Source organism: Colossoma macropomum, unplaced genomic scaffold (assembly GCF_904425465.1).
Source record: "Colossoma macropomum unplaced genomic scaffold, Colossoma_macropomum, whole genome shotgun sequence".
Taxonomy (NCBI): Eukaryota; Metazoa; Chordata; class Actinopteri; order Characiformes; family Serrasalmidae; genus Colossoma; species Colossoma macropomum.
In genome coordinates, this window is record NW_023494787.1 from 36,492,721 (window position 1) to 36,564,809 (window position 72,089).

Sequence of the window (72,089 nt, forward strand, 5' to 3'; positions counted from 1 at the left end):
ACCTTACCCGGTCAATTGTACATGCTATTATTGTGAAATGCAAGGATCTAGGAGCAACAACAGCTCAGTCTCAAAGCAGTGGACCAACTCACAGAGCGGGGCTGCCGAGTTCTAAAGTGCATAGCTATCCTCTGTTGCATCTTTCACTACAGAGTTCCAAACTGCCTCTGGAAGCAACGTCAGCACAAGAACTGCGTGTTGAAAGCCTCATGAAATGGGTTTCCATGGCTGAGCAGCTGGAAATTAGCCTAAGACCACTATACTCAATGCCAAGAGTCAGCTGAAGTGGTGTAAAGCACGCCACCACTGGACTCTGGAGCAGTGGAAACGTTTTGTCTGGAGAGATGAATCACGCTTCACTATCTGGCAGCCTGATTGATGAATCTGGGTTTGGTGGATGCCAGTAGAACGCTACCCACTGGAATGCATAGTGCTAACAGTAAAGTTTGGTGGAGGAGGGATAATGGACTGGGACTGTTTTTCAGGGTTTAGCCTCGGGTTTAAACTCCAGTGACCTGCACAGAACCCTGACCTCAACCTCACTGAACACCTTTAGGATGAACTAGAATGTTAATTGTGAGCAATCAGTGCCTGACCTCACAAGTGCTCTTTTGACTAAAGAAGCATAAATTCCCACAGACATACTCCAAACTCCTGTGAAGGAAGGCTCTTATAGTCACATCAAGGGGGCCAATTTCAAATTAATGCCCATGGTCCTGGAATGGGATTTCAATACAAGTCCATTTAGTTGTGAGGGTAAGGTGTCCATATACTTTTGGCTATACAGTGTATTTGAGTTCACTGTTCTAATACCTGGAATGGATACATACTATATGCTATGTTTCAAATTTTTTATTGTTTTTTGATTGATATGTTGATAAGTTTGACTGATACTGCTTGTCAGAGAAGATCTGCTACATTTATTTTCGACTTAAGGGTATAATTGTTCACAAAATGCTACAAGAACACAAACACCTTGTTATTAAAATCTGGCTGCCATTCAGTGCATGTGCTGTGCTATTATGTTTATGGTTTGGGAAATTGATGTATGAGGTAATATGACATGCTCACTGTGATTTACAGTCTAAAAGGCCAATAATATGGGTGTGGGTGCCATATCCAGCTTTAACTGTAAAAGGCTTTGGGCTATCAGTTCAGTTCAAATTGCTTTGAAAAATGAGATTCTTACCTAATAGAGACACATTTATTGGAAGCTGTATAAAGGTTTCATTCATATTCTGATCTTCTCAGAATCATTTAATATTATTGAGTTTCAGTCTATACTGTTGTAATTTGAATATATAATTGCTAAAATGGGCCTGTTAGTATATATTACCCCCAGTTGCTTTTTTCTGGGTTCTCACATTAAAGGGCCCATATCGTACATTTTCCTTGTATTTAACTATTCCCTTTAAGTCAACCTTTAATGTTTTGGGTCATGAATTCATTTCTACAGGAAGATTTTCCAACCTTTCTATATCCCTTCAAATTAAATCATCTGTTTTTGTTAGTGTGCCTTTAAGACTGATATATGTAACCAGAGCTCTGCTCTGTTGTGAGCCGTCTAAGATGAAACATTTCTTATAACTTAAGTGTGAATGGGTGGTCCTAGACTGCTGTGGGCTGAAAAGGGGAATATATGTAAATGTGTTGGTTCTCATGACATCACAAAAACAATGAATTAAAATCACGCAATTTTTGCAGCATAGTTTGCATGGGCAGGGGTGTGAATAGGATATTTTGCAATGTTAACAACATTCATGTACTACATCAAATTCTTGATGAGGCATGCAGAAGTCTTGGCATTTTCATGAAAGATTATGAGAAAACAATTAGTTTGTATTTTAAATGATATGATATGATGAACTGTGTTTAATATGACCAGCCACATGTACTGACAAGGTAAGGCAAAGGTAATTTTGAACTTCAGATTGACCAATTATCAGCACTTTTTTGGCGGTACTTTTGCTAACTATTGATTATCTTAGGCTTTACTTGCTTTTTCTCTATACTGCCATTTTAAATAAGACAGCCAAGTCCACAACAGCTGCCCATTAAAGCCATCTAGGAGCTCTTGGCTTCTGTTGCGTTGGAGGGAATGGCCTGAGAAATTGAATTTGGTGGAATTTGTTTGACTGTAGCCAGTCAGATTAGCACATTAGGCATTTATCTAGACTCTCCAGTTGGATACTAGTGATGGTCTGTAGTGCAGTCTTAGTGAATCTGAAGATCAGGGAATAAAACCAATCTACCAGGCAAGTAGGTGTATTAGCAAGGCCTTCAGTCAAATTATCAGTTATGACTGTATATGTATGTAGATACGAGAGGCAAAAAGAGAAAGCCAATCTATAAATCTAGTATTTCCACAGGGTTGTAAGCTACTGTCACAACAGCTTTTGGTACATCAACAGTCCTGCCTCTACAGGTACTGTTCTCATGATTCTAAAGGTGGGCAATATGATAATATTTTACGGCTGTCCTGATACAGTATGTTATTGTGATAAGCAATATCGTGGATATTGATCATACTTAAAGAGCATTGATCAAATGCAATTTTTGTTAAAATAAGAGCATAATTAGTCATATTTCACATATGTGTGAAATGTTGAATGAAAATCACTGTGCCCAGATTTTTTGATGACTTTTTAAATGTGGCACTATATGCACATTGTGATGTGTATCGTGTCTTTAAGTGTTGTTATATCTTGGCCAAACCTACATGATCCTAATCACCATGTCACATTTTGAGGAACATGAGCAGATATCCAGATATCAACTCATGTATCCATTTTATCTTCACAAGATCAAGGTACGTCTACATTTATGCATCACCTGATTTGCATAACAATTATAGTGAAACAAATACAATTGCACTGGTTTCTATGATAAAGTTGCTAGAAGTTCCATTTGCTAGCTATGGTTCTTCTCAGCAATTAAAGGGTTCTATACGCTACCCCAGCACTGGGGCAACTTTTATGTAACATTGTTTCATCAAAACGTATGGGCAACATCTTATTCAAGGGGCAAGTGACAGACAACAGTGGAAGGCCAGTGAGATTAAAACCCTGTTCCAGGGTCTGTTGTATTGCGAAACCCATGACGACTGATGGGAGAGCATGGGCAGCTCTGATCTCCAGAGTGCATTAAAAACACTGCTGACTCAACTCACACCCACCAATACACAACCAATCCTTTTAAAGTGTGTGTAGTGGTGGGTGAGTGAGCGAGTGTGTGTATGCCTGTCTGTCTGTGTGAAGAGAGGGGGAGGGAAGGGGACAGGGGGCTTCTAACGTGCCAAAAAACAAACAGACAGCAAGATAGCCTTCAGGATCCTGAGGACGTTACCTACGGAGGAAATACCAGAGGACTGTTAATGTGCTAAAAGTCATCGTGACAGTAGCTCGTGGCCTTGTGGAAAAGCTAGCTATATGGAAACAGCCAGACAGACACAGATTTATCAAATACCAGTTTTGCTGAAAGAACGTCATGAGCCCTAATTCAAGACGCACACAAAGCATTGTGTACTGGATGCTTAACTCATTTGGCCTTATCATCTACACATGCTTAATCAATTAGCTGTGTAAATGTAAGGCGATAACTCTTGTAAGGCGGTGGTAATTAGATTTAGCCTGGGCTATTAACTCCCACCTAGATTCAAGAGTGGCTTATGATCAAGGTGGCAAGTTTGTCCTTCGTCAGCAGTGGACCTGTTTGTGGATTGAGGGATGATGAAAGCAGACACAGCTTGTTGCCAAAACTAAATAGCCCCATCAACTGTGAAACAACATTCAGTGTAGGGGTGGGCGATGTGGCAAAAAAATTATAGCACAATACTAAACAATAGACGATGTGCATGATGATATTTAGTTTTTCTAAGATTAAATTAGTTGGAACATAATAATAATAATAATAATAATAATAATAATAATAATAATAATAATAAACCTATAAGTTCTGTGACTTTATTCAATGTTTTCCAAACTGCATTGCACTAGATCCAATTAAAAAGGCCTAATTATGCTCACTTCGAAATGGAATACTCAGAAAAGCATATTGTGACATAATTTAATCACAATAGCGATACAATATCGTCATATATTTATCCCTATTTATTGCCCTACAAGTCATATTATGACGAAATAATGACGTATACACCCAACTAGTGAAACAGTGCGCTGTTTGACCAATAAGGAGCAAACCGAAATTTTGTTTAGCCGCACGCGCAAAACATTTAACAATATACTTTGGAAGAAACAGGTGGACGAGTGGGTTTTTTAAAGCACTGAACATTATTTTTCCAGAAAACAAGTCCGAACGATAAATACTTTATCTGCTTAAAACTGTACATTTGTGAAAGAAGTCTAGTCTTCGTTAATCCTTCTCTTCGCCCCCATTTACTGTTCATACGCGACTGAACCGTAGAGGGCGACAAAGCTCTCTGTGGCGTGGGGCAGTGGAAGCGAGCTCTGATTGGCTGCGTGCGCCGGGGGGGCGTGGCCTTATCGACAGCTTTTCAACAAAACTAACTCGCGCCGCAGCACTTCATTCACTAGCAGAGCTGCTGTGTAACGAGTTTATGCGGAACTGCTGACATTAACGCGAATGAAAACATTGTTGGAGTTGCAGATAGGCTAACCGAAAACTACTGGCACAGCTGCACGGGAAGTAGCTGACACTTTGTATTTCATTTTTACTCTTATTTTCTTTTTTTCTCATTGAGTTTTGGCTTACGAAGTCTCCGTCATGGACTCGCTGTGGCTTCCCTGCATCGTAGTGAGCGCCTGCGCTTGGCTCTCCTCAGCCGAGAGACACAGCGTTTTCTGGAATAGCTCAAACCCAAAGTAAGTCACATTTCATTTTTTTTTTCTTTTCGAAACAACTTTCAGCATGTTCTGTGGTAGCACACACACACACACACACACACACACACACACACACACACGCACGCACGCACGCACGCACTCACTCACTCACTCATGATTTGTAGGCTGGAGCAGGACTTTGAAACCCCACGTAGTGTACTACAGTTCAGTCTCATCAGGGAGATGCTTAAGTCCTAGTAGTGCAGTTTAGTGTAGCTTTCATTGACAGTGATATGGACATCAGATTACATGAGATGCACATAAATCCTGAACGACAAAGCTTTTTATTCATTTTGCACTAAAATACTTTCAAATGGTCGTTTTACAGTATTATAAATTGTCCATTGAGAGAATACTCTAGTAAGCATAGTGTAGTCTATTTAGATGTCCACCAGTACTTGTTGGTGTTCGGTTCTTGACACTTTGGTGTTAATAAAAAGTATTCGGAGCATGTTTCTGACTTGAGTTTATATCTAGTGTCCACTTACTTTTGCATTAAATATAAAAATCTGCCATATGTAAATGAAGTCTGTTGAAAACCATATACTACTATTGGCTGTCTGTTAGGTCTGAGTGAACTGTTTGCCTCAGTCCATGTAGAACACATGAGAACTTCACCACCCCCATCTCAGTCCACAATGAGTGTCTGGTCCCAATCCAGGTCTTGGAGTAACCATGCTTTGCATAGTTGAATGTTTTTTCCTGTTTTCAGCACACCCACTTCAGCTCCAGAAGGGCTTATTTATTAGCTGATTATGGTGGTACAGGTGGTACACCATGACCAGAGCTCTGAAAGCCTGACCTGGCCTGCTCTGTCCACAGCAGTTTGCTTGCAGTAATATCTCAAGTATAGTGAAGATAAAGTGGTAGCTTATCATCATCAGCCCAGGAGGTTTCCTGAGTATTATGACTCAAAGGATATATCAGACGTTGATAAGTGTAACCTTCTTTCTGGGGTTACCCAATGGGCATAGTGCTTTCTTTATTCTGCTGCTTTCTGTGTAACTTAAGATGTTTTTGGTGCAACTTTTTGGTAACTTTTTTTGGTAACTTTTTGCAGAAGAGTGATGTTTTCGGTGTTGAAGCAAAAAAAAAAGTGTTCACATCTATACTTTTTCTTTTCACATATCGCTCTTGTGGGAAGAAAACCTCGTATTTCCAAAATGGTAACTTTACAGGAAAAGGAAAAAACCTGCTTTACTTTTAATGTAAGTCAGTGGAACCAGACGTTTTCCCGAGTCATTTTGGGCTTTGTTTGGTTCACTCTTCATGAAATTTACACACAATGTAAAAGGCAACAGGCATTTTTAAATTACATCAAAAAATGAAAAACAACAAAAATAGAGATACGAGGTTTTCTTCTGACAGCAGCGATATGCATGCAGTTTTCTTACCCCATACTTAAACAAACAAGATGTAGCTAGCGGCTGTCATCCCTTGGATCACTGGTTTTCTCTCGACATTGGTCCTAAGGTTCCACCATCCGGCACAGTTTTGCGTATTCCTTGCGTAAACACGCCAGATCCATCTCATGAATGGCTGGATAATGAGCAGATGAGCTGGATCAGGTGTGTTCAGACTGAAGGTTCCCAGGACTGGAGTCGAGAAGCTCTGTGTTAGAAGATAAGGTGATTAAGAAGGTATCCGCTGCTGGGGTCCAGGGTTAGAGTAATCTGACCCTTATGCTGTGGGCACAGGCAGAGCCGCAGGGGGGGCAAAGAAAAACTCAGCTTTGTTGGGTTGGAGGAATTGGAGCCAGCAGTGGGAATGAATTGCAGGCAGAGACGTGACAGAAAGTTATGAATGAGAATAGAAAACTGGAGACCCAAAAGAATGTATGACAGAGCACATGGGTGTGCACTCTTGCTCTCATAAACCCTCACAGGATCCATTCTTCATAGTAAGGCATATGCCACAAAATGGAAGTGAATTACTTTGTCCTGAAAGATGTAACAGTTACGTAAGAAGCCAAATGCCAACGAACGTTCCCACAGAGAAAAGTGGAATAGCGGAGCTTGCTGTGTTTTTATCACTGGACTTTACAGCTGAGTCTTTCTACTTTCTCTCTGTGTGCTCTAATCCTACTTTCACAGAAAAAAGGAGGTACTTTTTTCTGTTAATTCTTGAATCCTGTTGTCTCAGCATCTGTTACACCCTGACTCTGTATTTGCTGAAAGTTATTTTGTCTTCCTTGTCCCTTCATTTTTCTCTTTCGTTCTCTCATTTCCTTGTAAAATTGGTAAAACTGAACAGCTAAAGTAGTAGGGCTGAACGATTTGAGGGGAAAGTATCAGATTGTGATTTTTCTCACCAATTTTGCAATTGCGATTTAAATGCAATCATTGTCTGTAAATAAAGCGCCAAGCCTGTTTTCAGCAAGAAGACAATCACGTCCGTTTCTTAGGACTTGCTGTATGCATGCTATATATAGTGTGCCACACTGCTAGTTTGTGAGTTCTATGTTATTAGGTAAAAAACTTGGACAGTATTAATTAACGTAGAATATAACCTGCGGTTTGAAAACTGCATGCTTTTAAATTGCGTTTTTATATAAAAACGATTAATCGTCCAGCTCTAAAGTATTGATCAAGAAAGAATCATTTTCAGGCTGAATAAATGCAGTAATACAGCTCAGTTTGACTACAGTGTATATGTGGGTGCCTCAGTTGTGTATTGTTTGAGAAAGGGAGGACTGAAGGGGTGTGTGTGTGTGTGTGTGTCTGTGTGTGTGTGTGTGTGCGCGTGTGTGTGTGTGCATGCCTCGGGGCAGGTTGACTCCAAGGTCGTCGGTGGCTGGGAGCAGAGCATGGCTCTGTTTCAGCATGAGCTGTGATGCTGTTATTTGACAGCTACTCTGTGTGTGTGTGTGTGTGTGTGTGTGTGTGTGTGTGTGTAGTTGTGTTTCTGGTTTCAGAGAGTAAACTCAGTGGATGTGTTGCTGCGTGCTCATGTTGTGCCTGCCTCTGCATGCTGTACTGCTCCGTCTGTTAAAGTCAGCACTGAATCACTGAGCACTGAACACTGCTGCTTCTGTCCTGAGCAGGAGGAAACAGATCAACCAGAGAATACGAGTGTGAGTGTGAGTGTGAGTGTGTATGTGTGTGTGTGTATGTGTGTGTATGTGTGTGTGTGTGTGTGTGTGTGTGTGTGTGTGTGTGTGTGTGTGTGTGTGTGTGTGTGTGTGGTGTTCCATCACTCGGTTCTGATTCACAGAGTAAATCAGACACACATTAACCTGACTTCCTCTCAAACACTACAAACACACAGATCATTCACCCAAATCTCTCTCTCCCTCTCTCTCTCTCTCTCTCTCTCTCTCTCTCTCTCCCTCTCCCTCCCTCCCATTTATATTGATGCCAAGCAATATTGAAATTGAGACTAATCTCTAGGGCACTGCAGCCCTGTTGTTTTTTTTTTCACTTTTTCTTACTTTTACCCTCTTTTTTTTTCTTTTTACACTTTTTCTACACTTTCTTTCTCTAGTTTGTTTTGCCATTATTTCTCCTCTATACTCTCTCTCTCTCTCTACCTTTTACTCTACGTGTCTCTCCCTCTCCACATCTCACTCATGACATGTCGTTCGTCTCATGTTCACCCTTCCTTCTCCTGATTTTTCTCTCTCTCTCTCTCTCTGTTCAGGACTATTGAAACCATACAGCTTTGAATTTATAGTAAACTTAAAACTCAGGTGAATCCCTAGAGCCCTGTGCCTCTTTTTCTTTCTTTTACTTTCCTTCTTCTTATTTATATATTTATTTGTTTTAACATTTTTTCTTTCTCTTATTTTGCTTTTCTTCACTTTCATGATTTTCTTTCTTTCTCTTTCACTCTACCTGTTTCTCCTTTTCCTCCACACCTCTCTCACTCCTGGCCGTTCGCCCACCGTACCGCTCGCCTCACTGGCACAAAGTTTGCTCTGCTCCTTCTTTTTTTCTTTAACTCTTTCCCCTCATCTTTCTCCCTCCCTCTCTCTTTCTGTGTTGTCGCCCTATTTCATTGCCATCTCGCCCTCAGTAAAGACTCTTTATACGGATTAATCTGTCTCTAAAGACGCTTTGCTGTGGCAGTTTAGTCAGGAGGTCCCATTCGCTGCTCCATTTCTCACACATTGGCTGCTTTCTTTTTTTTTCCTTTTTATTGAGGCTCTGGGCAGTTAAGTAAGTTCCGTTTTTTGTTGTGTGTTCCACCCCAAATTAGCTGAGCTGTCGGTGCAGGTCTGCCGGTGAACAAAGCCGGGGTTAGTGTGACCATCACAAGCCAGAGTTCATCACACAGATGAAGTACTGTTCACTCTGCCTGTCACCTTGTGTGTGAGTGTGTGTGACTGGGATGGAGACTATAACCCTGTTGATAAAGTACCGATTCGCTTTTGTTCGCTCGTCACCGTCCCATTTAACTCACCCTGTCACAGTGTGTGAGTGAGTGATGAAGTGCCATTCACTCTGTGCAGCGTGTCACTCTCTCTGTGGCTCTCCGGTGGTCTCTGAATGGGGCCGCTCGGCCCTCTCCTCTCTTCCCCTGCTCGCCGCTTCATTCTTCTCTCACTCACATTTTCTCTCTCTCTATCTCTCTCTCTCACTGTTTCACTCTTTCATTCTTTTTCTGCTTCTCATCCCCACCTTACATTCCCCCCTCTCCTCTTTTCATTCCTTTATGTGCCCCCTTTTTTCCTTTTACCCTCTTTAGAAAGAAAGGAGTGTGTAGGATTTCTCTCTCTCTCTCTCTCTCTCTCTCTCTCTCTCTCTCTCTCTCTCTCTCTCTCTCTCTCTCTCTCTCTGCCATGATCTTTTATCGTTCTTGGCAGCCATAACCATTACTCCGTATGCCCTCACTACCACTCCCTCCTTTTCTCTTTCTCTCTGTCTCTCTATCAGTCTCTGTTCAGTCAAACAGCACTTTGCTACATTAAAATATATATATACATATAATGTACATATGTATGTGATAATGTGTAAGCATACAAAATTACTTCCAATTACAGTTAACATACATGAGAGAAAGACATAGAGATTATTGAATGATTAATTTACCTAATTTTCCGCTTACCCCTGAGTTAGTTGATCAGCCAAGACATGTTTAGAGTCCAAATTTTGCTTCTTTAGTTTAGACCTGGAGCTACAAGGTTAATGCTGCTAACAAGCACTAGAACTCAATATAGCTCACAGTAAGTAGTAATAGTGTTTCCTAAACCACTTTGACAAGTATGCACAACTTAATAAAGACTGGAAGACATGGTATCGTAATTTATCACTATAATATCATGATATTCCTGATGATATGTCCTAGGTATCATCAGCACTTCTAGAACACTGAAAAACTGCATTTAAAATAAAACTGATTTAAACCAGTTATAGACAGCCTGTGAACAACAACAGCCAGTAACTAGCCAGTGTCTGTTTTGCTGGGGCATATTGAGCATTCTTCAATATGTTCACTAACCCCAGAACTAAACATTGTGATGCATATTCTGTATAATGAAATGTCTTCAGGTATTGTGATATTATTTTTTGCCCTATCACCCACTGTTACCTCCACCACCATCCTTCTCTGTTCTCTGAATAGCCACGCAGCACCTTTTGTTCTAGTTTCCCCACCTCGGCCTACAGCGTGTGATCTGGTGTTTTAATCTGAAGTCTGGTGAATCATGTCGAGGTCTCTGACCCCTGCCAGATCTGCCTCAGCTTCCGCACACACTCACCCCAACACTGTCTGCGCTGTCTTGCACTGATTGTTCTTATATACTCTTTATATAACATGTTGTCTATTATAGTAATATTGTAATGTTGATATTTATGTAAGACGTGATAAATTGTAAATATACACCCCCCTCCCAACTATACTGAGATTGTAGGATGTCAGATAAAAAAAAAAAATCAGGGCTAAGAGGTGCGTGTGTGCGTGTGTGTGTGAGAGAGAGAGAGAGAGAGAGAGTGAGAGAGAGTGAGTGAGAGAGAGTGAGTGAGAGAGAGTGAGAGAGAGAGAGTGAGAGAGAGAGAGAGAGAGAGAGAGAGAGAGAGAGAGTGAGAGAGAGAGAGAGAGAGAGTGTGTTTGTCCCCCTGAGTGTGAGTTTCCTGGCCAGCTCTTTTCCCGGGAAAACGGCACATCCTGTACGCACAGTAAACAATACCTTTCTCACACTCGCGCACGCACAAAGTCTGATTCTTACACAAGCCCGTCTCATTCACACACACTATTGCGCCAATAAATCTGCGGTTATTTAGACGTGTTGATAGGCTGTAGGCATGATTGAGTTTAATTTTTTCCCATGTTGAGTTCCATTTTCTGTGTAAGTCAAACTTAATATCACTAATAAACAAGGATGCAACAACACAGTGTATCAGATTGGATTCGTATCATTGTATCATGACTAGCATGTTAGCTTTTGGCTTTTGTGTTAGCTTGTGGTTAATATATTAGCTAGAGCTATACCAGGGCACCATTAAGCACAGACTTTGTTTGAACATATGGTACTTGACAAAAATGTTGACTGCACTAGTGAACTAAAAAATAGAAACATTAACATAATGTAAATCACTTTTTCAGCACCTGCTCATTTTTGTTGCATTATAAAAACACATGGAATCGAGACACCACTGTATTGTGTGAAATTATGAATTGTGAATCATTGCAGTCCTACCTATAGACCTAACACCACTTTTTCAGCACTTCTCTCGACATACACACACACACACACACACACACACACACACACACACACACACACACACACACACATACACACATACGTACGTTGCACCAGTTTGGTTTGGACACTCTTGTGCAACACTTTTGGACAGTTTTAGTTTGGCCTATTGTATTATTGTGAGAGAGAGAGAGAGAGAGAGAGAGAGAGAGAGAGAATTGGGGGGGGGGCTACTGAGAAGGCATATCTGATTGTCTGTTTTATTGTATGCAAATTATTTGCAGGACATGAATTTTGTGTGTGTGTCTTGGCCACAGCTAGACTGGACTCTGCTTGCGGTAAACGTGGCCCCAGTGTGTGGTTTAGGCTCGTCTGTCCACATTGTTTGTCCTTCTCCTGAATGTTCAGGATTGAAGGCGATAGGCCATTCCCACGAGGCACCGCACGCACACCACTCTGGCACCAGGCCACCAGCTTTGGCCAGATTGGCAGTGCCCCCTACAGGCCAGACAAAGCCCAGGCCCACAAACCGTTCAGACCTAGTTCACAAGAGGTTCCTTCTTTTCCACTGAACTTGATCTGCACATAATTGGAACTGCTTTAAGAGTCACTAAAGCGATTAATACAATTAAATGACTGCAAAACAGCAATAAACAATAATAAATTACAATGACACTGGAGGGAAAAGTGTCACTCTCTCTGCGTCTCTCGCTCTCTTTCCTCACTGCTGCTCTAATTTGTTTCATTGTATTTGATTTTAATTTCAATAGGGGAGCACAAAGGGTTTCGGCAGGTCAAGCAGAGACAGTCGATATTCTTGATTGGTTTTGTGCTGTGAATTTGCTCATGGTAACGAATACGACCTACTGACCTCTATCAGGGACACAGTGATCAGATGAGAGGTTTCTAGCTTTAGGGTATATCTGCTATATATAAGCAGTCCATGTTCTACTTACGATACTAAATAAATAATATTTTTGTTGTTTTGCACAGTTTGTCAGCAACCTGTCACTGGATGACTTTGTGACTAGGACCTATACTGACCAGATACTGTTTGGTTGGTGGATTGTTCTCAACATAGTGGAGTTTTGGTGTGTGTGGTGCAGATACAAGTGTTGCTGTGGTTTTTACACTAAGCTGCTAAGTTGAAAGTAAGCCCCCCATCCAAAAATATCCAGTGAAAAGTGGCTCTGTGGTCAGAAGCTGACCACTCATGAAGGGTTGGAAGACGACTAGTACAAATTGTACATCAACAGATGAGCTACAGGCTGTATAAACCAGCTAAGTGAACCTACAGTGTTGCAAATGTTTTTCAAATGAAGTGGTCCATGAGTGTATTTGATATGAGGAACGTGCATAAAAATATAAAGAACAGCATTGCAATACAGGCTGTATGGCAGTGGACAGACACATGAAGTGGGTCAGTAGGACTTTGCTTGTCAGTTCATGGTGGTAATGTGATCAGTAGCAGCAGCTGGTGTTTTTGTTTTTACTTTCATGATTCAGTTACAGATGTGTAGTAAGTTAATGTTAACCCTGATACCGTGATAACAGAGTTAAGGGAGAAAAACACGGCCTAAAAAAACAGTACAGCCTCAACTTCCTTCTATATTGTAATATACAAAAGGTTACGGGTTACGAAAGCCCTTGCTGTTCCCACCTGTGGAAGCTGGGGCATGTTCACGGTTCAATACTAGAAGAATGCTAACATCCTTATCACCTCATTTAATCAATAGAGGAAAGAGTTCAGTCATTCTTTCGCTTGGAGGAGAGAAAGGGTTAAACCAGCAAGGGGGAAAGAGAGACAACTTTTAAGGAATGATGTGGAGAGACAATAGACGAGGTGACAGATGGAGGAAAACAAAAAGATTGATGAGGAAAAGTGTATCAAGAGGGATGAAGAGAGCTGGCTGGCAATATTATCTTTAAAGGGCGGAACTGCCAGACTGGGTCTCTGTGGCAACGGTACAGGAGGCAGGTCGCTGACCAGCATGCCTGACATTCCAATGAGCTGCATTGTGATTGGTTGGAGGGCCTAGAAGAGGAGGGGTCAAACCAAGCGATGAAAGACGGACAGAGGGAGGAGAGAATGGACAGAGATGGATGGACAGATGAAGAGATGAAAGAGTGGGTCTTGGTCTTTTTGGCGTATCAAAGCACCACTCTCGCCTTTCTTTTCTTTCTCTCTCTCTTTCTCTCCTCCTCCTCTGTTTCTGTCTCACTCGTCCACACTCCCGTACACATGTGCAGTACTTGAGAACACTTCAAAAGCAGGACAGTTTGGCTCGAGTGCTTTTCGATTTTTTTTTTTTTTATTGACGCAGAGCTGAGAGCGGTTCTGGGCAAAGCTTTGCTTTCATTCCTCTTCTTTAATCTCGCCAGTAAAGCATCTACCTCTCCGCCTCTCCTTTCTTTCTCTCATTCGTCCCAAGCTCTCACTGGAACTCTCATTATTAAAGCAACTCGGTGCAATGGAGGGGCCCCCCCAAGCGCGCTCTCTCTCTCTCTCTCTCTCTCTCTCTCTCTCTCTCTCTCTCTCTCTCTCTCTCTTCATTCAGTCTTTCTTTCTCTCCCTTTCTGTCTTTTTCTTTCTGACAATTTCTATGTCACTTTATCTCTCTTTTCATTTCTGTGTTGTTTTCTGTTTCTGTATAATCTTTTTTTCTTTTTTTTTTCTTTTTTTCTTCTTTATTTGTCTTTGTCTTTTTCTCGCTATCAGTCTCCTTTTTTGACTACTTCTATCTTTCTTTTTGTCACTTTCTATCTCTTTTTCTTTCTGTCTGCTTCTCTCTTTCTTTCTCTGTTTCATTCTTTCTTTTATTCTCTCTCTCTCTCTCTCTCTCTCTCTCTCTCTCTGTGTATTAAGCAGGGTTTGCAGAGGATGAATAGGGCTATGTGGCCTCTCCGCAGCTCCAGCTCCGTAATCCAGCCGCTCCGAGCACCCGATTATCCAGCCCCACGGCATTCTGAGCCAGTCACCCGGAAGACCAACACTCACTATTAGAGGCAGCTACAAAAGTTCAGAGGAGAAAAATGTGTCCCAGGGTTTCAGGGTTAATTGAATTCTGAAAGCGCTGGACGGAGGGAGAGAGAGAAAGTGTGAAACGAAGGAGAGGAGAGAGTGTCAACAGGTGTGAGCAAACGGGAGAGAAAGAGAGAAAAGATGAAGTTCAGAGAATATACTGAGGGTGGAATCCAGTACTTTATATCAGCTAATACTGACTGGCAGTGAAAGTTACTTGATGGTGAATCAGGTGGTGAAAGTGCTTGAAAGAGTCAAAAGCTTAACCGTAAAACAGGTGAATCAGGAATGAATGACTGCTGACACATTTTTGTGTTCGGTACTCAGCCTCATATCTGTGTCTGTGTGTGTGTGTGTGTGTGTGTGTGTGTGTGTGCGCGCGCACACGTGTGCGGGTGTGCGTGGGTTACGCTCTGTGCTGCTGACTCAGAGCATTTCCTCAACCTTTTACCCCTCAGCAGGCCATCCCTTCCCCCAGAGCCCCCACATTCCAGCCAGATAGAGAGAGAGAGAGAAAGAAAGGAGGGTGGATGGACAGAGAGGTTGTATGGGTGAGGAGGGAGAAACGCAACTCTGGCTCTAAGATTAAAAGAAGAGAGATTAGCAGCACAGCAACCGTGGATTCCAGTAAAAAATTCCAACTTGATGAAACAGCTAAACAACAACATTTTAGTCATATCATTTACCGTATGCTCAAAAGCACACACCCATTTCTTCCTAAATTTCTCCCATACTTCTACTAATCAATCTCAGGTTGCAGAGAGCCTCTTGTTTGCTCTGTTTGACCACTTAATAGTGGATTGAGAAGAAAAAGAAAAAGTACAGGAGCAGAGGTGGAGGCAAGTGAATGGTTTTAGCTGTTTTATCTAATGCTGTCATTAACTGTTGTGTTAGAAATCAATTTTAGAGTTTTTAAAAAAGGCCAAGTAATAATGGACTAAAGAGATCAGAAACAAAACATGCATAGATTCCAGAATACTTACTGTAACAGAAAGGAGTAGATCTTAAAACACACATGAAACTGCTAACTAATCACAGCCAATTTACTGACCAGGTAAACTTCACAGATTTTTTTTTTTTTTTAAACGACTGTTGGTGGCAGCTTCTATTTTAACCACTGCTGCTCTTTTTTAAGCTTTTCTCTTCTAAGCCCTTTTCAAGTAAAGGGAGAACACAAAACACCAACAGCTAATGAGCATTGGTGGGTGTCAACCACTTTCTGAGATTAGTGGTGCATGTGAGGGAGAGTAAAGGGAGGAGAGACATTAAAAGGCAGAGAGTGAAAGGCTTCACTGTATGAATAAAGCCATTGATGAAGAAAACTGTAAGAGTCTAAAAGACACTGGGCAGCCCCAAGAAGAGCCACTGACCCCTTGCCTAGGGATCAACCCCCATCCCCCTCTCCCTGCTCTGCCCCTCTTTCTCCCTCTTTCTCCGCCTCGCTCCCCTCTGACTCCTAGCCCCCGGGGGCCAGGGTGGAGCAGCATAATTGCCCCCCTCTGGGGCCGCTTTAATACCCTTCTTTGTGTTTTAATTGCCCCCCCTCCGACCCTCTTTTGATGAACACATTGGGGCCATACCGCAAACAGCTTTTAATCAGGACCTTTAACAGTGTGTGTGCATTCTGGGGTTTTAAAAAACCAAAGCAAACTTTAACACAAAAAGTTACAAAGTTTCAACTTTTCAGATGTAGTAAGTAGTTTCAGGTATGCTTGCTAGCCTTGTTTTACCATTTAATGTTTCATCAGTTATTCATTCAGAGACTTTGGAGACATCAGCTTTGGCCCCTTTACCTCATTAAAAGTGTCACTGTTGAACATGGAAATTGACAATGTGTGTGTGTGTGTGTGTGTGTGTATATATATATATATATATATATATATATATATATATATATATATATATATATATATATATATATATATATATATTAGTGTGCATGCTTACCTCTGCATTAAAGGGATAAGTCACCATTCCTATTTAGCCGTATTCCCCCACTTTCTGCACAGTGCTCCTTCTATCTTTCTAAAGCCCTTCTTGGGTTGCCTTCTCAGCCCCTTTCTTCATGTCGTGTGTGTTTGTGTTGTCTGCAGTGAGGCGAAGCAGTCGGCCAATTAAAAGGGCAGTGTGTGTTGGTATGTGTGTGTGTTTGTGTTTGGAGGGCATTTAGTGAAGCCTGCAGACAGATCGTCTGTCCAGGCGGTCCGTAATCAAGCACCAACGCAGAGCAGACGCACACAACACACACTTTGATCATTAGTCCAACATGTGGAGCTCGTCTCACACACACACAAACGGGGGAAATAAAGCCAAAGTGCTACTGCCTACATTTATCAGCTTCACATGGGAGCAGCTGAAATTCTCCTGAGCCTCTTTGTGTGTGTGTGTGTGTGTGTGTGTGTGTGTGTGTGTGTGTGTGTGTGTGTGTGTGTGTGTGTGTGTGTGTGTGTGTGTGTAAATGCGTGTCAGTCTCAATCAAGCTTTTGGTACAAATATTTCAGTATGTACTGATCCATTACTCTACTTGTAAAACCTTATCCAAAACTCTTCACTGCTATTAAGAAACACAGACTGAATCGTTTTGTCCCAGGACAGAGAGAGTGAGACTTTATTAGAAAGGACAGCACAATTGCAACTTTATCGCAACTATATTGTAACATAACATACTTGCAGTGTACTTTGCTACGTGGACCATTCTGCCAAATTAGTTTGAACTGCTGTCCCACAGTGAAAAAAATTAATAACAATAAAAATACAATTTGGTACCCTAGATCCATACCCTAAATTTTTACCAGGATTATATTATGATCTAATTAAACCCAAGGCATTAATAGAGATATACAATCAATATACAAAATAATCATGTATAGGATACTTTCTATTGGGAGATGCCTGTCCATCTCAATTTTTAAGTAAAAAAAGAATTTTAGGCCATAGAGACTTATTTTAGCTACTTAGTGTAACGTTAAGAATTGTCATTATTAAAACACATTTTCTGCAATTAAGAAAATGTTAAGAAAAATATTGTGACTTCAAAGCTGTGTTTGCTAGTCATGTACTGGCTATCGTTTTGAGTTATTCAAAAGTAGCTAATATATTGTCACTACCAAAACAATCACTACTGAAACATTTGATGAAGGTTCAGTAGTGCTATGTTTGTTTTGTTAGTGGCAAAATGGAAGGTGCTATCATTTATTTTAATAAAATGAATATTAAGTCATAGAGGCACTCTGCAATAAGAAACTAGTTCAAGTCCAAGATGTGTTGTCAACTCTGACTTTGAATCAGTTTGGTGGAACGATCTCTTTAAAAACATCTCTTTACTTGTTTTATTGGAATATCCAGACACCCAAAAACATCTGTAATTGGTCACTATGTGCACAGCATGCAGTAAAACAGTCAGTGATTCGTTAATGGATCATCTACATACTGCAGACATCTGAAGTATCAGTCTTGCTGAGGCTGATGTTGTGATACCAGTTGACAAACAATGTATTAGTTTATTATTCAGAGCTCCTAGTGAAATTGTGTACGGATCCACAATCGGGCACAGTGTGAGGCCAAAAGGAAAAGCCTGATCCACATCAATGAGAGACTAACTGGAGGGGCCCAGCTGGCAGCTACTGCTGGGCCTGATGATGGATGGATGGATGAATGAGTTTTGCACAGAGCTACTACCAGATGAAAGGGAAAGTTTTAGGGGGCTGTCCAGTTTGAAAGCAGTGGTGAGGAAATTGCTGAAACAGTACCATGACTGTAAAGGTGGCTTACTATGTTTAATATGTTCAGTTTAATAACTGAAGATGTAAACTTTAGTTGTAAAAACAACAAAAGCACTATGTAGCACTAAATAAACGGGAAATATAAAAGATGCTTAAATTGATAAGTTAGTGAAAGTGAATGTAAATGACTTAATGCTAATTGGTGGATACTAGTTGCTGTTCACTGTAGGGCTGCCAGGATTTCTTGTTTTTAAAAAATCATTGATTTGATGAATCTGCAGTTATGACTTCACAATTTGTATGATAATGCGTGTTTTAAAAGTCCTTCTGCTCCCTTGCAGTAAGAAACGGAGCCTGAAAGCACATTAAATGATTATTTTTACTTTTTTTTTTTTGTTTTCTTCCAAAAGACAATCCAATTTTAGCTTTCTCCTAAAAAGTATTTTGAAATCTTTGAAAGGCTATGCCTGAATGGGCATTTTTTTTATTCAAACAAAAACAGTAAATTGCTTGATTTCTCATCTAATCACTAGTGACAGCCCTAGTTCATAGTTAACTGTGCTAACTATAAAAGTCTCTGGTGGTTAAAGAGGTATAGCGGGCATAAGTTGAAAATTGCCCACAACGGTAGAAAAACAGCTTGATCAAATACAAGGAAACAATCGGGCCATTTGCTACACTGAGCAAACACTGCATCACTATTGGAAAGCTGCCGAGAAATGATAAAGCGGAGAGGTCACCGAGGGCTACGTTAATGATCGTCTGCAGTGTAGTATTCCTCACTTGTTGTTTAAAAGACTCTGTTGTTGCAGTGCTAAACTATTTGGCCTACAGCTGCAGTGATTCTTGCTTGGGGCTTTAATCACCAACGCACAAACTTGAATTCTTTCTCTCTTTCTGGCATGCAGGTTTGTGTCAGTAGGGCAGGCAAAAGGAGAGATAGCAGTGAGCCAGTAGAGTTAGAAAAGCTGAAGGAGGAGTGAAACAAGGGAGAAGAGGCAGACAGTCAGACTGTCTCTGCTCCCTCCCTCAGTGGATGTCAAATGAAAGGGGGAGTGTGGCACAGACAGGGTGTGTGTGTGTGTGTGTGTGTGTGTGTGTGTGTGTGTGTGTAATGAGAGAGGGGAGTGTGTCAAAGTTTGTAGACAGAACAGATTTATTTCCCCGTTTTGCGCATGCCATTCCTAGGATGAGCACGTTTTTCCTTTGCATCATTTCAATTAGGGGTAGTAAATATGGCGATATGGTATCATTATCGTAATAAATTACTTTTCTAAATGTGTGTGAGAGATGCTTTTCTGAGTATATCTTGGATATGTCTAGAGCACTAAATAACTACATGCATCATAAAGAGCACCGATTTAGACCAACTGGCTAAACAGCGCATAAACAACAACAAACAATGTGTAGCTTTGCATACAACATTTGGTCCATTATGACTTGTTCCTCACCTTCGGAAACACGGATGCAAATTTTGGAAGATTCTTTTGGCCAGTAACCAGTTGTCACTAGTGGGAGATTTACATAAACTGGCAAAATGAAGGACACGGCGAATCAAAATATCAGTCATTGCACAGATAGTTCTAGTTTTAAAATCTGATTGGCTGAGCCATGATAAAGACTACCTTGATAAAAATACTTGACGCTCATGCACGCGTGTCAGCTGAATCCTGTATTAATGCGCAAAGATATTAAAAAGTGTTCCTTGTATGAACCATGGAACTACAGGTGAGGCTAGGCATTAGCATATATATGATGTAAATGGCCTGAAACTGTAAACATACCCTATGCAATGTTTTGTTTAAACTAAGAGGCTGACGACTATTATACGTTCATGATTATGTGAAAAAAACTACAAAATGATGAAATGATGAGAATATATATAAGGATGGGCTACTGAAAGTTCACTGAATGTTCTAAAGTTCTGAAGTTTACCACTCTTTACTAACCAAATTAAGATGACATAAATATCATGACTGGGTCTAAATTTGGCTCGTTGTACCCCAGTATCGATTAAATACCGGCGCCAACCACTATATCTTTCTCTATAATTTTGTACACACAGAACATGAACAAAATAGTCTTATTGCTTGGAGATGTTTGTTCTCAATATGGTCCATCATTGTAATTGTGCTATTGTCCTCTTGTATCGTGATGCTGCATTTTCACCATATCGCCCACTATCATATTCAATTATACATTCTCCTCAATAACTCACACTTGTGTGTGTTTTATGGGGGCCAGTTCCCAGTGGCTGAAGATGCAGACATCAATAGTCAATCACCCTGCATGGGATCCTGACAGCATTCTAATATCTTGAAGCAAACAACACCCAGTTCTCCTTTGGGGTGTAAGATCAATGACAACACACATTTAAACGCACGCACACACTCAAAGTTTCCTTTGTCTTGCCCCCGCTGCCCAACCCCGCATTGTAATCCTCCAATCAGCAGTTCAATATCAGCGATGAATATTCATACACTCTCTTCTGCTCTCCGTATATTCATACATCCACCACATCAATCTTTCTTTTTTTAAAGAGCTGGACTTTCCTCCCCCGTCTCGCCATTGTTCCCTCTCTCTGGCCCTCGCTGATTTCCCACTGCTCCTTGAGCACACATTTCCAATCGATGGGGGGCGATTGCAGTCGTGATTGCACTGCACTCAGCATTCAGGCTAGATGACAGACAGTAGTCGTGATGCGACGGCTGTGGCTGTGCTTTCAGACGGTGTTTTCAGTGACCTGTAATTTCTTTCACTGTCTTACTCATTCCACCTGTCAGAAACACATTTTGACCATTGTCATTACATTATTAGGCGCCTTTGAAACTGTAGTGTTTCATTTCTCTTCTCTGTAGTCTCTCGCATTAGTCTATATGATTTATTGTTTCAGATGGTGGAAATTGTAGGTTGTGTTTTGTTGTTACAGTTCTTTCATTGTAGAGTAATGATCTAAGTGGACTATTGTTCTGTTGAAATGGTATTTGTTAGTGATGCATTGCTCTGATGTACTGGATTATTACTGAAACTTGTTAGACCACAGTTTCTCATGAGCTTTGTAATAAATGCAGATCGCTCATAGACTGGTGAAAATCTAGTTTATTTGTAGATACTGGAGGAAACAGACTGCACCTCAGGCTTAATGGTTGATGAGGCTATTAGAGGTACTTTATGGAAAGTATTTGATCCACCATAAGCCCAAAATGCAGATTCTAACACCTTATTAAATAGATTGACTTTCAGTCAGATGCATTTGTTACTGTTTCTTGGCAGTGACACAAAAGGAAACACAGTCCTAAAAAGGTATTTGGTGTACAACCTTCTGCACAACAGCTTATTAGCCTGCGCTATATGTTTATGTTTATGTACTACGAAATGAGTGCCTTAGATGTGAGTTCACATACCAAGATCAATATCAGGAGAGGACTTGGATCAGTGCATCTCACATGTTTGTTTACATACCTTTTATTCTATTCTGTTCTATTCTGTTCTGTAAAAGTTAATCACATACAATTAAGCTGTAGTATCATACATTAGATGCTCACAACTCAGTCCCTGGGAAACCCCAGTCTAATGTTTCTCCTCTGTTCCAGTTTTATACATACCTGACTCAGGTAATCAAGGATGCCAATTACCTTAATCAGGTGTTGGGAGCTGGAACAGAACAAAAATGTGGACTGGATTCTATTTGTTGTACCGTGTTTAGGATATCAGTGTTTTAACCTGACCTGTCTGTCTTTTGCAGGTTCCAGTGGAACAATTACGCTGTGGAGGTGCGCCTGAATGATTATCTGGACATTGTCTGCCCCCACTACCCACTTGGCGAGGTGCTGTCACAAGATGCTGAGCGTTATGTGCTGTACATGGTGGAGCGTGAGGATTATGAGGCCTGCCGGCCACAGTCCTATGACCAGATGCGCTGGGAGTGTGGCCACCCCTTTGCTCCGCATGCACCTGAGAAATTCTCAGAGAAGTTCCAACGTTTCACACCTTTTACCCTGGGCAAAGAGTTCCGCCAGGGAGAGAGCTACTACTACATCTGTAAGTATAGTGTTATGTATGGTGAAAATGCATCCACTGTACACAGTATGTCCAAAACTAAAGACTTCTAGTTAGGGAATTCACCTACTTTAAGTGTTTGTAACATTTTGGACATATAATGTATGCTAGATGTTGTTGCTGTCATAAGAAAATATCTATATATGTATATGTACATATAACCGTGATAATAACCTCATAGACGAAGGAAATAAATGTTCTTAATGTCTAACATGTCTGTTCATTTGTAAGAATGTATTCATTTCTACTGGCCCATTTGTCATAAAATGTTCACACATTGTAAAGGGTAGCCGATGTGGTATTAAAAAAGTGCTAAAAGGTTCTCTTAAGACAGCGATGATATGTTATAGAGTTCCTCAGATGTCCAAGTGGGTCATTGAAATCAATAGACTGTAGGGAACTAAGCTTATTAACCTACAACATTTATTTTAGATATATCTAAAATATATATTTGTATATCTAAAACAGATAAGTCACACAAACATTACATGAATATTTACTAAACATGATACTGAAATACTGTAAACTGGTCAAAAGCACAGCAGTTAAGCTACTTTAATCACATTTTTAAGTGGAACACTGTTAAAGACTTGTGTTCTGTGCTTGTGAGTGTATGACTGAGTAATGCAATCCACACCCTTGACGCTCTAGTTATAGATTTATGGTACCACGAGGTGCTAGGAGGAATAGTGAGTGCATGAGTCAACTTTGAACGCCATTTCAGCACGTCAGTAATGAATAGGTCCCCTGCGTTTCGTGCAAGTCTACACTCTTGGGCTCTAAAACTGGCAACGAAACCACTACGTGTCTTTTTGGCTGCTCTGTGTGCCACACATGCTAAGTTAGGGCAGTTGTAAAAACAGGGCTTGGACTTTTGCATGAAAGTGGACTGGAGTGTGAGAGAGTAGCTTTAAGGCTCAGTTTTCAGTTCCTATTATCTCTCTGTAACATAAATAGATAGCATAGTATAGTGGAAATGAATTCGGCGTATACACTTTTGGATGATTGGTGGAACTATGAAAGGTATCGCTAATGCCCAGCTGGCTTTTTAAGGTGTGCTGTAGGGCTCTTTGTGAAAGAGGCTCAGGAGAAATTAGGGATTAGACCACACAGGGTTATAATAGATGGTATGACAGGCAGTTCACAGGTCCAGATGGCCAAGTCTTGAGCCTCTGGCTAGCTAAAGAAACCAGATTATCTACTATGTGATGGCTAAGGCCATTAGTTTAGCCTCTAATTAATGCTAATTGTCTCCACCTCCTCTCACTCTTTCATCCTCCCTTCAATATTATCTTTTTCTTTTGTGTCTTCAACAGCTAAACCACTGCACCACCATGGACAGGAGTGTCTGAGGCTGAGGGTGGACGTGGTTGCTAATGATGGTGAGTATCGCCGCCCTGCTGACCCGGTGGTTAAAAAGCAGATTTATGATCTGTGGCATTGTCGTGTCCAGGCTTTATGCTCATTCGTTCTATTTCTCTTCTGTTCAGGATCCCAAGAGGCTAGGGTTGGACCAGGCAAAGGAACCAAGACTGGAAGTGGAGGAGGAGCTCATACTACCTCCAACAGGTTACCAGCAGGTGTGCATTTATTCATGCATTCTACACAGGTAGCCCACACAGCTCTAAAGACTTTCAAGAAAGTTCCATGAAACCTAATTGGCATGACCAAGGCTGGACTGGACTGAAGTATTATTCATAATAATTCCTCCATTTTGGTGCATTTAGTCAACTAGCTAACTCACCAGCTGCCAATCCAGTCTCCCAATACCATGCTGCATCTCTTTTCCGTATTCATGTATAGCCAGCCAAGAAAAATAGATACATCATATATTGTGTTAAGACAATTGTTTTTTTTTTTCTGTTTTACATATTTACCTTTACACTGCCAGAGCAGTTATGTTACTGGTTAGCGACAGAAATTTACTTGCTAAAGTTCACCAAAGTCAAACTTACGGCAAGGTTTGTCAGAAATGTTACTTGTAACATGAAAGACAAACATTGCTTGAGGTTGTTTCTTTATCATTTTAGTTAGAGAATTTAAACTAGTGTAAACTGTCTGGATCACAATTGCTACTAAAAGTTATTCATGCTTTATACAAGTAAGCGCTAAGCTCTCTGTTCCCTCTCCCTCACAGATGATCCAGTGGTCCTGCCCGAGGTCCAGAAAAGTGTGCGAACAAACTCAGCGGTCACAACAGCGTCCTTGACCATCCTCACAACACTGCTGCCTGTATTATTATTGCTGGTCCTGCAGTAAGAACATTTAAAGGACTACACACCCCAATAGACTTGTCTCTAAGACTACAACGACGGTGGCCTGTGTCAACCAAAAACACACAGGAGGAGTTCTCAAAAAGCCCAGTGCTGGCCACTAGGGAAAGCAAAACGGAAGCACTCCAAAGCTATTCAGCCTAAACTGAGAGAGTTTACTGGATCTAAGAGGGCTTGTTAACCCTCTTACCTTTCTACAATCCTGGGGAAAAGGGTTTTTTGTTTTTGTCTGCAAGGATGCTTTTCGTGAAGGAAAAAAAAAACTTTTCTCAGACATTACCCAAGTGTAACTTTTGGACAAACCCAAATCTTTGTGCTCAGTTCTTGGAGGAGCAGTGAGCTGAGGAACAGCAGAGGAGTTCAGGAGTTTTGTCCAGAGACAACTTTAGTGTAGTAGATACTAGGTCGACGATCTCATGAGCCAAAGACCACTGAGCTTCTCTCTAAAGTGTACAATGATCAAACCTTTTGTTATTGTCTATTGTGTTATTCCAGTGGGATTTTTCATGTAGCAACAGAGAAGCAGGGTCTGTTTTTTTGTTTTTTGTTTTTTTTCAGATCAACTGGACTGGAGTGTTCATTATCAGAACTAAATCAATTGCCACAAGACACACATGCTGACACTGCAGACACACACACACACACACACACACACACACAGTCTAGCACACTCCACTCACCAACACACCCCGTCTCGCTTTTGTACATGTTTTGTTTAAAACGTTAATAAGTTATGAAGTGTGTTGCGGAACAAATTGCTGTATATAATGAACAAAAGATGAAAAATGTTTACTGTGTGAAACAGAAGGAGGTAGAAAGGAGTGAATGAGAGTTTTCCTGAGAGAGTGAACGAGCGTGTGTATGTGAGAGAAGGAGAGCAAGAGGGAAAAGGAAGAATTCATGTTAATCAGCCAAATAGACACAGTATTCCCAGATTGTACATTAGAGGAGGAGCATGATGAGGCCAGATGTTATCTCATAAAGAGAACGTATGGGGACAACTTGAGAAATTTTGGGCTAAATCTGGGTGGAAACAGGCTTATTAGGGTTAGAACAACTTTGTGAAGGCAGAGCTCAAAACAGGATGATGGTGCGCTTGTCAACATTGTCCAGTGGACAGCAAGCCTGTCATTAGCCCATGGATGTAATGTAAATTAGCGTGGCTGAAAAGTCCAGTTGAGCATGTTGATGTGTGCTGTGTGAGCAGAAAACACATTACATGTGGTAAAAAAAGTCACATATTGTAAGGCAAAGATGATGATAGCATTTTGCCAGCTAGTTTGTTTTGCTTGTGTGCTCCAGAGCACAGACTACAGGAGTTTGGGCAAATTTTAGAGCATACTAAAGCTTATTTGGGTGAACATTTTAATCCATATCCAAAAACAGTCCAACCCAACACGCAATTGCATTTTGAGTAAAACCAGAAACTGACCCAAACCGGCCCATCATCACCCAAAAATCCCCCAAAAAAAGATGTTTCTAATGATAATGCTGGTTAAAATACAATGTAATGAGAACAGCAGCTGCCTTTAGGTCTTAGACAAATGAAAAAAAATACAAATTTATTAATCGAGCAGTGTTTTTGAGCAACATTTCGAACACTTTTTTAGTCTGACCTTTCAATAAACCGCAGTTCTCACTTTGAGCTGCTCAATTCTGTCAGCAACGCAAGTGGCTGACTCCAGCATACCAGATTAAAAACAGTTGTAAGGTAATGAAAGTAGGAAAGAAGAATAAGGTAAGGAGTAAAATTTAAGCTGGGGGTGAAATCTCTTAAAAGAAGGCTGAGAGCCCAAATGTAAAATTTGAACCAAGCTGAGCCCACCATATTTTTTAGAAAAGAAGATGTGAGCAGTCGGGTCCCGATAGGTTTGGACAGATATATTAAGCTTTTGGGTTTACTCATAGTCTTAGTGGTGAAATCAGAGTCTAGCACCAGAAGTTAAGTTGTCCCCAGGAGTGTATTCTCATTACGAAATCACGTCTGGCCCTGTGAGACTGGTGGTACGCTGGCCTGCCAAGTTTGGCTAACATTTAAAGTGAACCAAAACCTACTTCTTCCATCTTTGAACAGTTTTAATAGGACCAAACTACTAACTTGCAGTCTACAAATATATTTGCATAGCAAAAACCTATGACAATAACACTTGTGTATATAAATATACACAAATCACACACACACTCCTCCACTACAAAACAAAACCACTACACACTCAAACTGACAACACAGCATCCAGTGTAGCTGTTGTAGCGAAGTTCTGAACGATTGTTTGTACGACTGACGCAGGTGTACATGACTAACAGTGAGTTGTTCCTATCATTTTTTTCCTCAGATCTTACCTGTATTTTGTACGTATTATGTAAAGTGTATATTATGTATATATAGAGGATTATATAAGAAAAGAGAAACGTTTGATAAAAAAAAAAAAATAATGTGAAATTCTTATGTGAAATAAAAAAAAAAAAGGTATTTTACAACTTTGGTCTGTCGTGATTTTTAACTTGCCGCATGTACATGATGCCACACCCTGACCCTTCACACACATACGCTCGCACACACACACACACGCACACAAACCAGACCTCCCACCTCATGTTCACACATTTAGATGCTATCAGTTCTCGCTCATAACAATGAAAACATAAGGAATTCTCACGCTGGAGGGAGAGCAGGTTTCTGCTGTTCGTGTCAGTGAAGCGAAGTCGAAACATTTATCAGATTTTGGGTTCCCCTCTGAGTTTGCTTTCGGACGCCAAGGGGAAGCAGGAACAATAGTCGGCGATCAGAGGCATCAGTCTGGCATGTATATGTGTGTATACTGTTGGGAATCTATGGCTACAGCTGAGATTCCTCTTTATATACTTCATATAAACTCAGAGATGATACCACAGGACAACAAGTTTTGGTTCTAAAACATTTGAAAAGAGGATTCCTTAAAGAAATACTGTTCTGTGCCATGAGAGAAATGATTTTCTGTTTTTTTACTGAGCACACGGAAGCGTGATAACATTTCTGTCCATGGTGATAGACTGTGTGCTGAGGATACAGATTACACTAGAATGTTTGTTCATGTTTTTTTGGCATATTTATTCTTTTAGAAGGTATATTTTGAGCCTGCATACTAAAGCTTCTTCAGTTCTGTTCATTAACTTCACTCATTTAAAGAGGAATTCCACCAATTTTTCAAAATTTCTACATACCTCAGTCACTGAGATGCACAGTTATTCAGAGTGGTTTGATATGAATTGGTTCATTATATATTGACTCCTTTACAGTGGTGTTGATTGGAACCAGGGGTTGTAATGGCTGTAACGCAGATATACATCAGATACATTTTATTTGCTGTCCAAGTAGACCAGTGACCCTACACGCATCTTCTGAGTTGGTACATGTGATGATATAAAATTGAGAATAATAAATAGTGGTAATAGTGGGAATATTATGCCTCACAACACCCTACGTGTACCTCTCCACCATAAATTGATTTTTAAAAGTATATTTTAGGCCAAAACTTTCTCAAAACTAAAACATGCAGTATTTCCATAAACTCTTCATGCTTCTGGTTCCTATCAGCACCACTATGACCAATTCTCTGAGTTAGTCTCTGTACAGCAGAGAATTTGAAAAAAAAAAATCAACGTAATCTCCCTTTAACTTCTCTTTCCCTCCTGATCTCTGCACTACTTTTTGTCTGTTTGTGTGTTGTGGTTCAGTCCCTCTACTTTATCCACTGCCTCACTCTACCTTTCCTGTGTTTCTTTCTGAAGTCCTGTCCTGACCTTTTCTTTTCTCTCTCTCTCTCTCTCTCTCTCTCTCTCTCTCTCTGCTCCACCCTTCCTCTTGCTCATCTCCAGAGGCCTCTCTTACTTCTATACCCCCCCTCTCTCTTCCCTACTCCTTTTCACTTCTTTTTTCTCTTCTCTCTCTCTGTCTCTCACTTCTCTCCCTCTCTCTTTCTTCTCTTCTCACTCTGTCTCTCTCACTTCTCTTTCCCGTCTCTCTCACTTCTCTTTCTTCTCTTCTCTGTCTCTCTCACTTCTCTCTTCTCTCTCTTTCTTCTTTTCACTCTTTCTCACTTCTCGCTCTTTCTTCTCTTCTGTCTCACTTCTCTCTCTCTTTTTCTCAATTCTTTGTTCTTTCTCTCTCTCTCTCTCTTTCTCTCTCTCTCTCTCTTTCTCTCTCTCTCTCTTCTCCTGTCTCTCTCCCTTTGTTCCACCCTTCCTCTTGCTCATCTCCAGAGGCCTCTCTCTTACTTATATCTCTCTTACTATCTCTCTCTCCCTCTTTCTTCTCCTATCTCCCTCTCCTTTCTCTCTATTTCCTCTCTTTCTCTTTCTCTTTCTTTCTTCTCTCCTCAGTGTTCCACACTTCCTCTTGCTCATCTCCAGAGCATCTTTCTTATTTATCTCTCTCATTCTTTCTCTCTCACATGCTCTTTATGTCTTCTTTATGTCTTCTCTTGTCTTTCTTTCTCTCTCTCTCTCTCTCTCTCTCTCTCTCTCTCTCTCTCTCTCTCCCTCTCTCTCTCTCTCTCTCTCCCCTCATTGTTCCACCCTTCCTCTTGTTCATCTACAGAGGCGTCCTCTTTTTTTATGGCCGTGACCATAAAAACAGCTGTCGGCTGCCGGCTGCTACCGCACCTCTCTCCCTGTCCCGTGTGTTTTTGAAGACGACGGCCCTGTGACCGTAAATCTCACACACCCTCACACACACTCTTAACCATTTGACCTGCGCAGAGGGGCACGGTCAGTTCAGAGGTGATGAGGAGCTGTTAATGAGAGAAGCGCTGTCTGACCACCCCCACTGCGTCAGAGAAGAGACAGGGAGAGTGACCAGGCACAACTGCAGAGAGCAGGAGCCGACACTGACCATTCAGATGCCTAGAGACAGACAGGTGTGAGGAGGGGCAATAGATAAAACAATGAACTATTTTAAAGTAATTATAATAAACATAGTGGCTTCTTTTCAAAACCTGATTTCCAAGATCACATATGGGGCATGTACTTACATAAGGTAAAACAATGAGAAAAAAAAGACAAAATAAAAGCATTTATTTATAAGAACATTTATACCTTATATAAATCATACACCGAGCAGCCATCAAAATCATCTACTTGTTCCTACACTCATTGTCCATTTTATCAGCTCCACTTGCCATACAGGTGCACTTTGTGGTTCTACAATTACAGACTGTAGTCCATCTATTTCTCTGCATACTTTGTTAGCTCCCAAGAGATTAGAAAAAAAGTGAGTACCTCCACAAGTATGGTTCCTCCTTAGGAGCTCTGTAGTAGCTTCACCATGCTACAACACAGCTTCATTCCAGCCCCCTGGAGCTTCACTGAAGCATGCTTTGAGAATAAAGACTCAAATCTGAGGGGGGCAAACCTGTGTGTGTTTGTGTGTGGAGCTGTTAGCTTAAGCTACTTTTGCTTTAATATGCTTGTAAGCGCTGGAAGCTAGAGTTAGCTTAGCGAGAAGGCCTAAACAGCTTTACACACAATCATGCAGGTTCATCGCCTTTCATCAAAAAGTTTACTAACTTAATTGTAATTGTCCACAATATGTAAAGAAAAAAAAAAGGAAAAAGTACATCTCCCTACTAAATGAAAACTTAATGGTCCTCAAATAGAGCCTTGAGGAACCCCTTTGTTTCTTCTATACATTATAATAGGTTTAATAAATTTCATGCAGCCACTGGTTTCTAAAATCAGCATTCAACATTTACGTTGTAAAAGAGGACACCAAAAATCTAGTCAACTGTGCAAGACAGGCTAAAAAAAACAGAATTCCTCCTTCCTTCCTGAGCTTCTCCTCCTCTTTCCTGCAAAACACATTTTTTTTCCACCAAAGCCTTCACTATCAGTACAAGCGTCCCTTTGGTAAATCAGTATGTTTTCAGTTTTCTCACATGACAGAGAGCTTTTCAGCTGGTCCAACACATCTGTGTCTACATATTAAAGTAAATATGTTGAGCTCAAGTCCCCAACGTGCATAAATAAACTAGAGAGAGAGGGTTTGCTGAAACTTAAAAAATGCCAAAATGAAACAGAGCTTGAATAAATGCTTATTTCATGCTCGTTTTCCATATTATTGTTCAAAATATTTTTATATTTCACAGTTTACTTAATGTATTCTGTAATTTCATTAACCTATCAAGCCCCTTTTTCATAAAAAAGAAAAGGAAAACACCTTTGGTTTTGTCATGGTGGAGTAATTAAAGATGTGAAAGAGGGTTTTGACTGGGAATAAAACCATACTCTCATGTTAAAACATGCCCCTAAACAATGAAGCCCTTGAAAACAGGGAAATATAGTACTGTAGTAGGCTCTGTGGAGCCAGAGCATTAATTGGCCGTCATTTCCTTTGCAAGCTGATGCAAATGCAGAGGGTAGCTGCCCATGTGTTCTTGATAGAGGCAGCAACACGTATTGAAAAGTATGATGAATCTGAATGGCATTAGTCATAGGCCTTGCACAATCATCTGAGTACCTATTAGGTACAGACAGCACAACAGGATATCATTGAATAGCTGCTCGGAAAAATGGGATGTGAAACACAGCAGGAAGCACAAGATGAAATCACTTGGAGACTCTAATCATTTATAATTAAGTCTACTTGATTTGCCCCCATTGTATTGCTCCACTGAAAATTCTTTTCTCCTTTACTGGCTACTACTTATGCTCATCTGGACAGGGCAGGAATTTGGAATGTTTGAGTGCAGGATGCTCCACAATCATGTCATTCTTGATGCACCTGCTAATCTCAGGTCCAATTTGCACTCTCAGTTTAGAGTGCTTTCATTAACAATTACATGAAAAAAACTGTCCCATAATGTGCTGAAAGTTTTTCTCCATGGTATCTAGGTGGATACAGCCAAGCAAGCTCTCCCATTGATTAGGACTTCAGGAGCTGGACTGAAGGCCTAACATGTTACATCAACCACCAACATAAATAGCAATTGAGAGTGGAATCAACCAATCACATTTTCATTTTCAACAGTTGGGACCAATTTAGTGAGAAAAAATGTCGCTCAGGCCTTCTGGAAGTTTAGACATGTCACTAACTGTGGACTCGAGTGATTGTCTAATTAGGTTTCAGTCAGCTGTTAGAAATGGAAAACAATGGTGGCGGCTCCAGGGCCCTTTACTGAAGGAATCACTGTAAAGCTGTTACATGCAAGGTAAAACATATGTTAACATGTCTGTCACAAGCTTCAAATAAAAGATATGGGAAGCTTCAAATGTACATGTTTAATCTAGAACGGTCAAAAATGTTAATGTAAAATTAGTGCTAACATACTACTAGAATCCCATAGGGGTGCTAGCCAAAATAAGCACTATTGGATAGGACATCTTCCTTGTTCTTTTCTAATTTTTGAATTGAAGGCCTAGTATTACTAGTCACAGTTCACCACTGTTATCCACTACGAAGTAAAAGTCATTATTGGTAAATATGTCCAGTCTATGTCTGTCTTGGCTGTAAACCTGAAACTAAAAGCCAAGCTAACATTTCAAAAACATATTTGTGAAATCACTGGTAAAAACATAACACACAAAACTGTGTTGTTCAGTTTGCTCCAACTATGATGCATGTGCATATTTGCAGAACAAGCTAGGTTTTCCCCCAGTGCCTTTACTAACAACACTCTTTTGATTGAAGGGCTGGACTTTGTTGAACTGCTCCCATCTCATTTAATATCTCTAATGTAGTGTATTTTCATGTCAAGGACTGGAATGTATTAGACAGTAAGCAAACAGTTGGTTCTCATTGATGTGTTGGATGTGGGAGAAATGGGCAAGCATGAAGACTGATCAACTTTGAAAATCGTTATGATATGTAAGATTCTATTTAGTGCTCCTGATTTTCCAATATAGGGAACAGTGATTTTGGGACCATTGCGAAAGCAGTCTCAGTTTGAGACAAAATGACCATATGACACTCCCACCATCTTCATGCCAGCATATGGTCCGTGCTGTTGTCCAAAAGACTGGAAAAGAGCCATTCATGCAGACAGGGAATAAGTGAGTGAGGCAAGAGAGTGGGAGAGAGACAGGAAGGTTAAGCTTGATTATAAGAGTAGATTGATTACGAGCACATTTCTTGACTTCTTGAACACTTATGGCTTGAGGAGCCGGCAAAGACCAGCTTTTTCTGAAGGCCGCAATCAGGAACTAAAAAGAGAGTCCTAATGTCTGGATTGTCTCTATATTTGAAACATAAAAAATAATACATTTTTGGTGGGTACATTTTTATAGGAAGAGTGAAACTGACCTAGGTCCAGATTTCAAAACTATCGCAGCATTAAGAGTGATTCTTGATCTTTTGGGTAAGTTGGTCCAGCCAGCTTTTTCTTTTTTGGCTCATTTGGCTTTAATGCAGCAAAAGGCAATGAATGAATTTCAGGAACAGAGCCAAAAAAATCACCCGCCTATTCAGTTATTCTGAGAAGAATGTGAGTGCACTCACTCTTAACTGGCAGTGAGTAAGGCTTGCTGTTCGCTCACATTTCAATTCAGGCTATTATTTTTTTGATGAAAACGCATTAAATAAATTAAAATCTTATTGGGGTGAAAACAACACACAAATCACACTAACTTACTTTCCCTGCTGAATACCACAACTCTTTTTAAGGCCACAGTGCCAAACCAAGAGAAATACAATACCAGGCCAATACTATCAAAAACGGCCGACTCCAAACCCCAAGTCATTATCAAGCCGTCTAGCCATCTACACAATGAAGACTGTCAACCAAAATCTCAGAGGTCAGGGTTACTCTGGTACTGTTTAAGAACGAGGTGAAAAAAATCCTCATTGAACATAAAACAACTGAAATTCACATTGTCATTCAGTTAATACTTTGAAAATCAACTATTCAATTTCTTTCTGACACAAATCCACTGGCAGAGTCAGCAAAAGATATAAAGGCAAACCGCTGACAATCTTCAAAAGGCCATTTAGCTGGGGAAAGCAGATTTGTAGAGGAGGTGGAAAAAAGTTTATTGCCATGTTCAAGTTCAATCACACAGGGAAAATGAAACTAACAAAGGCCTGGCAGTGTTTAATAAGGATTAAACATTCATCAGCACTGGGCCATTTACAACCAGGCCACTGGATCTTTTCTTCTTTCGTTTAGCCAGTCGCTCACACATACAAAGGCAATACCACCGATTTTTCTAAATTTCTGTCGGAATTCATTGGCTGAGATGTAAACACAGTTTTTCAGAGTGGTTGTGAAATGGTTCATTGTAGAGAAACTTACCAACTGCCTGGGAGCCAGGCAGTTGTACAATGCAAATATAGCCATTTTATTTACTGTTTAAAAGACCAGTGAATCTACATGTGTGTTCCTGGTTTTATATGTAATGTTGATAATGATAAAATAGTGGTAAATCAAGATAATATGTTTTCTTTGGGGACTATTTTTAACACTTTGAATGTACCTCTCCACCCTGAATGGATATTAGGCCAAATCTTTATCGCAAAACAATAGTAAAACAATTTCTTAGGCATGTGCAACTATCCTGTGAGACACTTTTTAGAGGCATTAAATTCTTTGGACTTCTGGCCCGTATCGCCACCATTGTGAATAATTCTGATGGTTTGAGTTCTAGAATGCTAGAATGGAGCATCTCACATTAAAGCACTCTGAATGAATAGAAAAAGGGAATCGGTGGAACACAGGAATACAGTCAAACCACCCCAAATGCTAACTTGGCTAACAACATATCAGTTAGAATAGCCTAGTTTCCATGATGCAGTACGTCTCATTCATGTGTTGCAGCATTAGCATTTTTGGATGAACTCTTTCTTTACCCAGACGGTAAAAATGTTCCCTGACAAGCATAAAGTATAACAGACGAGGACATCTGAGCTCTCCGTCATTTGTCTGAACCAATAGCTATCATTTTCTGGGTCAAAAAAGAAGCGAAAAAGAACAAAAGTGAGGCGCTACTGGGAACCTTGCCATGGGCTCAGCTTGCACTCCTCCACCCAGTCCTTTTTGGCGAACGGCTTTGAGGTGCATGTCTGCTTTGGGATCCACACCTTGCTAACAGATGTTAGCAAAAGCTTTTAGCTAATCAGCTTAAACAATAAGGTTTACATTACCTGAAACGCTTGCCTTTGCAAGTGTGTTTAAGGAGTCAGCCATTCAAGCTGTTTCTGCATAGGGCCTCATCATGACTTCTATTTATTTATTCAATCCAGGCCTGTTTTTTGACTTGCCAAGAGCACAGCATGCTGTTGCAGTTGGCATGCCGCTGTGCACTTCTCTTTTGTTCAAACGTATTTCCAACATCTTGAGCAATTGTTAAGTTGGGTGTGTTTTCAATGAACTCTGGGCAGCGTTTTACAGTTATCTCAGTAAGAGGCAATGCAGATTGATATATAAGAACAATAGGTAGACTATGGATATCTCAGCTCTGTGTGAACTGAAAAAGTCTTCTCAAATTCATACCCATTTTATCTATTGGCATGCCATACTGCTCACAACATGTAATGGTAACACTTTATTTGAAGGCTACTTTTATATGGACGTAATGTATAAAGCACGTTACATATTTTCAGAGCAATATTGCATTTATGAGCGAATACTAGTAATCGCAAGATGTCTTAACAGGTTTTATGAAGTACATGACACTGCATTGGCTTAATGGTCAGGAAGCATCATTCCCAAGTAATGGAACTTATAAGGCAGAGGTTTCATTGAGAACATAAGTGATACATATACATACAAAAATACTGTATCTGAGTAGAAATTACCATAAAAAAAGAACTTGTCTGTATTTCTACTTGAGTACAGAAGTACAAAATTACTTTCTTCTAAATGCTTACTCAGTTAGTTAATGTCTGCAGCCAAAAGGCCTCCTTAGTAGAAAGTGTGCATGTCTGTCACTTTAGTTTAGGACCCTTACAGCAATACAATATTGCATATCCCATAAAAAAAACCTTATGTCATCTTGTGACTAATGCAAAAAACTGTTCATAAATATGTATGTGCTATGAAGTCCCTATGGAGGCAGGTGATACCCATGTCAGATATCACAGCTGACCTACTACTGTAATTCTAATGTCATGCCCTAATATGCAGTCTTAATCTTCAATAGCTGCACACTGCCATATTGCTCTCTATATTTATTTGCATAGAAAAATGCATTCGTCCATTTTCTCGTCCCTCTTCGTAACAGTACATAAGCAGTGATCCCCATATGTTGCTGGCTCAGATGGCTGGCTTTAATCAAATCCCTGTAGACTACATATCCAAGAGCAGAGATCTGCTTCTAAACCGCTTTAACAGAGAGATTGAGTGGATTTGTATATAATTTTTTGTTACTACACAAGTGCACGTGACTTTGTTAAATGCTTTGTTGTGGACTTTGAGGTCAGGAAAGTCTGGCAAATTGTATTTACATGGATAAAGGTGATGTGTAACATTGCAGCAAGGAGCCATGAAAACTTAAATGGAAGAAGAAGGAGATCTCTCAATAGCTGATTCTTTTTCCAGAGAATTAAGTTGTGGTAGGTCCAGCTTTTATGACATTAGGGTCAATCTAAGTCTTCTTTTGCCACCAAGCTTAATTTAAAGAACCACAAACCCATAAAGGTGTAATAAATCGGCTCAAATGCAAGACGTTAAATCTATTCAGGGACCACAGAAGTCTGTCTGGAGCCTAGTCAGCATTTCTGGCCGCGGCTGCGCTAACGACAGCTTGCAGGTAACTGCAGGGGGTGACATCACAATGTTTTCAGCGCCAGCCAATCAGCTTTCAGGTGGAGCCATCGAGGGCGGGGCCTGAAAATCATTCCAAACACCCCTAAAGAGCTACAGAGCAGTTTAGCAGCCTGTAATGAGTCTGTCCACACTCAGAGCAGGGTTTAGTTCTTTCCTCTACAGGGGGGCACTCCAAATGAGACCCAGGGCCTCCATTTAAAGCCCAGAGTGAGCGACAGAGCTTGTCTGGCCAAAAACATCAGATTAATTTTGACCTGTGTAAATATAGTGCGCTTGTGTGCACTTAGTGGCTTCGGGATTAGCGTTTTAAGAGCCAGCACATGGACATGGATCATATTCTGGAATTTCCATACAGAGCACTCGTGTGTTTTTGTTTTTCCTTTCTGCAACAGTGTCCAATGGAATGGGACGGATGGAGGTTTTCCATCCACAAAACAATCGGGGTCCGAAGGCTCTTGCGCCACATTTGGAATGAAAACACAAGAAATTGTTAATCAAACGATGAAAGTTATGAGGAAAAATAGTCTGTATTTCACATTAAGACTTAGCCTAGAACAGTCAGTAACATATGGAATGCAGAACAAAAAAAAGCCATCCGAATATTATCCATTAAAGAGCTTGTTTTCCAGTGGACCACATCATGTTCGGATTTCACAGCAGTGACCCATTCATTATAGTGAGCTACAAATCAGCCATTAGGGAAACTAAGATAGCCATTTAAATGGGAAACCAACAGAAACATGTGGCTATATTCACTTAGTGCAGTTCTCTGGATCAGTTTCTCTTCACCACATTGAAATAATGGGTGGTCAGTAAAGAGAAACGACTCTGTGACGTTAAAAAAAAAATCAGACCCGAAATCAGCACACACATTTTAAGATGCTCTATGAATGCAGACCCTGGTTCATGGTAATACAACCCAACACCCTTTGAGTGGAATTATACAGATTACACAATCAACTCCATCTTAAAACAGAACCAGGGCTCCGAGTTTTTGCCGCAGACATTCCTGTGCACTCATGTGTGTATTTCTTGAACACTGTTACCCTGTTATCAAACTCATTAAAAATCAACCTCTCAGTTTTATATCTGGTGGTATTGCTAGCGCTAAGTTCACAGTACAGCTATCTCACACTACCGTGAAGCCATGCGGTAGGGATGTTATTAACTGTTGCGAATTTTGACTAGGCTAAAAAATGTCTCCGTTCCCATGCCAGCCCAAATACACATGCTCTGGAGGCTGCGCTAAAATAGAACATTCTCCACTGGCTTTATGTACATGTGCTTGCAAGGTTTTACATGGATTGTTAGAATGGGATGCACTGTGTCCAAAGGAAAAATGTCATTTACATCTGTAACACAGATTTTAGGTCTCGATGTTTTTACAACATTTTCAGTTTCCATTGTAACATTTTGATTCCTAGATTTAGGTCAGAAAGATAAAACAAACTGGTGAAACCTGTAGTTATTCACAGACAATGGGAAACAACATATTTAGCCACACAAAAAAAGATATAATGGCTGTCTTATGGCTTGATAATGCTCCAGCAATGTCCACACAAGCAGGCTAGATGACTGTGTGTTTTTCACAGTCCTCACATCTTCAGTCCCTTCTTCTTTAAGTCCTCTTTAGCCTCTTGTATCTGTGCCTGCAGCTCTTTGGCCGCCTCCTCACAGTCATTAAACGTGGCTACTCTGTAGCCGACTGTTGCCAGCGAATAGCATCCGAACACCACCAGAAGGTACACCGGCATCGGCCAAGTAACTTCCTTGTACACCTCCGGCAACTGCAAGTCCAGGAGGTCAAAGGTAACCAGCCCCCACGCCACACCAACCAATGACACACCCAGAAGCCACTCCAGAAGTTTGGTCATGATGAAGGAACCTGGAAATTCTGGAGGGGGCAGAATACATATAAAACATACATACAAGGTTAGATGAGGTTTTAAATGTGTTCATCATTTCATACTTCATATAAAGCATGAAGATATAGAAAATATTAGTGTTTTTCTTATTATAAGTTCACTATGAGATGAAAGCCTAGTAACAGGCAGCAGCAGACAGAAAACTTTTTGAATACAAAAGAGTAGCGCAAAAGCAAAACTGCTTAAAGTGGAACTCCATTCAAGATTTCTGCATCATTTAATCGTTGAGATGTAAACAAAATCATTCATAGTGGTTTAATGTGAAATGGTGCATTGTAGAGAAAATTACTGGCTGATTTCCTTTACAGTGATGGTGAGAGGAACCACATAATGTCTACAAGGAAAATATATACGATTTATTTACTATCCAAAACAATCAGCGTTCATGAGTTTTATGTATAAAATACTGATAACAGTAAAATACTTATAAATATAAAAACCTTTGTTTCCAATGGGATAATTTAGCTTACAACACCCCATATCTAACTTTTCACCATGCAGATAGGTTTTATGCCAAAAAAGTAGGTTACATAACATTGTTTCATGCATCTAATAATGTATCTGTAACAATTTCATGTAACAATGTATTTGCAATGACTTTCTGTATGATAGCTTTTTCAGGCATTGAACTCTTCAGACGTCTGGTTCCTATCACCACCACTGAAAACAATTCTAACTCAGTAAGAATCTCTATAACTGAGCATTTCACACCAAACCACTCTGAATGACTTTGCTTACACCTCGACGATTTAATTATGCAGAAATTTTGAAAAACCGGCGTAATTCTCCTTAATAACACACAGAATAAAGAACGGCGAGATAAGGTAACAATCCCCACTAGCCGGCTTAAGTTAAATCAAAGAGTGACTTATAATGAACCGTACTTTATTACTCAGCGGAGTTCACTGTAGTTTAGTGCCGTTATCACATTAAGGAGCGCCTTTATGAACCTAGCTATTAGATATCGAGAGTGTTCTTTATTTCAAATAACTCTGAACAGTTTGTAAGAACTATTATTATCTGGTTTAATGGAAAGTATTATTGACTTTATACACTGAGGCCGTGGAGAGATTAGCTGAATTAGCCACTCAGCTAGCCTGCAGGCTAGATACCGCGCAGGAAAAAAGACACTTAGAAAAGACAGCCGTGACCAAGCTGTTAAGTATCTGGTACAACGAATGCCTGTAATGACAGCACAGACGTCCAGAGATGTCCAAAGACGTCCAGAGATGTCCAAAGACGTCCTGCTCTGAATAAATCTTGCTAGCACTCGTCTTACCTCTCAGCCAGCTCACCACTACTCGTACAGAATGCGCGCGGCAATGACGTAATAAGTTCCTGAAGGCTGCTGGGACTTGTAGTGCGTGAGGGACAGGAAGGCTAGAGATAAGAAATAAAAGACCAGTTGGTAAGACTGACACTTTATAATCAATTATTAGTATTATTATCGCATTACATGCAATTAGAAACTAGGAAATTTAAACGTTTTGTTTAGGTAGACCAAAGTTAGCCTGTTGGTAATGAAATTTCAGGCAAACTTTGGCTTGTGAGTTTACCTCTGTTTCTGCTTGGAAGCCATTTTGTTGTGTTTCCCAACCCTGTGTCTGGAGGCTCACTGCTATACTGCTCTGCACTTTTTAGTTTATTCTCTGCTCCTAACATGCCTGGTCCAACAAATCAGCTCATTGACTACGCCTTACTGGGATGAAGTGGGTGTTAAAGCAGAGAAGACATTAGAATGTAGGCCTCCAGGGCCAGGCTTAGGAAATACTACTGTAGGCATAGGAACTGTCATCTGTATTAATCACCTGCACTAATGTTTGTGTCATTTTACTTCTTTCACATTTCCTGTGTGTGTGTTTAACACAGCCTTCACATCATCAGTTCCTTATTCTTTAATTCCTTTGTAGCCTCTTGTATCTGTGCCTGCAGCTCTTTGGCCGCCTCCACAAAGTCATTAAATGGCTACTCTGTAGCCAACTGTTGCCAGCGAATAGCATCCAAACAACACCGGCAAGTACACAGGCATCAGCCAGGCAACTGCCTTGTATGCTGTCGGCAACTGCAGGTCCAGGAGGTCAAAAGTAACCAGCCCCCATGCAACACCAACCAGAGATGCGCTTAGATGTTTGGCCGTGATGAAGGAACCTGGAGAACTATGGGGGGCAGAATACAAACAAAACAGCATATCTACAAGGTAAGATGAGATTTTGAATGCACTCATCATTTAATACTTCTTATAAAACTTAATATTACTATGTATTTTCTACTATAGGTGTTCAGTGTGTTGAGGGAAAACAGGACCAGAGTTAGGAAACACTGCTATAGGCAGAGGAACCGTCATCTGTATCAGTAGTCTACTGCACTAATTTTTATGTCATTTTGGGAAATGAAATGCCAACGCTGACTGTTTTCCGCTTCCTTCAGTGTCAGTTCGGTCCAGTGTCTCTGCAGGGTTACATCCGCCCATTCAGTGCTGAGGACACTGAGGATGCTGAGGTCTTGGCGGGCAGCAGAGGCCATGACCTGAGTGTTTTCAGAGCCAGGCAGATGTAAACATGATTCACTATGGGCAAAGACAGTCAAAGCCCCCCACCACGTAAACACTGTCCAGACAGATGCCGGGTTATTCTGGGTGGTGTTTATATTTGTGAGAGACTTTTTTTCCAGCTTGTGCCAGACAAACAGTTGTGCTTGCTTAGGAGAAACACAGTAGCCTAGGCTACAAGGATTCCAGTTGGAGCCAAGTTTGTTATGTAATTACCGACACCTTCAAGGTCTTACTTTCTTTAATACATTTTAATGTTTTACAGTATGTGTAAAGTGCTCGAGTGCTATCCAGGCCTGCATTCACACTTTAGTTCAGTGAAGAGGAAGACAAGTTGTTCTTATCGTTCTCCTCAGGGCATATTACAGTTTGTTTCTTTGCTTGTGGGTGTATTTGTCTATGTGTGTGCTGTGCTGAGGCGAGTTGGCCCGCTTGCAGGGTGCGCGCTTGCCAGCTCTGTGTTCTTAAAGCTCAGGAAACCTGCGCTCCAGCAGAGAGCGTCTGGCTCACACAGCAGAACAGGCTGCCCTGTGATGGGGGGTCCCTCGGGAATGGAGAGGGTGGATATAGAAGTGGAGGGGGGGCAAGGGAGGTGGAAGAAGGATGGTTGGATAGTTAGCTATGAGCAAGTCAGAAATGTTAGGAGAGGTTGAAGGAGAGAGGGTGAGCGTGTGGATGAGAGCTATTTTGGGGGAGATGGAGGGAGAATGAGAGCAGAGGAGAGGAACAGGCTTCTTTCAGCCATGGGAAGTCAGTTTGAAGAGCAGTGAGAATAGAAGAGTTTGTTGTTATATAAAGCTCCAGAATATAAGGACTTTTTTTACTGCTAAACTGTAGTCTGACATCAGTCAAATTCATATATGGCCTAGATCTAAAAATGCTCTTAACATTAAAGCGATAGTTTGGCAGAATATCAAACTGCTGAGTTTTTATAGTGGCTATTATAGCTACAAGTCATGGAAGCCTGTGTTCACCAGTTAATGCAGTGAGTGCACATTAATACAAATTATCCTACACTTACGCAAAAGTTTTGGCCCCACTGGTCAAATGACGTTTTATACACATTCTCTACAGTGAACACACTTCTGCACATTTTAATGCACAATTACTGTTTATGTGCTGAATTTAATAAATTGGAGGAAGAAAACATAAAATGTGGCCTTTGCAAAAATTATGGCACATTTTATATGTTATGTTTTATTCTTTTCCAATATGTTAAACTTAAATAAATTGAAACTGCACTCTAATATGTGCAGAAAAATGCAGTATTTAAGTGTATTTCCTGTATAAAATGGTTTAACTAATTTTCACTTAGAAAATCAACCAAACGTATTTGACCAGCGGGTTTCAAACTTTTGCGTACGACTGTAGCTCACCGTGTTGAGTCGACAGATGATCTGAAATAGACTCGCTTATGTGGCGTCTCACACTGTATGACCTACTTTTATCTATAAAAATAGACAAAACTACAGACAAAATTCAGGCTGCAAGATCGCTTCTACAATAGATTTTAGCTATGCAGCATAATTTTATCCATTTTAAGCACAATGCTAATTGGGAGGTATAAACTTCCAGTGCTTGTAGTAGGACATTTTGGCCAGCCATCTCTTTATGTTAGACCTCAAGTGAAACCTTGAGGTCATTTTTGATTCTGAGCTTAAATTTCATAAACAAATTGCAACAGTTGTCAAAGGCAGGTTTTGATCTGGAAAAGGTGATTCATGCTGTTGTGACATGTCGCTTGGATTGCTGTGGTTCACAAAATATGGGTCTCAGTCAGACCTGCTTGGCATGCTTGCAGCTGCTGCTGCACAGCTACTCTGTGGAGTGAAATACAGAGATATCACTCCTGTTTTAGCATCACTTCACTGGCTTCCTGTACACTTTAGAACCAAAGTGTGTTGTGTTTTTCTGAGTTTTCTAACCAATTTTATTGTGTCCAGTTCCACCCACTAGCTAGGTCTTTGAAGTGCTGTTACTCAACGCTCGTTCTTATGGAAGTCCAGAGACCACAAGATAATTAATTTTTTATTTTAACGCTGCTACTTATGGAAATCCAGAGAGGCCATTAGGTAGTTATAATTTTCTGGAAGGTTATCTTGAGATAACAAAATATTTATCTTGTTATCTGAAGATAACCATCCAGAAAATTATAACTACTTAATGGCCTCTCTGGACTTCCATAAGTAGCAGCGTTAAAATAACAAGTTAATTATCTTGTGGTCTCAAGATAACAGTTTTTATCTTAAATCACAAGATAATTAACTCGTTATCAGAAGATAACAATCCAGAAAATTATAGCAACAGCTCATGGCCTCTCCAGACTTCCATAGGTTCTTCTAAAAGTGCTGTATAAATAAAAGTTCACATACTGTTACCTAGAGTTATATTGGCCTTAGCTGCAGTTTAAAACCAAAGACAACTTAAGACACCAAATGTGATTGTCGTAAGGGTTAATGTAAGAGCGAAATTGTGTACAATTTCTTTTCTGCTGAACTACTTCTTTCTTGCTCAGTGTTGCACGCCTCATAGGGCATAAGGAGCAGAGAGAAGAGAAGTGCAGAGTGTAGGGGAGTAGAAAGAGGGGGAGGAGGGCTGGGTAAGGAGGACTGCTGTTGAACAGAGGAGCTACAGGTGGAGTCTGAACAGCAGATGACCTTAATGGTACGTTAAATCCAGATGCTTTGGCAGACTTAACATCAATCCTCAGCCACCACCCTGAGCGCAGGGACCCACGGTGTCTGTATGTGAGTGTGAAAAAGTCTGTGTTAAATGTCTAACTTGGAGTGATCAGAGTTACCGTCGACAGTGACTAAGCGGCCAAGTGTAGCCACAGCAGTAGAGTTGTAAAATCATGCGGGAGGTGCATCCTGACAGCAGCGCGTGGGAATGGGTGTCAGGGATGAGTTAGCCAAAATATCATTTAAAGGGAACAATGTCAAAGTGTGTGTGTCTCTGTGTGTTTTGTGAAGGAGAGAGAGCGAGAGAGAACAATAGCACTTGGCTCACAAACAGGAACCCTCTGTTTCCTGAGCCAGAGACTCCAGTCGACTTTCTTTGGCGTACGCACACACACACATTTTGCGGCTGCCGACTTTCTGGAGAAGTTGTGTGATTCCAAGAAAATGCAAAGATATCCCTGTAAGGTTTGAGTAAGTTTGGCCTGTGTGTGTATGTGGCTTTGTATTTAGATCTTTGTAGGGACCCTAAAGTTGAATTCATGCTCCTAAGATTTTTTTGGTTTGTCTTTTCCCTTTTTTCTTTTTTTGGTTTCCTTTGGTTTTGTAGAGATTTTTTTTGTCTGTAGTATAGTACAAAAAACCTTATATATAGTACTGTGCAAAAGTCAGAGAACACCCTTCATTTATTGCAACATATTTAACAGAAAATTGCACAGAAGACTCAACAACTTCATTTTTCAGTATTTAGTATGTCCACTCTTTGTCTGTATTACAGTTTCCAGTCTTTCAGGAGACTTTCTTTCAGTTTTTCAAAGAAATCTGCAGGGATATTTTTTCCACCCCTCCAAAGTTCAGTCGAAGAAGTTGGTTGAATTTTTGGTTTCTCACAATCCGAGTGATCCCAAACACATTCGGTGATGATGAGGTCCGTTGCCGTCTGCATAAAACATCATAAATGACCACTGGACTCTGGGGTGACCTCTCGTTGTTCTGAGAACACCAGGAGCTTCTTTGATTTGGAGACTTTCTTCTTTTTTGTATATGTCCTTTTCTCGGTAACAGCTTCTTAACAGCTACACATCCTTTCAGACTCATAGTGTTGAGTTGTCTTCTCACAGTGGAAGGATGGACAGAAACACCCTGTGGATTTGTTCAGATTTGAAGCAAGAGTGGAGCTTAATTTTCACCTCTCTCTCAGAGATAAACGCTTTAACTACTGTAACTACTGTTTATCTGATGTTGGCAGTTTTGGTGGTCTACCAAGTTTTAGACGGTTGTTATGAGTCTCATTTTCTCTGTATCTTTTTATAATTGTGACTTTCCCATTCATTATGCAAGTGAGTGGATTATATTATATCCAAGATAAGCAATATCTCCTGAAATATTAATAACTTGTACTTAATGGCCATTTTAACTGGACGTTAAATAAATAAAGGGTGGTCTCTGACTTTTGCACAGTACTGTGTATATATATATATATATATATATATATATATATATATATATATATATATATGCGCCCCCACCGGAGGATGTCACTTGTGCCCTTTCTTCCCAAGTCAAAACCCACCTGTTCCAGCTGCTGCCACAAAGGCAGACCAAAGCAGAAAAAAAGACGAGTGGAAACAAAGGAATGTGTTTCACTTGCTCTGAACGTAAGCAGTTCTCTGGTTTATTTAAGGGCTCATGATTTCCATCTGTCTGCACATTTGCAAAATTGAAAACTGAAACTTTCTATCTTAAGCACTTTTGGTAACCCAAAATATAAAACCAATGCAACCTACCAGTGTGCATTGCTTTTTAAATTCTCAGAACAAGTATTGGGGAAAGCAGGACACAAAGTAACACTGGGTAAAGTGTGACATGGGTATTTTATGTAGTTAAATAACTTCAAGTAGATCATAGTTTCAGTCATTTTCTTGTGTTCCCATAGCAACCTCAGCTGTGAATTTTGACTGCAATCGTAAATATATTTGTCAAGATTTACGTTGAAGAGGGTGAGCACCCCACAGATATGAGGCAAGGTGTAACATTTGCACTCATGCCGCTTTCGGCTGAATTGTTTACGAACCACATGTGCTGGAAACAATGTTTACAATGTTGTGTTCATTTAACAAGATTAAACTGGCGTTAAAAAGGCATTTTCCAATAAATTAGGTTATTTCCTATGACGTCTTCTGTAAGGAGCATTTAATAGGATACAGGATCTTTTTCTCCTTATCCCGTATAACCTTAAGCACACCTCTGAATCAGTTAGCTAATAAGCTGTTAAGCTTTGCAGAATAGACTAGCCTACAGTCTTCCATCATCAACTCAATTCACTCTCAAGCCTTTCAGCCAGCTAAATGCAAAATGACAGCGTATACCAATACACAGTCTGCCTGCAGTCATGTCGCCCGCTCTGTGCTTTGTGCTCCTGTAATTACAGCTATTGGCGTTTTATTTAATTGGCACATGACAGGATGTCTCCCCTTTCCCCCCAGCGGTGAAAGCTTGGTCTGTATATCAGATGGACCCCTTGTTCTGTATGTGGCAAACCAAATGTGCATTTAGTCATTTTTAGATTGTTAAAATGTAGAAATTCTACTGAATTGGAACATTCAGCCCCCAGTGTCTTTCTATAGGTTGGTGGTTTTTAATGTTCAAATTTAAATGTCTGTTTTTCCCTCTGTTAGCTATTTGGTCATTTGCTAGTCAGTTAGCTTTGTTGAGCATATACTTTGTTTATTTTGTTTATGTATGATGTCACACATTTTAAAGGGTTCAGTGTCCCACAAGTCCCCATTTATGACCTGGTCAGGTGACTCACTTTAGTTTTGTAGATGGCATCTACAAGGCCATTTACACTGGCTGTTGGCACATGAGCCCGACAGAAATCGATTGGAATGAAGTAATGCCAGACGACTGCAAAGTCAGCGGGGGAACGGGGGGCTACAGAAATGGCTTTCGTCTAGACACGAATAATGAGCAACGAGTGGGCAAAGTCTGGGGGCCAAAGACCACGCATGATTAATCAGCCATGTGGGGTTTGATGACATTGATTTGAGCTCATTAATTAGCAGAGTTTTTGTCTCCATCTGTACATACTCGAAATTTGTTATAGTTCATAAACTGTTCTGTAATAGACAGAGAAGAAAAAACAGTGCCACAGTGAAGGGCTGTATGATTGATAATGACAAGACGTAGTGGTCAGTATGACCAATGAAAGGACCCCTACAAAATTGACTAAATACACACAACACTATATGGGACAAGGGTCATTAGCTTACAGTAAAGCTACATTGACTGCTCCAAACTAGGGTGAAGTTAATGTTGCCAACAAGGGGCATTATGTAGGGCAGTATTGGCTTTCTACAGTCATTCATACTGTTCGTCATCTAAGGGACCAAAACATGACTTTATGCATTCAAACAGGATTGTTTACTGTCATTTCTTGTAGTGCTGTACTGCAATAAATCTCTGTAGACTTACAGCTTACAATGCACCTGATAGGTTTATGTGGAGGCCACACAATTAGCATGAAAACCTAGCCCTGAATGTGTAGTATAGATATGCTCTACTGATAATGCTCATGCTGTGGGCTGTTTCTGCACATGTTTGACTTAAATTCAAAATGAGCTACGCTGACTAGTACCATATGGTAACCTGTAGCCTCTGAACCTCTGAACAAGAAGAGGCCAAACATACAGAATGCAAACATATAGCCCTGGTAATGTGCAAACCATACAATCTGGAGAATTCTGTATTGCTGCTATGGTGGGAAAGTATGAGATATGTTATGAGTTCAGGACAAAAGCGTCTGTGTGGTCTTCCCTAAGGTACGACTGACTGGACGGAGTAAATTAACCAGAATTAATGTGCCCTTTTGGAATAAAGGGTGTTTATTGTAGCAGAAGAGGAGAGTGTTGGGGGAAATTGTGTCCAGTTAAGCTCGTAATTTACCAAAATGTTTCAGTTCTATATAATAGAATAACTGGAAATAAAATCCCATATGTAGTTCATTGCAGCCCAGCGTGTTAGTTCATTTAATACTTGTGAAGTTAATTTAGTAGGGTAGTTTTTGCAATATTGCAAAAACTCCCCTCATCATAGAGGTGTACTTGTGCTCATGCTTATACAGTAGTGCTTGAAAGTTTGTGAACACTTTAGAATTTTCTATATTTCTGCATAATTTGACCTAAAACTTCATCAGATCTTCACACAAGTCCTAATAGTAGATAAAGAGAACCGAATTAAACAAATGAGACAAAAAAATTAGACTTGGTCATTTATTTATTGAGGAAAATGATCTAATATTACATATCTGTGAGTGGCAAAAGTATGTGAACCTTTGCTTTCAGTATCTGGTGTGACCCTCTTGTGCGGCAGTAATTGCAACTAAACGTTTACGGTAACTGTTGATTAGTCCTGTACATCAGCTTGGTGGAGTTTTAGCTCATTCCTCTCTACAAAGCAGCTTCAACCAACTTGTGTTGGTGGGTTTCCTCCCATGAGCTGCTTGCTTCAGGTCCTTCCACAACATTTTTACAAGATTAAGGTCAGGACTTTGACTTGGCCATTCCAAAACATTAGGTTTATTCTTCTTTAACCTTTCTTTGGTAGAACGACTTCTGTGCTGAGGCTCGTTGTCTTGCTGCATGACCCACGTTCCCTTGAGTTTCAGCTCATGGGCAGGATGGCCTGACATTTTCCTTAAGAATTTGCTGGTATAATTCAGAGTTCATTGTTCCCTCAATGATGGCAAGCCATCCTGGCCCACAGGCAGCAAAACAGGCCCAGACCATGATACTACCACCATTGTGTTTCACAGATGGGATAAGGTTTTTATGCTGAAAAGCAGTGTAATCCTTTCTCCAAACATAACGCTTTTCATTTAAACCAAAAACTTTTGTTTTGGTCTCATCCATCCATAAAACATTGTTCCAGTAGTCTTCTGGCTTGTACATGTGATCTTTAGCAAACTGCAGACGGGCAGCAATGTTCTTTTTGTAGAGCAGAGGCTTTCTCCTTGCTACCCTGCAATGCATGCCATTGTTGTTCAGTGTTCTCCTGACAGTGAAATCATGAACATTAACATTAGCCACTGTAAGACAGGCCTTTACTTGCTTAGAAGTTACTCTGAGTTCCTTTGTGACCTCGCTGACTATTACACGCCTTGCTCTTGGTGAGATCATTGTTGGTCGACCACTCCTGGGGAGCGTAACAATGGTCTCTAATTTCCTCCATTTGTACAGTCTGTCTGACTGTGGATTGGAGTCCAAACTCTCTTGAGATGGTTTTGTAAAGTTTCTTAGTAAGGTGATGAGCCATCGCAGGCATTCAGAACAGCATCAGTGCACCTTGGCATAGATTCTACAAGTCTAAAAACTGTTCTGTAGAGATGCAACATCCTTCCGAAAGATATGATGGTAGCTGAGAGCAGATTTCGGACACAACAATCCTTTGAGAGGACAAGCAGACGCAAACCATGCCAGCCAAAATGCCCCACCGGACCCCCTCGCTGTAGGGTCAAACATTCAGGCTTGCACTGCTCCCTTTGTGTACGCCACACATGCACTCGTCCACTAGAGAACAAGGTAAAGAATGACTCCTCTGACCCGATCACTGTTTTCCACATCTCTGTGGATCAGTGCCTATGGTTTCCACAACATTGAACTCTCAGATGTCCAACTATAACATCCCTTAATATGTATTTATGGATGGACTGTTCTCATTGACAGTCTGATCAAGTCCTGCATTGATTCATTTGCATTTAGGTCTATGGGAAAGACAACAGTAAACAGTGTTGGAAACTGTGAAAGAAAGCACTCATTCAATGACCGTGATGCTCAAGCAGTTCAATTAGTGCAGTGTATAAGGAACAAAAGGTGGTTCTTCTATGGCATCACTCCAAAGAACCATTTTGGCATCTTTACTTTTAAGAGTGTAAACAGAATTGTGAAGGTTTGGCCTTTTGAATTTTTAATTTTGCTAAATCTTCATTTAGTGATTGGCCTCCACAATCCTTGCTTGAATATTGTCAGTTATATGAAGGTTGACTCATATTGTTCAGGGTAATAACATTAGTACTTATTTCCCCTGAAATAATGTCAATACTAAGAACAAAAAACAAAGGCCTGTCGTTTCAGTGTGTACTAGCATTTGGTAAAAAGTTACTATTTTGCTGTAATTTGTCCTTTTGTGTTCAAAAGAATTATACTTGTATTTACACTCTGCAAGTAATTCATTACTACTCTTACTACTTTATGTTAACTTTTGGAAATAAAAGGGTTAAATTCTTGAAACACTGAGCAGAGAATCGGCCAGTCAAGAATTGGTATTAAGGTAGAATTAGCTAAGTGAGCTCTCCTATTGGTTAGGACTTCAAGAGCTGAAGAGAAAGCCCAAAGCATTAGATTTACTGGCATTATAATTAGAAAGTGACAGGGGAATCAAAATCACAACAAGCACATTTGATTTCCAATAGGTGGGACCCATATAATGAGAAAAAACATCACTCTAGGCCTTCTGGGAGTGTGAATGGCTGTCACAAGCTTGAAGTAAAACATGGGATGTCTTTTAGAAGCTTCAGATGTCTGTGTTTAAGCTAGAACAGCCAAAAAATGCTCATGTGAATCGCTGTTACCTTAGTGCTAACAAACTAGTAGAATTCCATAGATGCTAGCTGAGATTAGCATTGGCAAAGGTGGGTTTTTTCCACGTTTTGCGAGTTTTGGCATTTATCTAATAGTCACAGTTTGGCACTTGTAGACACCTGCTTATCCAACATTTCCTCTGAAATGAAGGGTATTAATAGGGTGTTTGTTCTCCCTTTTCTGCAGTAACAGCCTCTACTCTTTAGAGCTTTACACTAAATGTTGGAAACATTACTGTGAGGTTTTGATTGCATGCAGCCACAAGAGCATTAGTAAGTTCAGCTACTGATGTTGGATAATTACTTCTGGATCGCAAATTTTACTCTAACGCTGAAGAAAAAGAGATGAGGAGGAAAGGCTTAAAGGTATGTTCTGTTTTGGTGTTAACATTATGCCATTTGTTTTTTCTTGTGGTTGGACAACAAGGAGTAGGGGATCTGGGGACTGTCTAACGAAGCAGGTTCAACTTGGACAGGGCTTCTGACTGAGTTTCAGCTTCACAAAACAAACACAGATGTGGTGAACTTGTTTTACAACAGAGGTTAGCAACTTTCTCTGTTAATCCAAGCTTACATACTCAGGCTGTGATTAATCCTTGCATGTGCACACATGAAAGTGAAAAAGGCAGTCTCGTGAAACATGAGGAGGAGCTGCCATAAAAGGCAAATTATATGACCTAAATATGTAGAAAGTAAAGCATTTTTAATGGTAAAAAAGCAACACTGATGCCACTCAAATTCAGATTTTAACTTAGTAGAACCCCAAATGAGCATGTAATCAACAGCAATACACAAATTGGCCATTTATGTATGTACCTCATTTAAACAGCTTGTGGTAGTCATTGTTATTAGTTAGCATTTCGGTGCAAGATTGCCCAAAAAAATTTGCATAGGCCCCCCAGAAGCCTAGAGCCAGCCCTGGAGATGAGGTCGAAAAACATTGCAGTCCTTTAAGGTTCTGTTTGTGCAGAGCATCTTGTTTGTGCATTTCGTGCTGTGGTTTGGATTTTCTCCACCTGACCCCTGAAGATATCTGACCTCAGTGCTCCTTTCTCTCTCCCTCCCACTGGCACCTGCCAACCTTTGACCACTGACCCCCACAGGAGTGGCTGCAAGAAGAAGAGCATGTGTTGACTCCAAAACAGATAGCGTGACTCTCTCTTATTCTCCCCGCCTCTCTCCGGGAGGTCAACTCTTCTGACCCCTGCAACCTTTCCTTATCGCTGTCTCCATCTGTCCTCTGTCTCTCCTCCTGCTTTTTCTCCTCTTTATCTATCTCTCTCTCCTGTCAATCCATCTCTGTCCCCCACCCCTTCACTTCTACGTCTATATCTGTCTGCCCCTCGTCTTTTCTCATTGATCTCTTACAGTTTCTCCTCCCCCACCTTCTACCCCTCCCTGTCTCGCTTTGTCCTTCTCTCTCTCTCTGTCTGTCTCTCATGCACTCCACCTCTTGGTGGCCATTCAGCCCAGTGATGTATGCACAGCTGGCTTTGACGGAACCTTCCAGAAAACATGTGTTCCTTTATGAACCCCCTGTTGACTCTGTGTCCAGCCTTGCCTTTCTTCGCTTTCCATGGGACGCAGAATTTTTACAGTCGTGGAAGGGCGTCAGGATCCAGGGCGGTGTGTTTGAGGAGCAACTGTAATGACTCTAAAGCACACTAAAAGACGCATAAAAGTTACATTGAAGACGCCGTTGTCGTGCAATCCTCGAGTAGCCTCTTTCTCATTCTGGCCCACTACATGGTAATTGGTCTGCATAAGCATCTTACTGGCCAGTTCAGTGCCTCTTTGTGTTGTTAAAGGACCCATGTTATGGAGGAGGAGAAGCTGTTATTACATACTTTGTTGATTTTGTGGAAATAAGTTAACACATTTTCTACAGGGAACCAACCTAAATATGACATGTTTTTGCAAACTTTTGTGCACTATTTGTATTACTTGTTGACTTTAATATGTTGGACAAAAAAATAAAACATACAATATAAAACATGCCATAAATTCTGCACAGGCCACATTTCAGGTTTTTTCCCCAATATATTAAATTCAGCAAATAAACATTAAAAATGTGCAGAAGAATGTTCTCTGTAGAGGATGTGTTAATGTATTTTCACTTAGAAAATCAACAACACATCATTTGTCTGGGGGTGCACAAACTTTTGCACACATCGGTATATCCACCCATTCAGACCGCAGCCGTTTATCCCTGTGCAGTTTATCAGTGCAGACTTTTTTTTTAATAAGACGCAATATGAGACAGCAAATCAGAGCAGAGCTCACTGACAGACCATTCGTAAAGGCACAGTTACAAAAACAGCCTGTTTAATTCTAAGGTTTGAAAACGGTCATGTGAAAATCATGTGTGTAATCACTGATACCCCTTTTTCCCTTCTAATATGCATAACTGATCCTCAAGTATCTGCCGATACAGAGTAGCAATATCAGTTCTAACTCCACCTAACCTAACTACTCTCTTATAAACCTCAATATTTATAGCATTACATTTTTAGCTTTAAATGATGTAAACTTGATGTATTACTGGTTGCATCACCACGTGAAATACCAGCATTGCAGATTTTGCAATGAGCATTTTTTTTACAACTGTCTACTTACAAGTGTTAGAAGTTGATGGCTGGAGAAAAATAAAATATATTAAAAAAAATGGGCTCTTTAATTAGGCAATAAGCCATGAGTGGCTCATGTTACAGTGATTTTTTTCACAGTTGCTTGGCACAACATGAAGTGACAAGGCAACAAAATACAATATGATAAAATATGCACCAGTGTTAACAATAATGCAATAAACAATTCGTCCACCAAGCAGTGTGGTTCATTAACAGTAGTCTATGGGAATTTCAAGCAACATAAGTCAGAGATTGCTTTAACAGCTCAGTGCTTCCTAACTTCATACAGAATTAAACTGAGAAAGCTACTAAGATAAACTGTGAGGTCATATGTGTTCATTTTGAGCATTTAAAAACAATTTTAAAATTATCTCAGCCAATTACATTTAATAATCTCTCTTATACGGAGCCCCTGAGGGGACGTGGTGTATTTTAGGTGAAAGGGATGTGGTGTATAGGTAAAAATCTGGTGCGCACCGGATACTATCACGTGAGCACCAGATACTATGTGGTGAGCACCCAATACCATCTAGTGAGCACCTGATACTATGTGGTGAGCACTCGATACTATCAGGTGAGCACCCAATACTATCAAGTGAGCACCAGATACGATGTGGTAAGAAAAAAAAATACATATAGGCATAAATAGTGTCGGTGTTCACTGGCAACAGGTGGAACAAGAACATATAAAGCTACTTAAAGATGATAAGGTAAGCTTATTTGTTCAGACAGCTATAAAGACCTTAATAATTTACCTATTTGTACCTTTCAAAGAGATATAGCTAAATGTAGGCTGCCTTTGCTATATACAGTTAGCTATAAATTATGTAAAAAGTCCCACCTGCTGAATGAGGTGGTGAAACTGTCTGTGCTCCTTTCACTTTTCCAAAATGGAAAGTAACCCAGCCAATGGAATCGTTTATCCGTTTTGCGAGGAGCAAAAATTCTCTTTGTCACTTAAACTTGAAGACATTTTGCCCACTGGCTCATTTTTGTTGCAGGTGTGTATAGTTTTAATGCAAAAACGTAGAGAACAATGCAAGCCTTATAGCTAGCTAGGTTAGCTAGCTAACTGTATTTAGCAAAGGCAGCCTACATTTAGCTATATCTCTTTGAAAGAGACAAATTGGTAAATTATTAAGGTTTTTATAGCTGTCTGAACAAGCTTACGTTATCATCTTTAAGTCACTTTATTTGTTCTTTTGCCACCTGTCGTGACTCTAAAAAGTCATAAATGTCTTCTTCCATGACAGAATGACGAAGGATAACAAGAACAGCCGGTGTGCAGAGTAGTGGTCTGTGAAGTCATGAAACTATGGAGCCCAATGAACACTGACACAGTTTATGGATATGCAGATGCACACACCTGATAGTATCTGGTGCTCACCACATAGTATTTGGTGCTCAACTGATTGTATCGGGTGCTCACCTGATAGTATCTGGTGCTCACCACATAGTATCTGGTGCTCACCTGATTGTATCAGGTGCTCACCACATAGTATCTGGTGCTCACCTGATAGTGTCTGGTGCTCACCACATAGTATCTGGTGCTCACCTGATTGTATCAGGTGCTCACCACATAGTATCAGGTGCTCACCAGATATTTACCTTAAGAAAAAAATACACCATGTTCCTTTTACTTAAAAAAAAAACACACCATGTCCCTTCAGGGGCTCCGTACTCTTACATTTTAGAAGCTGCACACATTAAAACTAATTATGGTGTATTGTACTGTAATGAGTGGTAATCAAGCCTCCTTTACCACATACACAGTTTTAACCATTATCACAGAAATTGACAATCTGATCTTGGGTCAGCAAAGGGCAACTCTGACCAACACCTGCTGTTTTGCCTCTTGGGAATGGTCACCTGCTTGCTGTGAGTTATAGGCTTATATGGAGGACACCTGTCTGAAGTTCATCTGTTATCACTGTTTAGCCATAAAACTGGTAGAGTATTACTCATACTGGTCAGTGCTCACATCGTGCTTTATAATACAGACATAAATCTGCTTAGAAGGTGTGAAGTATCTTAAGAGTTGCATACATTGAATTATTCAACCCTTTGAGATTTTGCAAGGGCCTGACTGCTGCTTTGGAACTATTAACAGTATATATTTCCCACGAGTGAATCTTTGCTTAAACTAACAGTCACAGTCACATTTTCTTGATGGATTGTTTCTTAAGGGAAATCAAAAGTTACGTTTGATTTCTAAAGACGTTTTTGTGAGAAGATATGAAAATGTCTTAATGTAGTGTCTGCAGCTGGGATGTGTGATGTCTCCACTCTGCCTTGGTCTCCAAGTTCGATGTGTTTCCTCTCAGAGGGAGGGTCAAGCCAGATGTATATATAACACATTTCTGACCTGCTTCTCTGCTCATACTACTGATTATTGGGCCATAAAGAAAACGAAAGCATGGGATGTTACACTGCAGAATCTCCATATTGAGATACATTGTTCCATTGTTTCCATTTGAATAGCAGTATCTCTCAAACTTAACAGTGTTGCTTAATATACACAATACTTTAATTCCTCTTATTGCTTAATTGATCAATAAATTTTTTATCTTCTGAACAAAGAGAATATCATTGAAGATCTATTCCACTGAAGTCCACAGGCTTGTATTTTTCTCCCCTTCTGTGGACACCTGGCCATCACACCTATATGAGCTTATTGGACGTCCAATTCTAAAATTATGAGTGTTAATATAGAGTTGACCCCCCCTTGCAGCTATAACAGCCTCCACTCTTCTAAGAAGTTCCATCCACAAGATTTTGGAGTGTGTCTGTGGGAATATGTGCCCATTTAGTCAAAAGAGCATTTTGTGAGGTCAGGAACTGATGTTAGACGTGATGGCGTGGCTTGGCAATTGATGTTCAGATGTTCAGTGGGGTTGAGTTCAGGGCTCTATGCAGGCCACTGTAGTTCATCCACACCAAACTCACCAAACTAAGCTTTATGGACCTCATTGTCATGCTGCAACAGGACAGATCCTTCCCCAAACTGTTGGCACAAAGTTGGAAGCAATGTATTTATCAATAACTGTCTAAAATGTTTTGTATGTTGTTGCATTAACATTTCTCTTCACTGGAACTAAGGGGTCTAGACCAAACCCTGAAAAACAGCCCCAGACCATTATCCCTCCTCCACCAAACTTTACTGTTTACTGCATTCTGGTGGGTACTGTTCTCCTGGCATCTGCCACACCCAGATTCATCCATCAAACTGCCAGATAGTTATGTGTGATTCCTAACTCCAGAGAACATGTTTCCACTGCTCTAGAGTTCAGTGGCAGTATGCTTTACACCATTCCAGCCAACTTTTGCATTTTACACAGTGATTTTGGGCTTGTGTGCAGCCGCTTGGCCTTGGAAAACCGTTTCATGAAGCTCCTGATGACAGTTCTTGTGCTGTTGTTGCTTCCAGAGGCAGTTTGGAACGCTGTAGTGAGTGATGCAACAGAGGACAGACAGTTTTATGCGCTGTGCGCTTCAGCACTCAGTGACCCCACTCTGTGAGTTTGCTTGGTCTACCGCTTTGTGGCTGAGCTGTTGTTGCTCCTAGATGCTTCTATTTCACAATAATAGCACTTACAGTTGATCAGTTTTCACAGGTTCTGCCCTAACAGGGCAGGAATTTCACAAACTTGTGACATCTAGATGGCATCAAAAATGGCATCCTATGACAAATTAAAGTCACTTAATACTTCAGTATGACCAATTCTACTGCCATTGATTGTCTGTGTGCTTGATTTTATACACCTGTTAGCAAAGAGTGTGGCTAAAACACTCAATAATTAGGAGGGGTGACCACATACTTTTGGCCATATAGTGTAAAATTAATTAGCTGTTTTAGCACACTATATATTTAGGCTACATTATATTTGCTCAACCTCTGTCTAAGGTCTGAAATCAGAAGCGCTCTGGTTCAGTGATTTATGCATGTTTAATGTTTTAAAATGAAGTGCAAGTCTCAGATAGGATCAAAGGGCTGAAATAGCACATCATTTCAAAATGTAGAACAAATTTGTTGCATTGCAGTAAGTCTGCCATTCAGTGCATCTTTTTTATATGGCTGAACGGAATAGCAGTCTGTGCTGTGACCCTATAAAGCTTCGATTTATCTGTGGATTAAACAGCAGACAGACAGACGGGGCAGGCTTTTGGGGGGCTGGTAACCTTGAGAGTTGAAACAGTTAAACATGGATTCTGCTACCGTCCAGTGACCGATAAAGTGAGTGTCCATATGGTACAGTATTACTGTCAGTGTTCATTTGTTCCATGGGGGAGGGGATGGTGGTCGTTAGCCGAAGCCCCCACCCCCAGCAGCTTCCCCCAATCCTCTTACCCCAACATTTAAACTGATTGAGTTCCCCTCACCCGCGGCTATCTTCTGCTATTGGGTATAAGGCAGGGGCAGAACAGGTCAGGTCTTGTATGACTAACGACAGTGGTGCTGTGGTCAGTGATGTGTTAAAATGGAGATGGCACTTCAATAACAATCAGAATGACAATAATTAAAAGGAAAAAGCAAACGGGAGGAAAATAAAGATCATTAATTGCAGTTGTGGTGTGAATGCAGGCAACGAATGATCATAACACAGTAAACAAGTGTTGAATAGGTAAATAAGCAAATAGGTGGTGTGAGATGTGTGCATGGTTTCATTTAAAGGTGCTTCAGTAATAAATGATTCTGTTGTATCCGAGTTAAATCATTTGCTGTTGTGCCTTTTTGTAGTAAGAGTTACATATACAGTTGCAGTAAAACTAAAAAAAAGAATTAATACATTTAAAAAAATGTTGATATCAGTGTAAAATGTTATCACCTAACTGTACCTTAAAGTCAGCGTGAAACAGAAATGATAACCCTTTTTCCTTCTATACCCTTATCAGTAGCAGGAAGGGTCTCTGAGCTAGCTGAGCATTTTTCCTCGATGATAAGTGGGGGTAACGGGAGCAGCAGGTTAACATGATATTATTTAATATTGTTTTCCTCGCCCACTGTTGCGTGAAGATACAGACCTCTGAAGCTGTCTTCATTCTGTGATTGGCATCATGCCCATATTAGGAACTAGAGTTTTTGAAAGTCACCAGTAGTGGGTCCTGCAGTTGACAAAAACATCCCAGTACAATTTGCCATATGGACATTTTTCCTCTGAATCTCAAGGTCATTAAAGGGGCCAGAATATGAATATTGCTGTATGCAAGCTACTACCATAACACTGGCAACCTCATCAAAATAACCCCCATAAACCAAACTTTAGCCAAATGTGGTAGTTACGTTGCTTTGACAGTAGAAGTCTACAGTTTGAGTAGCTGCAGTTGGTATATAATAAAGTTTAATAGTTGGTTTATTTTCATGCAATGCTATTTCAGTGCACATGAGTTTCAGTTGTAGCATATATGTAGCATTATTAGTATTTCAACTGCTCAACGGCCTTGAAATTCAGATAATCCAGCAACACTCAGGGGAGAATATGTACCAGGTTTGAAACATTTTTGTTTACCACAGGGTGAGATTTGCTAAAAAAATGCTATTCATTTCCCTCATAGAAGAAGTGTACTTGGACCCAGAGTTCCTAATATTTGTCATAATGGCAACTACAAAATGACGCACAACTTACATAACAGAGGTCTATAGCAAAGTCTCAGAAGGTGGGTAGAGGAACATGAACCCATACTCAAGTATTAATAGAGGGATAAAATAATCACAAAAGTCAAAGTACCTCCCCAGGGACAACCTGAGTAGATTGTCTGTGTAGATTGAGTAAATCCAGCATATATCAGCAGAGGAACTGAAGATTGTCATGCTCTGTTCTCCTCTTTTTGGGATTCTTTTGAATCTGAAATAAAATCCTAAAGCTCCAAAGTCAGAGATTCTCTGAATCTCTAATCAGTACAGTTGTCACCAACGAAAGATAATGAAATTAAACCCAAAAAAGGACTAAATATGAATGGCTAAAATGTAACTCACTAATATACTTGAGTAGAAGTATTTTACTTTAGTACTCATATTTGAGTAAATGCAACTAATTACACACCTCTGGGCAAAAGTCCTTCCAATTTGATGGAAGATTACAGGAAAACAATTTTGTCTTTTAAACAATATATGACGAATTGTGCTTAAAAGACCAAGAATGCACAGTAACAATGTATATAAGGTCAGCTGTGATTTCAGGTCAACTTTTAAATGGTACATAAGAACGGTCTGTTCCAAAGAACAGTGCATGAGGAAAAGTAGCCACTTTGGAAACAGAACTGATAAGCCGTAAATTGTTATAACATGTTGCTGCTGCAGCCATCAAAGGCTAACAGCACTAAGAAAAGCTGCCCTGAATCACATATGAAATATTAAGGAGCCAGGAAAGGAATACTTATCACACAATAACAGGCAGTATAATATCAGCCCCTTCTGTACAGAGTAGTAGACAAAAGCTTGACACAGATGGTGGCGAACAGTGCAGACCCTACAACAGCTGGCACGGCCTTAAGCCTATAACAGAGTGGATCACCCATGGCCATTCACCAAATCGAGTCTATAGCAGACATTATGTGGCCCCAGGAAAAGGGCTGGTCTTATTAAATGATGATCGCAGGAGGTTAAGCAGAGGCAAATCTTCTGAGGTATTTAAAAATTCTCCCCCCTGACTGTGCGTAAGACTTCCTGGTAGGATTACAGGCAGGCGGTACATGTGGTGTTGTGGCTACATACCTTCAGTCTGCCTAAACCCAATCTGTTGCAGATTTTTATTTTATTTATTTTTTTGGGGGGTGGGGGGCAACAGAGGGGGTTGAGAATCAAGACAGAGTGGAGAAGTTAGTAGATGAGAGCCAGAGAAGGTGGATAGAAAAGTAAAAAAGCAAGCGCAAGATGGAAAATTGTGGACTGCCGACAGAGGAGAATCCATCAGAGAAAAGATGAATATAGGATGAAAGACAAAACTACAGTCAGCTAAGAAGCCTGAAAGAGCAGGATATGGAAAGTTAGAGATAAAAGAGAGACAGAGAAGAGATTTCCACCATTTTTTTTTTTTTTTGCGAAACATCATGATCCTCTTTAGATTCATCACGTTTTCTGATCTGTGATTTCAGGGAGGGCCCAGAGAAGAGCTAGACTCGGCTCTTTTGACATATCTCTCTTAGTTCCTGCCAGCGCTATAAATTTAGTGATCTGAGAATTTCAAAGACGTTTGCATTTATAAAACTCAGTGTTCGGGAGAAGAAAAACACACAGGCTTACCCACTCCCTCAGTACGTGTTTTCTCAAAAGGTCCACTTAAAACTAAACATACCTAACCACTCAAGATGGCAGCAATTAAAGACACATGTGGGTTTTTACATCTGGGGCTTTTTGAAGCAGCAAGGGCAGACATGGATATCTGCACAGAGACGTCTTGATCTCAAAAGAATTCATATAACATAGCTGTGGAGCTCGAGTCCATGCATATCTATCTGACAGTATGTTATAATAAGATGACGAAAACATAATCAAGCATTACTTAATGGCCTTCATGCACTAAGTTGCCAGTTTATTAGCTACACTTATCATCTACAGTACTGTGCAAAAGCCATCCTTCATTTATTTAATTTCCAGTCAAAACGGCCATAAAAGAGCAAGTTAATCATTTTCCAGAGATATTTCTGAGAAGATAATATACAAGATAATCCACTTGCACAATGAAGTGGAAAGTCAAAGGAAAATATGTGACAAAAAAACAGAAGTTGCCAAAACGGCAGTTCAAAAAGTATTTAAAGAGAGAGAAAATGAGGCTCCTAACAACTGCGCAAGACCGGGTAGACCACCAAAACCCACTATCAGATAAACAGCATTTAAAGCTTTAATCTTTGAAAGAGAGCAGAAAATCAAGCTCCACTCAGATCTGAAAAAATCCACAGGTGTTTCTGTCCATCCTTCCACTGTGAGAAGAAAACTCAGCACTATGAGTCTGTAAAGATGTGTAGCTGTCAAGTTGTTACTGAGAAAAGGAAACCGATACAAAAGAAGAACATTTGCAAACAAAGAAGCTGCTGGTGTTTTTAGAACAATGGACTCACCTTTTAGAACTCAGTTTCACTAAATGTGTTCGGGACTGCTTGCATCATGAGAAGCAGACAATGCAACCAACTTCTAAGACTGAACTCTGGACATTGAAAAACTGGTAACTTCAGCTTAAAGGCCATTTGTGTAATAAAGTGTCCTGGTTACCAATGATATGAATATCTGATACATTGAATGCTTGGAGGCACTTTAATGTAGATGTTATCTAATCTTTAGTTAATTCATTAATTAATGTACAAGCTCAGTGCAGCATTCATATTTTATGCTGTTATGTAATCTCTCCATATGGCATGTCTGACACTTAAGGCCTACACAGCAAAAAACATGTAGTGCACTATTGATGCACACTGAAACAAAATCCACTATGTTAACATTAAATGTTAATACCTCTTAGTCTTAGTTCCTTCTGTTGCATCTCGGTTCCTCTCAGTGTTCCTTCCCCATGTTCTTATGGTGTTTTTTTTTTCCATTACTAGTCACCTTCATCTCGTTCATTAGGGGCTTGAACCTGGATTTCAGTACAGCTGCTTTGGGACAATGACCTCATTCACCAACCATCCTTAAGAAGAAAATTCTTCTTAAAACCCACTGACACAGAAGATTCTGACATTCACCAGTGTTTTCTTATTTGGGATTTGTTCTTAGGTAAGAACAAAATCTACACACACTCAAGAGCACAAAAGTGTGAGCAGTTCTGCTGTTTAAGAACACGTCATGAATCTGACATGGACTTTCTCTTAGGACCTTTCTTAAGAGCACGTTTAAGAGAAAACTTAGGTGAATGAAGCCCAGTGTTGTAAAACATTCTATTTAAAAAAACTGCATAAAACTTAAATATGCTGTTGATAAGGATCACATGGTACATCAGACCATCTACAGTAGCCATTTGTAACACTATCAAATGTTTCACCTCCAGTCCTAATCTAATTCGGCTAATTAAGATTTTCAGGGACACTGTAATAGTCAAAGTGTACCAGATTAAGGTTGGAAGTGAACTTGGCAGGAGGTTGTGCTTCAGGATCAGGCTTGTGATGCCGACTCTACAGAAAGTCTTTACAACATTGTACATGCTTTGTACACTGCTGCCCCCTATTGTTCAACATTAAAGTTGAAGGTGCGCACCTTTAAACCATGATTTTGCAAACACATCAAAACTCAAATCATAAATTTTCAATTCTAGTCTCGTGTTTTATTTTGCTTCATTTCTTCATTAAATATTCTGCCAGCAGGTGATGTCTACATTATCTTAATTTCAAAAGTAAGCCATTCGAAGGAAGCACAGCTTATCAACACAACCAAAATCAAGCCGATGGTCAGCCCGTTAAAAATATCTTCTACAAGCTTTGCTAGGATTTTGCATAAGAGAGCAAGTGTACACACAACACACAAACAGTGTCCCTTTACTCATTCACATGTGTAGGATGAGTCCGCATACTCTCATTCAATTCCATTGCTTATTTGCTTCAGTAACAACATTGTTTAACATTTGCTTAATTCATTCAACCTCTAATTCGCTCTATTCGTTCGAGTGAAAAAAACAACAAGGGCATCCTATATCGCAATGCAAATTAAGGTAAGCTGGTGCATCTCAGTGAACTGCTACAGAAATACAGTTCTAAATATCCAGTTATTATTTACAACCCAGAGTCTTCACGTCATTATATGTACCAACCTATCTTCTAGAATATTACCTGTATGAGAAAGCTGCAGTGTGGGATACACATGAATTGGCACACTTTGCCAGTTCTCCATTACTGAGGATGTTTGAGGAGCAGAACGCTGAAGAGCAGTTTGTAATGGAGCTGATATGACCAGAGGAGACTTTGGCTCTTACTAATATTATGGAGGTAAGATTAACAGTCAAAATTATGACTTCTATATGGATGTTAAAGGCAGAAAGCACTTTGCTTCAGTGAGAGAAACCAGTATAAAAAACCCTGGAGGTGAACAACCTAAACGAGAATAACAAGAGATCTTCCACATCTCTGGGGAAATACTATATGGTCTTGCATATAAACATAGTTTCATATTAGGAGGTTATATAGGCCACATTAAGATTTTTTTGTGATTTGTTTTGAAGAAATTCACAATTATTCTAAAGCAATTAAATCCTATCAAAGTGTAAAACAAACAAAAAAAAATACATACATAACAATAATAATAATAATAATAATAATAAAGGTAATCTGAGGAGCATTTTCGGTGCAATAAAAAACAAGTGTTTCTTAAAAATGAAATATAAAAACCAAATTCACTGAGATGAGACTATGCATCTCAGGACAGTTTTCTGGATTATCATCATTCTAAGACAACTACCTTAATTCAGTTCAATTTAGTGACACGTGATTGGATGGTAACTCGTCTGACGGGTGTCTGGTCTGCATTACGATTTGCTACCAGCTCTTGCAGCTGCAGAGCACCTCCTCCAATGAAGCAGAAGGCAGGGCAGACAGGGGCAGAGCAGTCCACAGGCCCCTCCCAGAGTGGGCGTAGAGAATGTGCATCATAAAAAGTGACACGCCCCTTCTCCACATCGAGACACACCCCAAGCCTGGGAGGCAGAGGATAGGTGACGCCAGTTGGAGAGGAAGGGCCGTTGCCGTTGGTGATGCCGCCATCTCGGTGGTTGGCTGTTCCGTGGTGGGAGTTAGCAGAGGGTGGCAAGTAGATCTTGCCCATGCCCATGGTGAGGAAGGTAAAAGGGGGCGGAGAGTCGGAAGAATCCTCAGCCCCGCTATCATGTCCACTGTCTGGGTCATACCTACAAAGACAGGGCAATGGTTATATTGCAGAGGCACATGTCAAACAATCTCCTTTTATACTCTCTCTACAGCTTCCCTTACTCACTCACCGTGGGCTGGCCATGTCTTGAGGCAGATGGAACCATTCCTGAAGTTTGGACTCCAGACCAACACCAACCTTTATAGAACAAATAGGGAGAGAGTGAAAGTGCAAGTGCGAGAGCAGTGAGAAAAAGCATTCTGCATACCCAAGTAAGCGAGAAGGTAAATCAAGGCCTTGTCCACACCTATCCAAATATCTCTTCTATTTTTTCAGACTCTAAGAGGCAAAATGACTACTAAGAACAGGTATGTTAATCAATACATTGGGAGGGTTACTGTTAATTCAGTCTTGCTGGGCCAGACATGATCTTGTAATTAGAATACACATTTGGGGACAACTTGTAAAAAAAATTGAGCTAGATCGCAGTGAAATCTGCTGCAAACAAGACCATGCCCACACGCTTTCCCTCTAAACCCAAACCAAATTCTAAGAGTTCATGCACTTTTAACTGTGACTTGACTGTGGCACAATAAACAGCACAAGCAAAACAGAATATTGCTAACTAGCAAATAATACCATTATCTAACATTCTTTAAAATTAATGTTTCAGGAATACTACTTGATTTAGCTTTGTTGGACTTATGATCAATGCACAAACTGATTTTCTCTGTTTACTCTGAAAACAGTAACTCGGGAGAAAAGAGATATATATGGTTGTTAGCACATCATTCAACTTGTATCAAAATCCCATTGTTCATTTTGCAGGTGTAATGACAGGCCGTCACTTTGTTCCTACACTTTTCTTGCCTCCTTTACTCCAGAACCCAGATGTTACGAGACTGTGCCTGACCCTGTGAGACTACTGTTATGTAACCCATCAGGTAGCCGGTAGGTAGCCACTACATCAATTTTTCCAATCCCAATCTCCAGACTCTGGACATCTGAACTCCAGTCTCACAGAATTTGGACATACATTCACAGATGCTCAACTACATCATGTTCAATCTGCATGGTTGCACAGCTGCTCAATTTTTGCTTCCATTGTTTTGCTATGAATTTAGATTAATTCTACAAGCAACATTTGCTGAAGCTTGCATCCCTCACAGAAAGTTTGCAAAAGGCTTAGAGGAATGGCAAAAATGAATTCCCTCAAGTTTTACTTGCCTTGACCAGGTAGGACCCAGGTTCCACTGAGCATGCCCAGTAGTGGCGCCCCTGCGTAACAGCTACATCACCCACCAGCAGGTCAGCAGTCAGGTGACAGGAAGTGAGGGCACGGTCAGCAGCCTGCAGAAGGGAAAGGCCTGGCACACTGCGGGCGCAACGCTGCTCTTTACTGACCACCAGTCTGTCAGCGTGCAGACCCCAGCGCGAGTCCAGGTAGAAATTCAGTACTAATGGGGTAGGAGAGAGGAGGAGAGGAGGAAAGGGAGATGAGAGAATGAACGACAGAAGAAAAGGAGGTCAGGAGAAGAGAGTGGAAGAGTGGGAGAGGATCAGAAAAGAGAGACAGAGCAGTTGAAGGAAAAAGAAGGGGAGGAAAGGCAGGATTGAAGCATAGAATCATAGAGGTGTACAGGGGGAGGACAAAGCATAAGGACAGCTATCAGGAAAAGAGCCACAGTAGAAATTAGGACTGAAGAAACGGGAGATGCACAAACTGACTACAAATATTCTGGGCAGCGCAGGGTGAAACATAAAACTACACAAGGAAGAATACTCTTTAGAAGGCCAGCTACTTTTTAGTTTAGGGATGAAAAGAAAACATTCAATAGTAAAAATGCATATTTTGAAGCATTAGCCAAATGCAATACCACTTGTATGCACATGAGGAAAGCATGTGCTAACATTAACTAGTAACCAAAACAGGGTTTTTTTTTTTATTGTTTTTTTTTTGTTTGTTTTTTTGTTAATGTTAGCATCATGTGTGTTATTGGTAACTCAGTACACATCAGTGTACTACAAAATTCAGAAGTATTCAGGCTTTAGTTACTGCATGGGTGGGAAAAATATGATCTCATAGCAAAATACTTCACAACACCAAGGGCCTGAGGAAGTAAAAGACTTGATAACTAAGTAACTTGGTGGATATAGGAATGCATGGTTCATATGGCACATTAAAAAAGTATAAGTAAGCCAAAACGTGTGAGAAAAATGACAGAACAGAAAAGCAATTTAAAGGAAGCATGAGGAGAAAGCAGAAAGAGGGATGCAAGTCTGACACAAGAGAATGGGAAAATGACAACAGAAGAGAGAACAAAAAGGTATACGGAGGGATGGGGATGGGCAAAAAGAAGAACAGAGAGAGAAAAGAGATGAGTTATTGAGCATTACTTCATGGATGAACTGTGATTATTAAACACAGCATGTCCCACAGCCACAGTGCACACATGTGGATGTTATTAACCATGTTATTGTTAGACAGGTTCGAGAGCTGGTTTTCCAAGTGAGAGATGTTTTCCATGTGAGAGAATGTATCTGTGTATGTGATCCTAAAACGTGGGATGAATACATCTTAAAAGCTGTTGTTTAAAAAAAAAACCCTGCACTTTCAAAAACAGTCGCTAGGAGTTGCTAAAGAAACTATTATTGATTATTAAGAGGTCAAAAGCAATACAACTATAACTAAAAATGATGTGACTCATGTTACTGACCTAAAATTATAGGAGTAGGCCGCTTCTGCATTAGATTAGGACTAGGGCTGTCACTTGAGCAGTCAACCACTTTTTGTGAAAAATAATCTAGTAGTCAGAATTTCTAAGGAAATTCAAATAATAATAAATGATAATAAAATGAACAGAATTGTCCAAACCATGTATAGTTTTTTCAATTATTCCAAAATAGTTTACTGGAAGGACTTTTATATATATTCATATATGTATATATTCATATAAATATATACATTTTGATGATTTTTAAAATCAAGGAGGGTTGCAACTATTGAATATATTTTTATTTTTGAATACAATTTTTATTTTTATCTCAAATATTTAAATATTCTATAACTGAACAGAAAATCTTCTTTATTCTTGTAGCTGGATTAATTGTTATTTTTTGTACTACTGAATAAATAGAATTTATTTTGCTTTTTAACAAAGGTTAATTGAGAGCCTGCTAGCTAACTAGCTAGAAATCTAGAAAAGTAGGAAACTTATTTGGACTGCATCTTAAGTTAAACCCTATACTGTCACCTGGAATTATGAGTCTCTCAAACTGTGCCAGATCACAAAGAGTCTGCAGTGCATCCAGTGTGCAGAGCTGGCAGCTACGTGTTACTCTCCAGAAGCTAGAATTTGGCTTGATAAATGTTTGCTTCCCCAAGAAGAAAGTGGATCCATAAAAGTAGTAAACATGATGGTTAATCGAATGGCTTTTCTGTTTCCCAATGTTTTAATTAGCAAATTTATTACATTATCTATATAATATTATCTGTTTTTTGTAGCCCTATAATCAACTTGAGTCACTTAATTGTGCCACTCAATTGCTACTCTGGTGCCAGTGATGCAAAAGCTTATTTTTCTTTCGTATCATGATTCATTATAAGCACCTACCAAAATCCTGTCTCTCCATACAAATCTTGAAACACAGCCTTTTTACGACCCCCAACAGATAAACAGCTGCACTTGCAATCCAACATTATTCATTAGCATAGTGCCACTTATCTGTGTTAAATAAGGTAACTCGGGTCTGACCCCATCCAACAACCTAGAGAATATGAATGTTAAATGTGTATGCGCGAATAAACAGTTTTGTTATTCATTGTTTTCTTCTGCTTGCTTGTTTCACTGAGTTCATGCTCTGCAAAGGCATATCACAGTTATGTTCTTCCTCAGTATGTGTGTAAACTAATTACCTGGAGCTGGAGGGGTGTGTAGGTATACTTCCTCACTGTACTCTCCAAAGCCAGCTTTGTTGCAGCCCCTTACTCTCAGCACATACACGCTGTCCATCTCCAGTCTGTCAATCACTGCGCTGGTCCCGCTCACCTCCTCTAATCGCTGCCAGCCCCAGCGGGCCCCAGCCAAACCCCCACGGATGCCGCCTCTTGCGCCACCTCCTGGTACCACACCCCGGCGACGGTACTCCACTGAGAAGTGCCATGCAGGGGAGGATTCCTGCGGAAGCCGCCAGCACAGGAAGAGCTGATCGTAGGCGAGGGTGCGCTGGGTATCAATCACAGGAGCTAGTGGAGCTAATGGGTAATGGAGTTTTTCATTAGATTTTGTCAAGTCTCACTGCATTCACAAATATTCAAATGTGTCCTAAATGTGTCTACTTGTGTCAACTGCTGTTTTTTACTGTTCCAACTTCAAGAAAAGTCAGAACTGAAGAAACCGAAATAGTGTGCACACACTCTATTTCTCACCCTGAATGAAGTTTAGGTCAGTAAGAAGTTTAAGCTCTCTGGAAACGTCCAGCTGGAAGTGTCTGAATGACGGATCAGCGGAGAGAGAAAAACTCTGCAGGGACTCAATGGACTGGGCCAACCTGTGAGACACAAGGAAAGAAAAAATGAGTGTCAGTCAGTGTTAATGAATTCCTGGATGCCATCAGTTAAACTTTAAATGTCAACGAGCTACTGATATCATCTGCAGTGCTGCATGGATGTAAAAACTATTCATATGTCTCATCTGTTCTATATTTGCATGAGCTTGATGTCTTTTTAAAGGACTCTTGCACCAAAACTGAACAAATTATGCACTACGACTACACTTTGCACTACGACTGACGATGATGAGACAATCTTTCAATTCTTTTTGAACACTTGTACTCAAGGCAGGAGTTTCAAAGCATGTATTCTCTGCATCATTATATATTAAATTCACTCGTCAGAATGAAGAATTATTGAAAACAACATATTCTCATAATGTACACATAGCTTGTAATGAGTAAATAAATCAGCTAGGCTTAATACAACTTATTATTTGTAGACCTCTGTAAATCAAAACACATGCAACTTATACAGAGGCCACCATATTTACCAAGAAAATATAACACAATATATATTACATTATATAATGTAATATGCAAGGGTCAAATGCACTGTGCTTTCAACTAGTCAATCAGTTATTATCAGTATATATATATATATATATATATATATATATATATATATATATATATATATACACACACACACACATAAACATTCATGTTATGTTTCATTCATGTTATGCGAGGTCACTTATGAAACCCGTTTTAAAATCATATTAAATCAATTGTTTCATTTTCCTCAAAAGACAGGAACGATTCGGTGTTAGGCTAACAACTTAATGACAGTAATTATAAGTGTGTGTGTGTGTCCTACCTATTGTGGGTTTGCCTTGCTGCATGTACAAAGCAAGCTGCATCTGTCTCTTTTAGCAGCTCCTGGGTAAAAGCCATAAGTCCTGCATGCTCCAGCAGGCTCCGCCTCTCAGCTACCTGATTGGCTAAGGCCTCGCTCCGCTTCTGGCGTGAGCTCTCCAGGCCCTGGGCCAGCATTCCCTGTCGCTCTGACAGCAGGGCCATCAGCTCACGCACACACTGAGAGAGCTGCTCACGGGCTCCTACACTGTTCACCTGCAAACACACACACAGGTTACTGCTCTCATGAACAGCCCCTAAACTATACTTACTACATTGCTTTGTTCTGTCCAATTGGGTGGACATTTGCAGTTAAAGAGTGTTCAGCTTTCTCAATACATTTTGTAATTCAACTTTGCATATTTTCTTGCACTGGAAACACAGCAATAGGAGAGGAACTTTTTTCCCCAGTCATTGGAAATTAGGACTGGAGGGAAAACGTAAGAGTAGCAGAATAGGAGCTAATGGGACAACTATGCGTTTGTGTGGGTGGCACAGAAGTAAAACATTGCATGTTATACTGGGTAGGAAAATGTTGTGTGAGTGGTGGTACCTCAGTTTGAGTGATGGCATTCTCCAGCTGTGTGATCTGAGTCAGCACTGTGCCCTGATTGGACAGGATATAGTTGAGCTCCTTGGTGATCTTGTCCTGTGGCATACACACATACAGTCTGTATGTAAATGGATCTTCACAGTTTTGCTTGTTTTGGTCTACAGCACACCAGATTTGATATGAAACACTAACATAAATGCTGAGATTTCCTGTACTTGATAACAAAAAAAATCTCAAAATCTGTGGGAAAACCGATCTAAGTAAATATAGTCCTGAACTATGAGCTTAAAATCATACCTTGAGTGCCTGATATGCTTGGGTGACTGGCACAATCTTGTGACCTGCATGGACCCGACGGAGCTTACAGAGGGAGCAAAGCAGCCTTTGGCATGATTTACAGTAGAACTGTAACTTTTCCTGATCATGTTCCGGACATGTCAACACCTACAGAGAGAAAAGAATTATGATTTTGATTATCATTAAGGTTGGTTAAGAGTGTAGCTTGATTAAATAATTGCACTTCATTTTTTTGAAGAGAGGCCACTTGGGGAGGTGCCAAAGAACAGTCTGTTCTAAAAATGAGGCCCTTAATACTTCAATCCAGAACTGCCAACACTGTTATGAAAACGTCAGGTCTACCACTGAACTTACTCAAAGAGAATAGGTAAAGTATCCATGAACGGAGAAAAAATGCAGTTCATGAATGATGCAAACAAAACTACTTCTGTACCTACCATTACTACTATTACTACCTCTACAACAAGAATTACTGCATAACAGCATATAGACGCATAAACCTTTAGCCATTTTAAATATCGTGGGCAGTTCCACCCAGACTCACTTTGGGCCTAAAGTTGAGAGTGGGCTGAACATGCTCATGCTGGGCACGGGGGGTGCCCCAGGGGTGGTAGAGCTTGAAGCACTCATTGCAGAAGCTGGCCCTGCAGTCTGCACAGCCCTTAGTGGCTTCCAGAGCCTGTGGGGGCTTACAGAACTGACACATCACTGCCACACTGCCAAGACTCACTGTGTGTCTGTACCTGGAGAAGAAAAGACAATGAAAGGAAGGAGAAAGAATGAAAGAAAGAAAGACAGGGAAAACACATCAAATAAAGATATCATTATTGTAAACAGATGTCTGTTATATTTGCATCTAAACCAGCATCTAGCTGACTGAAATCTGCATCTGCTCTAGTTAATTTAAGTGAGCTCACCTCAGCATGTTAACATGGTCAGCAATTAATGAACTGATCAATTAATATGTACCGTAGTTCAGTGTGGCTGTGAGCAACCCAAGCTGGTCACTAATCAATGGTGTGGGGAAGTGTGTATCTTGCATTACCTCTCCACTATGCGCTCCAGTGTGAGGTTCCTCATGCAGTCAACCAACCCTCTCTCGCCCAGTTCCACATCTCGACCGCAGGGGACGCAGGGAAAGAGCATTAGCTGGGTAGGGCCTTCCTTTCGCCGGCGACCTGGGTATGTACCAAATCCTATTTAAAAAAAAGAAAATATAGAGGAGCAGCCATTTATTTAAGTACACTCTTCTGTTTCATCCTGTATTCATTTGTACCCTAATATACTGGAACCATCAGACAGTGTGCATGCACAACAAGGACACAAAGTGTCACTAATGCGAAGCACCAGCATGTAGTACCCTTACTGCCTTTCATGTGATTGGATGAGTTGCAGACATTAAAAAGTCATAAAAAAACAATTTGGAGGTTTTCTCCATCTCTCTCTAGCTAGCCTTCATGATTTAACTTTCCTGGTTATCATTATGCTTTGTTTTGGGGCAGCAGCATTTGTGTTATTGGCTAAGAGCCACATACTGCGAATTCAGTGGGTCACTATCAGGTCTAGATATGTGCACTCCAGTATTTGCCCAGTACATGCCATTTGTCTCTGGCGTTTGTCTTATCATTTTATATAGGACTACAGCAGAATGACAATACACATTTCCCTCTTTCTCACTCTCTCAGCGGCCCACCGGGAATTCTCCTGGTCCTCCTGATGGCCAGTTCATAACTGCTATTAAATCATCAAAAAAAGACAGTTCTCACATGTCCACAATGGTCATTTCAGCTAACAGCAGGTTGTTGCACAACATACCAAGGAACATATCTAGATTTAGGTAAGTAAACAGTTTTTAGCACTGCAGCAGCAGCAGATTTGAAAGTTCCCAGCATTCACTTGGGTTCGATTAGATCCATTTACTTACAATAATGAAGTACAGGGTGATTTGAAGATGCAAAACATATGGCAAACACAGGATATCCTGCAGGTCTGGACGTATACAGAAGTTACTAGTGTGCCTGTAGCGCCCCCTTGTGGACCATCTTGTTAAACGTGAGTGAGTGAGTTATAAGCCATGTCCATGAGGTGCTTTGCATCTATAAATAGCACAAATCACAAAAAGCATATAAGATATAAACATATAACATATGAAATGTATAAACCTACTCACCTGGCCGCAGTGCACGGTCTATACGATCGGCCTTGGGCATGGGCCTGCGGGCCTGGCGTGGAGAGCGGGTGTTAGGGGTGGAAGCAGGCGAGTTGGGCTCAGGAGGCAGCTCAGGCTGGGGGTAGCCACTCTGCACCAGCACCTCCGAA

General features: G+C 40.4%; 3 protein-coding genes and 1 pseudogene across 3 annotated transcripts in view; 1 reads left to right on the forward strand and 3 right to left on the reverse strand.

The window, feature by feature from the left end:
* Window positions 1-4,559: 4,559 nt before the first annotated feature.
* On the forward strand, window positions 4,560-26,632 carry efna1a (ephrin-A1a). Its single transcript, XM_036567171.1, has 5 exons — window positions 4,560-4,841; window positions 21,995-22,290; window positions 23,625-23,690; window positions 23,799-23,888; window positions 24,446-26,632. Exons 1-5 carry the CDS (start codon window positions 4,744-4,746, stop codon window positions 24,565-24,567), a joined length of 672 nt encoding a protein of 223 aa, XP_036423064.1. The 5' UTR covers window positions 4,560-4,743; the 3' UTR covers window positions 24,568-26,632.
* A 10,192-nt stretch (window positions 26,633-36,824) lies between these two features.
* Window positions 36,825-39,597, reverse strand: LOC118805962 (dolichol-phosphate mannosyltransferase subunit 3-like). Its single transcript, XM_036567172.1, has 2 exons — window positions 39,521-39,597; window positions 36,825-38,210 (listed from the first exon to the last, which is right to left on the reverse strand). The coding sequence occupies exon 2, from the start codon at window positions 38,188-38,190 to the stop codon at window positions 37,912-37,914; it is 279 nt and encodes a 92-aa protein (XP_036423065.1). The 5' UTR covers window positions 38,191-38,210; window positions 39,521-39,597; the 3' UTR covers window positions 36,825-37,911.
* A 516-nt stretch (window positions 39,598-40,113) lies between these two features.
* Window positions 40,114-51,919, reverse strand: LOC118804915 (annotated as a pseudogene).
* An 11,192-nt stretch (window positions 51,920-63,111) lies between these two features.
* trim46b (tripartite motif containing 46b) overlaps window positions 63,112-72,089 on the reverse strand; it is a 15,340-nt gene continuing 6,362 nt past the window's right edge. The window contains exons 2-12 of the mRNA XM_036567173.1: window positions 71,941-72,089; window positions 70,816-70,966; window positions 70,315-70,513; window positions 69,771-69,917; window positions 69,474-69,569; window positions 68,883-69,136; window positions 67,941-68,062; window positions 67,428-67,766; window positions 64,739-64,968; window positions 63,642-63,709; window positions 63,112-63,551 (exon numbers count right to left, since the gene is read on the reverse strand). The exon at window positions 71,941-72,089 is cut by the window's right edge and continues 107 nt beyond it. Coding sequence (XP_036423066.1) covers window positions 63,113-63,551; window positions 63,642-63,709; window positions 64,739-64,968; window positions 67,428-67,766; window positions 67,941-68,062; window positions 68,883-69,136; window positions 69,474-69,569; window positions 69,771-69,917; window positions 70,315-70,513; window positions 70,816-70,966; window positions 71,941-72,089 — 2,194 coding nt within the window. The 3' untranslated portion in view covers window position 63,112. The remainder of the gene's footprint in view (window positions 63,552-63,641; window positions 63,710-64,738; window positions 64,969-67,427; window positions 67,767-67,940; window positions 68,063-68,882; window positions 69,137-69,473; window positions 69,570-69,770; window positions 69,918-70,314; window positions 70,514-70,815; window positions 70,967-71,940) is intronic.

Coding starts and splice junctions, on each gene's coding strand:
- efna1a (XM_036567171.1), top strand. CDS start 4,744: ATGGACTCGCTGTGGCTTCCCTGCATCGTAGTGAGCGCCTGCGCTTGG. Junction 4,842..21,994: donor TGGAATAGCTCAAACCCAAA/GTAAGTCACATT, acceptor TGTCTTTTGCAG/GTTCCAGTGGAACAATTACG. Junction 23,889..24,445: donor CTCCAACAGGTTACCAGCAG/GTGTGCATTTAT, acceptor TCTCCCTCACAG/ATGATCCAGTGGTCCTGCCC.
- LOC118805962 (XM_036567172.1), bottom strand. CDS start 38,190: ATGACCAAACTTCTGGAGTGGCTTCTGGGTGTGTCATTGGTTGGTGTG.